Genomic DNA, 72,089 nt, shown 5'->3' on the forward strand with positions numbered 1-72,089 from the left:
TATTATAGCTGGGTACCAGCACTGAAACATTTACTACCATTTACACTAATTGAGCACTACTGAAATTTATAGGAAAGATCCCTTTGCTAAACAGAAAATATACAGTATCTAGTAGAATTAAGTCTAAAACAACTGGACTTTTCTGAGTTTTTCTTGAAAACGTTTCACCACTCATCCGAGTGGCTTCTTCAGTTCAAATGACTGGTAGGGAATTCCCCGGTATTTAAACTCTTGATGGTAGTAGAGTCACAGACATCCAATCACAATGGTTCCATTGAACTTGTTCAGTTAAGGGAACCATTGGTTCAGATATGTGGATGACACCTGGGTCAAAATTAAAGAACGCGAGGTTCCAGCCTTCACCAAACACATAAACTCGGTGGACAAAAACATCACGTTCACAAGGGAAGATCTGAAAGACAGCAAACTGGCTTTTTTGGACTGTGCTATAGTTATCAAAGAGGGGAGGGACCTGGATATTGAAGTATACAGGAAACCCACCCACACAGACCAGTACTTGCTGTTTGATTCCCACCACCCTTTGGAACATAAACTGGGTGTAATTAGGACTCTAAATCATCGGGCTGAAACTGTGGCATCCAATGCAGAGGCCAAGGAGAAAGAATATAAACATCTAAAAGGAGCTCTGAAAACTTGTGGGTACCCAGACTGGGCCTTCATCAAAACCAAATCAAAGACCAACAGAAAGACCAGACCTACAAACAGAAGGGAGGAACACAGCAGGCGAAACAACATAGTCATTCCATATGTTGCTGGAACATCAGAAAAACTTAGGAGAATTTTCAACAAACATCGCATTCCTGTGTTTTTCAAACCCAGCAACACCCTGAGACAGAAACTGGTGCACCCGAAAGACCCAACACCCAAGCACATGAAAAGTAATGTGGTCTATGCTGTCCAGTGTAGTGAAGAGTGCTCAGACTTATACATTGGGGAGACAAAACAACCTCTCTGTAAGAGAATGTCCCAACATAGGCGGGCAAACTCCTCAGGACAAGACTCAGCGGTCTATCTACACCTCAAAGAAAAAGGTCACTCTTTTGAGGACAGTAACGTGCATATTTTGGACCGAGAGGACAGATGGTTTGAAAGAGGTGTGAAAGAGGCCATTTATGCCAACCTGGAAAAACCATCCCTGAACAGAGGAGGGGGCCTGAGACACCGCTTGTCACCAACATACAATGGCGCGTTGACATCCTTACCCCGGCAGTTTCACAACAGTTCACACTTCCAGTCATGTACTTTGAAGGATTAACACTTTCATCAATGAGAATCTTGGTACCATTGTGATTGGATCATACCTTCTTACACCTGTCAGTTTCAGCTAACACCTAACTGAACAAGTTCAATGGAACCATTGTGATTGGATGTCTGTGACTCTACTACCATCAAGAGTTTAAATACCGGGGAATTCCCTACCAGTCATTTGAACTGAAGAAGCCACTCGGATGAGTGGTGAAACGTTTTCAAGAAAAACTCAGAAAAGTCCAGTTGTTTTAGACTTAATTCTACTAGATACTGTATATCATGACCTGGATGAATGAGAATCTTCATAGACATAAACAGAAAATAGATTAGAGCAAACTGCATAAAGACACAAACAAGGGCACTGGCTTGCATATAGTAGCATAATTACATAATGAGGGAAGCATAGGAATAATCTGTTAAGCAGCAAATTGCTGTTATAAAAATGACAGCAGAGCAAAGTAAATCCCAGCAAGGGAACAGAAAAAGAATTCATGTCTGTAGGAATTAAAGGCTTCTTCACTGCCATTTTCACTGTTTTTCTCCAAGTGCCAACATTAATTGCCATACTTGCACAAATCCAAATCATCATAATAAGATATAATTAAAATTGTAAATTTAAAGGGAAGTCCATTCTGAGGCCTTCAAGCTGCTGCCAAACAAAAGCTCAGAGTATCCGAGGTCAGACATTCTTCAAGTTGACCTTCTACCGATTGGTAACTACTTTAGGGTGCTAAAGCATGGATATACTAGTAGATCCTGGCTTATGTGAGACTGTATCCATGAAATTCTAAACTTCAGAGAAGCACATGATTTGGGTTTATTTAATTGACCAAAGCAAGGACCCTGTTAAACATGATTTTACTATGCTGGGAAGCCAAACACGCCCTGTTTTGACTCAAACAAGTAATTTGTGGGGATTAGCAGATTGCTTATTATCTAATATATTAAAAGCTCAATTTTACATACCCTGATTTTAAGTATTCCCTTATTTGACACTTTTTGTGGTCTCACTAAAATATAATGCATCTCCTGAATTTTACTTTTGCCTTGATTTTACAGGCCTCTACAACCTATACAGAAGCAATAAACCTACAGATCTTTACATAACAGATGTCCACAGAACATAGTCAGAAATAATAAACCAAATGACTGACATAGGACACAGGACTACCCAGTTAATACAGAAATAATAAACCAGGAGGTACACACAGGCCTTACATAGAAACAATGTACCAGGTCTACATGGAGCTTTTCAATTAAATCCCTATCTGTCTAGGCAGGTAAAGAATGGTGACTTGACCTTCTATTCTTTATTGCCTTTTCACTAGTGATGCACCAAATCCATTCTTTTGTGATTCGGGCGAATCCCAAATCTTTCATGAAGGATTTATATGAAACCCAAATGCAACTTCACCTAAATCCTGCTGAAAAGGGCTTGGATTCAACCGAATCTGGAATTCGGTGCATCCCTATTTTCCACAGCTTTTTCACTTTAAAAGGAGAACTATACCCCCTGGGTGATAAAAGCCCCCTTAACTATCACTGCCTTGACCCCCCTCACCTCTTTGTATTGCATAGTTTCTGAGTTTAACAACTGTCCCTATCGCTAACCCCAAGTTAAAGTAGCCGAGTAGCGCAGCAACATACCTGGCCAACATTTTCTTTGCAACTGTAGACACTTTGGGTCTCAACCCTGCTTGCACATGCTCATTTGGAGGTAGCAGGAAATTAGCTTAAACTGCGTATGCACAAGCAGGTTCATATTGGCGGCCAGAAGTGTCTTCAGTTTGCCTCAAATTGAACTTGATATATTTTTCAGTTTAAAAACTTGAATGAAGATGTCAGCATCTAAAAGCTTGCAAGGTCATGTAGAAGTCTATAAACTATTTATTCAAGTTTTTTTTTTGAGATCGTAAACTCACTAATTCAAGGTATTCAAGTTTTTTTTTCAGATTGTTTAATAAATAAGTAAATATTAAAAAAATTTTAAATTGTGAGTTTATTTGAAGTAGAAAAAAAACTGTACAACCTTAATTGTGGGTTTCATTTTGGTTTTAATTGTATATTTGGATTCAGGAGGATAAAGTTTACTGTTGTATTCAAATATTATGGATTCTGAACCTCCCCAATCAACTTTAAAGTTAGTTTTACAACTCCTCAATGAAGAGTTGTTTGAATCACTTTATTCACACAAGTGCAATTTAGCTATAACAGAACATCTTATGTCAAATTTTCAAAAGATGCTCCTGGATGATGCTGCCTGCTAATGCCATTGAATAATATCCGAAGTCATCTGATTTAATGTTACTTACTTATTTTAGTGTGTATTGAACCACAGCATGGACATCTTGCCTGCAGAGTAGGAATTTTAAGGGGCAGGATACTTTCTTTTATTAAAAGAAAGATATAACATATAAACAAAGTTTTGGATTGTTTTTCACTGCTTACTTCCCTTCTCCTAGTATAAACAGGGCAATTTGTTCAAAGTGAGATAAGGAGCTCTGAGTAAACAAATCCCTTCCTTAAGGGCTCTGGCACACGGGGAGATTAGTCGCCCGCCGGCAAAACTCCCTGTTCGCGGGCGACTAATCTCCCCGAGTTGCCTTCACCTGCCATCCCATCGGCGACAATGTAAGTCGCCGGTGGGATGGCAGACGCGGCGGGGCGATTTGCGCGAAATCGCGCCGCCGCGCGTGCCATCCCGCCGGCGACTTACATGTTCGCCGGTGGGATGGCGGGTCATGGCAACTCGGGGAGATTAGTCACCCATGACATGGGAGATTTGTCGCGGGCGACTAATCTCCCCGTGTGCCAGAGCCCTAAGGTGGCCATACACGAGCCGATTGCACTCGTTCTGCTATGAATGGTCTAATCAGTACACAATCAGTTTGCCATATGATATGCCATCCACAGACAACGATTATTGAAAAGATGTCATCATATTGTTGACGTAAAATACAGAAAAATTATATATTTACGTGCGATCCGATATACCATAGCCACACGCCTGCTTGCCCCATGCCCCTATGTGCGCCATACCCTACTGGGTTCTGGGGAGTTTTGCCAGCATTTTGGAAATGGTTGCAACTTGCTGCAATATCCAAAAAACATGTTTTACGAAAGGTTATGTAATATGTAGCGTTTACATACGACCAAACCCTGCAATAAGCAAATTAAGGTTCCACAAAGAACGTTTGTTGACTTCCGCTGGCAATCATGACATGCGCAGGGAACAATCGTTCAACAACAGATGTCTGGCACTTACACCAACTGGCAGATTTTAACGCTGAACGACCAAAATGTTTAAACCCATCTGATCAATTTTTTGGCTGATAATGTCGGGCAGATTAGTGGCCCAACGACCGTTCGTACATCATCAACTATACAATAAGTTAATGAAATCATCAGATTGTTCTGGAATCGGTCGTTTGAAAGTAAAAAATCGGCTTGTGTATGGCCACCTTTGCCTAAGCTGCAGTTTTTAAGATAAGAGGCAGCTCCTTATCAGAGGACTTCTCAGTAGACTGGTAATTCTCTTCTGCTTGGCAAAACAGGAAGTGCTAAATTTTTTTGTTTACTATAAGAAATAAAAAAAAAAAAGATATTTTTTAATTAAAAGAATAGGCAAAATATGTTTCTTTGAACTCATGTTTATACAGTATATAGTGCATTTGTTATGTCATAGGTCTAATACAATGTAGATGTAACTTAGGATAAATCTGTTTATTTTATTATTATTATGTATTTACAAAGCACCAACATATGCCACAGAGCTGTACTCACGTGTAACTGGCAAGAGGTGTGTCACACAACTAAACAGAAAAACCACAAGAAACCCTTTAGAGTTTGTTTTGATGTTGCTTTTATTACAAGCATATAATATTAATTGGCAAAACACAGAATACAAGCTTCACTGAATTAAAATCAAACCATTCAAAACATTAAGCAATAGAACGGCACCCAAAGGCTTTTATTTAGACAAATTTTTTACAATTGTCACAACTTTTTTTCTCATGATTGCAAGTTGGAAAACTGTAAAGATTTAAAGAAAAATGTATAGTTCTTTTAGAATTAAATGGCTTTTTATTTTCCTAGAGCTTTAATGCCTTTACTAAATTGCCTCTTCCAGGAGCCCTCTCTTAACCAATAGCTGTCAGAGGTGTTTGTAACTGTCGTTGCTCTGGATTTGACAACATGCTTTAGTATAGGGATTCATTGCTATAAATTTTCATTTTCTTCAAAACAAAAATGCTTAAAAAAAAAACAAAACTCCCAAACCAAAGGTAAGAAAATGTGGCTTTCCAATACAATTATTATATTACAACAAAAATCCAAATACTAATAAAAAGGCCTTGTAATTAATAATTCTACTGCTAAATGTATCCATAGGCAAAGAAAAAAACAATACCTAAAAAATGGGATTTTCTGCTTAAGGGTGCAGACAAACAGAGCTAAAGTAGCAGCTACTTGTCGTGGCTACAGAAACAGACAACACTGATCATTTGCTGATAATTGTCTCTACCTGTGTTTTAGTAGAGGCAATTCTCAGTAATGTCTATGGCAGGGTATTTTCTGGCATTTAGTAGCCGTGAAAAAGTAGCTGCTACTAGTAGCTCTGTGTATGTTCACCCTAATAGAGTTCATCTCTGCATTGTGATTTGAAGAAACAAACAACACAATGACTACTTCCTTCTCCAAAGGCAACTTAGGGGTAATTTTGAGGTGTTTTTCCAGCTGCAACTATGCAGCACCAAAATGACTAGATTTGCCCTCGTCTGCTAAGAAGTGTCTGAAAGTGAAGATAAAAATCACCCAAAATGTGCTTCAACTGGCGCTTCCAGACAGCTGTCATAGAGGGTAATTTTCAGAGTTTCAGCACCACATGTTTGGGTTACTAAAGAAAATGCACCCAGTCACCTGGTATGCTATTACCCTAAAGGGCTTGCTGTGAATAAACAGCCTAAATAACCTTTCAATTGTAGCAAAATATAGAATTGCAGTAAAGTTCTAAAAAGCCACTTTTTTTGCTTCCACCGAGATGCTGATTTCTAATCACATGACTGATTTCTTTTGGTCAAAAAACAGCACCTTTTTATGTGTTTTGGATGGCATTTTTAGACCTTTATGACACATTGGTAGTTGGGGCAAAATCAACAATCCTGTACTGGAACTACACAGATTTAGTTTTTTTCTTCCAGACCACTGTAACATAAAAAAGGTGTGCAAAGAAGTATTACGTAAAGTAAGAGAGAACATATTTAGCATGTTTTTTTGTAACAAAAGATGTCAAAGAGCTGAAGGGGACTGCAGAACCATTGGGCAACTACCATGTTCTGTCATTTAAATGTCAGGCTTGCAGTCACAAGCCAAAAGGGTTTAGAATCAATCTGATGGCCTAAAATCTACAGTAAAACCGATTGGTGATGATGTGTACGTGCCCTTTGCATGGGAGGTCTGGGGAAAGTGTTGGGGCTCAACCTGTAGCATGGCCACAGGGGTCAATCTACAATAGACAGAGCCACTGTTTAAAGGGTGGTTCACCTATACATTAAGTTTAGTAAAGTTATAGAATGCCCTATTCTCTGCAGCTTTGGAATTGGTGTTTATTTGCCATTTTTATGGGTTTTTAATGGGAATCATTGACCCAGCAGCCAAAAAACTGTTGCTCTGTGACGCTACAATTTTATTGTTACTTTTTATTACTTATCTTTCTATTCAGGCCCCCTCCTAAGCATATTCAAACCACTGCATGGTAACTGAACCCTATCAACTGGATAACCAATAAAATTACAAACTGGATAGACACTGCAAATGGTTTCAGAATCACTGTCAGCATCAAGCCTAAGGAACATAACCACTTCCAATTCTGCTCAAAATATATAGGATAATAAGAATAAGAGGCCCTGTAATTCACTGAATTATGTAAAATAATAGGTTTGAAAAACAAAGCTGCAGTGGACAATTTGACCACCGAGTTATAGGTCTTCTAGACCTCTTTTCACTATATAAAATACAGTATTTGTAGATAAACACAGTGGTTTTTATTTAAGCCATAGTTAAACTTTAAAAGAGGACTAAAATTCCTCCACGTTTTTTTTTTTTTTTTTTAAATAAGCACCATTATATTGACCCCCCCGAGACCCTCGAAAGCATCTTTTATTTACTGCTTTATTGTAGAGAAAATGCACAGCTGCCATTTTGAATAACATTGATTCAGTTCCCTGCTTGGATCATTGTGATTGGAGAGCGGCAGCATGTGCTCAAGAGAATGACACATGGACAAGGGCCATTTTCCATTGTTTTTTTATTTTTCTCAGCTCACAGTAAATTTAAAAAACAAGTTGGGAGGCATTAGTGTTTCTTCTGAACTAAAGCTAAAATAGACATAGGATAACAGATAGTGTATTTTATATACTGAACTTTTATTTTATTTGACCAGCCCTACAGCATTAATGTGCCATACCTTCAAAGTTTCCCACTGCAGTACCCTATCTTCTGATATACTTAGGCTATATTTTGCATGTCAGTGGCACTGCACATGCTCACTTTGCATTGGGCTGGGAGTTTAGGGATCATTAGAAACAATTGAAAAAACATTGTAGCAGAAAATGTTTGTATTTGCGACAGAATGCAAAGAGGCATAACGTATGCTCCATCTGTACATTTGTTTGTTCAATATAAACTCAACATTTTTGGATTATTACAATTCTATGCAATTCTTTCCATTTTACAATACTGTTTGTTGTAGGCTGCTCACTATTTTAGCTGCCTTTTTAAAAGGTTTTAGGCCTCACTGTTTAAAACCTGGGGTGCAAGAGTGCTTATTTAGGAGTGCTCAGTAAAGAGAGCTCAGGAGGAGCAACTAGCCCTTACCATCAGTCTAAGGGCACATGGGGAGATTAGTCGCCACAAATCTTTGTTACTGCGGGTGACTAATCTCCCCGCAATGCCATCCCACCGGCAAGAATGTAAATCGCCAATAGAGGCAACTTCGGGAAAAACAAAGTAACGTGTATGCCATCCCACCAGCAATTTACATTCTTGCCATAGGGATGGCATTGCGGGGAGATTAGTAGCCCGTGGTAATGAAGATTTGTCATGAGGCAACTAATCTCCCTATGTGCCACTGCCCTAAGGGCTGTGGCACACGGGGAGATTAGTCGCCCGCGACAAATCTCCCCGAAATGCCATCCCACTGGCGGGATGGCATACGCGGCCCCCGAAATCACGGAAGTTTCCTCTCAAGGCGCCGCGTATGCCATCCCACCGGCAATTTAAATTTTCGGCGGTGGGATGGCATTTCGGGGAGATTAGTAGCCCGAGAAAAGGGAGATTTGTCGCGGGTGACTAATCTCCCCATGTATTGCAGCCCTTAGGGTAAAGACACCTGGAGCTAATAGTAGCAGCTACTTGTCACAACTACTAAAATAGACAATGCTGATCATTTACCGATAATTATTTGTGTTTTTTTGCCCTTTGCATATGTAATGGGATTTGCAAATGAGGCCTGTTTGTGTTTGCCAGCTGACCTTTTGTGTTGTTATAGTGTAATATCTCAAGTGAGATTATATTCAATTAAGCTCATTGAGTTTAAATAAATCAATATGAAAATCAAGAATACAATGAAATAGTACCATTTAATGTGTGTTCCAGATACTAAACACTATTGGGCTCATTTACAATTGTAGTGGGCAACTTACGTTTTCCCCTGCAGTGAGTTGCACTGAAAACCACTTTCATTACAGGTACTTGCGTCAAAATGTTCTCTTTGTACTTTCCTATAATTGTGCTAGGCGCCACTTAGACCTTCCTGCCTTACGAACCAAATTAGGTGCTACTGCACCTTTTGATGCAGGGAACCCTGGAGCTACCACCACATGACCAGACGGTAGTTACAGGGTTCTGTCAACACCTTGCAACACTAGGAGCAGCACACTTGCGCCAAAACAATAGGGAGCAGATGTCTTTTGCACACCAAAAACCAGATATGATGCCAACAAACACTGGAAATGACACCAAGCAGACTTAGAAAATATTTGTTTGATATTTAACAAAGCGAATGCGCAGTTCTGCCCATTTCAGTAAGCAGGCCGCAACTATGGTAGCACCTACCACTTGTTTACTAAAATGGGATGAGCTGCATGTGTGCTTTGTTACAGACCAAGCACCATCACTGTCCATTTGTGTCTACAGGGACTCCAGAAAAAAAATGTGCACCGTGGGAAAAACATGGCGACTGAGCTGAAAGTTGCATTTTGCACACTGCATTAAGGTTAGTGAAATGCCCCCTTATGAATCACCTCAAATAATCAAATATTTTATTCATAAATGCTCTCTGTGACTTTTTTTATATAATATATATAGCGCATAGAAATTATTATGAAAGCATTATCCCCCAGCATAAGCCCAATTGTAGAAGGATCGTCTCATTCAACATACTGCTACTAGTTGGGGTGTATAATAAATTGACTGCTTCAGGCCTGATCAACTTTCAAAAAATGCAGGCTGAAATAAAAATAGATTCCACAAGTCACTTACAAGAAAGAAGTGTTTATTTTGAAAATAAATGGACTACACAAAATAAAGTGGATGATGTTTTGAAGCAGTTAGGCCAAAAATGTTTCAAAAATCAGTTGGCAACAAAACACATCTTGATTCATGCATTTTTATCTGCTGTGTTATTTCAATGCATGTTAGGAATTTTAGAAACTTACAACTACAGTCACAAGAAGTGTAACTTATTTTAGGGAAAATACTTTTCTTTTGGGCCCCATGTTTATGTGCTAGTTTAGTCCAATTCCAGGCAGACCAGCTAGAATTGGATCACAATAGCAGGACTTCATTGTTACATGTGACTACAATGCCTCCACCTACTTTGATTCCAGCCAGTAAGACAGAAATCATACCAAACAAGCATATAGGCCTGGAGCCTTAAACAGAATTCCAATTAACTGCACAGGTATGGAACCTGTTATCCAGAAAGCTTGGTTTTTCCGATAAGGGATCTTTCTGTAATTTGTACCTTATGTCTGCTAAATATCATTTAACTAAACTCAATAGGGTTGTTTTGCCTCCAATAAGGATTAATGATATCATAATATCTTAGGATTACATACAAGGTACTGTTTTATTATTACAAAGAAAAATGTGAATGATTTGATTAAAATAGAATCTATGGCAGATGGTCTTCCTGTAATTCAGAGCTTTCTGGATAACAGGTTTCCAGATAATGGATCCCATAACTGCACTTGCAGGAAAAATATAGCAGTTATTAGCCACTGCTGCACACAGTATTTTATCACATAGCACGGAAGTATTTTGCACAGTATCATCCCGTTATCTTTCCAAATGTTTCTCATTTGCTTTCTAAATATTAAAAACTTGACGATAACAATCAGAGAGAAAGAAAGAGAGAGAAAGAAAGAAGCTTGCTGAACATCTTACAATTTTATTTTATATGCCCGTAAATAAAGCTGGTCACTTAAACTTATTTTTTTAATGGTAAAATAATATAGACAGCTTAAAATAGAATAAATAATTTCATAAAGTTATTTTAAACCCCACCGATCCTATTTAAATTTATTATATATTCTGTCAGAAGTTTCTATTTTTTTTCAATAAGAACTATATTAAAAGAAAACTGCATACCTGGCTAACTGGTCTCCCTGCTGTGGGTTACAACGAAGACACATAAATATTATTTTTTTCTGTAGAGACGTGACAGGGAATGCAGTTCTACACACCTCGCCACTGCAAACAGAAATCATTACCTCCAAAATACATCTCAGACAAAATAGGGGTCTTGAACAGCACCAGAATAAACTCTGACCAAAAGTGCATTCTTACCCATTTCCCCATTGTAACAATTCCTCTGAAGTTTATGGATGATTTTTTTTTTTTTTTTTTACTCTATGCCTCACAGAGGCTTCTTTACATCCAATATTATCTCCTTCATTTACTGAATCTGCAGAAAGTTGGTTCAAGCAGTGCAAAAACTCCATCTTGGATAGTGAAGCTAAAAGGAAATTCAGACATGGAATTCTGAGTTTTGTTTTTTTTTGTTTTTGTTTTTTTTTTACTGTTGAGGTTGTTGTGTTAACACACTGTTAAAAAAAAAAGGCAGAAAAATACCGTTCTCCAATGTGGATAAGAGAACCGGTTGTATTTGTGAATCCCAGCTTCTAATAGAAATGCTCATCTTTATGGCTGCGCAGATAAGCAGTGAGATACAGTGAAACCTGTTTGAAGCTGCTTAGCCCTGATAAAGATCGTAGGTCAGGTCCTACAAGCAACAAAAAGGTCAGTGTAGCACCATAGCAAGCTCAAGGAATTCCAAAGACAGTTGTGAAAAATTATCTGAGGCTTGCAAGTATCCATTCGAATTGTGCTCCTTTCTTTACCTTGAGAGCACTTTAACAATGCAACCGGTTTCAGAGGAACACAACCGATTCTGGACCCACAGTGAATAATTTTGCTCAGACAGTAACTGTAATACAGAAGCTAATCTATCTTTGTAAATACAACCTGCCAGAGTCCAAAACCATTGAAGATAAACTTAGCACCAAGAGCAATTAATGTCTCATAAACTGTTGCAAGGCATTGGGCTCATTAATAAAGAGCACATCTGGGGGGAAGGGGGACATTAATGATGTCAGAGCAAAATAACAAAAAAAATTAAAAAAAAAACCTGAAATAACTTGTGCTAACCTGAAAGTGAACAGAGTAATCTTTGTGAAAGTCTATACAGGAACTGGTCCTCATCAGATCTGCCTTAGTAAAACACACAGAGTAATGCTAATTTTGCAGCTTAGGTTTAAAAGTGCACAGTGACAACATAAATACAACCACAGAGCATGAACTGTCCTTTAAAAAAAATAAAAAGTCATATTTTCTTCCATGTTTGAATGTGAGTAGGATATATTCCTTCTTTTCACCTCATTTCCCCTACATATTGCTAGAACAAATATAACTGACTGTTATATATTTAATAGATTGGCTCAAAAATATTGATTGGCTGAAACCCAAAAATCATTTATATTTAGATGATAATAGGTCCTTGGTAGATTTTTTTTCAAAAAAAAAAAAAAAAAAAGCAAGGTAATTTGGTGTCAACCTATGACTTTCAATTATATATATATATATCTATATATATTTTTTTTTTTTTTACGATCAATACATTTTAAACCCAAGTTGGATGTAAATTGCAGCAAAGACATAAATTTATGAAAAGTGTTTTTGTATCTGTAAACGCCATGCTGGTAGTGTCTTGATCTATGAAAAATTAGCTCTTTTGTTTTTTGATTTTTTTTTTTGTACAAAAGTATAAATATTTTCCTGTCCAGAACTCTAGAATCCATGTTGTGTAAGAGAAATGTCTAGAAGCAGAGGTTCTTCTCAGAATGCGCTACAATCTTCTGGGCTTGAATCCGCCGGTTCAGGTCCCATGTCTTAAGTGATGTGGTGCACTCTGCCCGTGCCCATGATAGTCTCTGCAAAACACTTGTCCTTACAGGACAATTAAGTTCTTTTACAGCAAGTCCATTTTTGGTCTGTAATGCAGGAGAAGTGGTGCTTTCTGTAATCAGATAAATGGTGTTTATTAAAAAAAAGTACGAAGGAACGACCCTCTGCACATGCCCACGGCACAGTGGACTTTTGCTGAAAATACTTGTTAAGGGCTCTGGCACATGGGGAAATTAGTCGCCCGCGGCAAAACTCCCTGTTTGCGGGCGACTAATCTCCCCGAGTTGCCTTCCCCTGCCATCCTATCGGCGACAATGTAAGTCGCCGGTGGGATGGCAGACGCGGCGGCGCGATTTAGCGCAAATAATAGATAGCAGATAATTCGATTACCAGTTGCACAGGTAAAAACCCTGCATAATGGATCCTGCTTATTTGCAAGCCAAAACAATCACAGCATATGGTGAAGGGAGGGGGTCCTTTATACAGAGCAGTTTCTCAAGTTTAAATAACTCACAAACTCAAAAGGTTTTACAGGGGGAAAGGGGTTCTCTAAAAGCCTGGTAGGTATATGCAATAGCGCGTAACGAGTATTCTAAGAGGAATCGTGTATAGAGCTTGCCATTTTAGCCTGTCTGAATGTACCCATTGAGGGTACATTGTTTTTAACTACCTCCAAGGAAGGGACTAAATGGTTAGGTACTGTCCCATATTTTAAATTAAAGTATACTCTATCTTGTCTGAATTGAGCGGGGTGTATATAGACCATCTGGCTTTCTTTTTTATTGTTTTGTATATATAAGTATTTAGTAAATCATGGTCACTTTTATTGATATATTTTATCGTTGAATTTGTTGTAATTTGGATTGAATAAAAATTAATTTTATTTAATACACTAATAATTGTATTCACTTATATAAGAGGAGCGCCAACTCTTTGGAGATATTTTTTAAAATAACTCACACAGCAAGCATTAAAGCAAAATAATGCTATATCATAACAAATCTTAGAAATATACAAAAAAATCAAATTACCTTAAATCTCCACCTCGTGACTACAACGAACTTGAGCGTGTGATCTTTGCCGAGTATTTCTTCATTGCATAATATATCCAACTAAAAAAATCACAACACTTGCCATGATTATATTGCACAAACATTTTTGTTTAATTGCATGCCTTTAGAAGTCATTTCCTCTGCACTGCTCACTTTTATAGGTCAGACAACTATAGTATAAACTTACGCCAACTGCCTGTTTATGTTGAATAAAGAAATGTCATCATTCAGTGGTTATGAACAGTATGCCCAAAAAGTATGTTGAAAATTAGCTGTGCTGGATTTGCTAGGGTTTGCCTAAAAAAATGGTCAGGATTTGTGCAGATAGGGGGCATAAGTAGTATGGGGGGGGGGGGGGGGGGGGGTGTTACCAAATATGTTGCAAGATTGTTCTAGTATACAAACAACTATGCTTACAGATGATTCCTACCCATGTTCCATATGATGCTGGGCCATAAAAAGCAGGCACTGCATATGGATGCGACACATTTAATGCTTTGATAAATGTGTGAATTCATTAAAAACTTTAGCTGAATTCAAACAAATATCAAACTACTGAGAATGCTTTTGGATTCCTCCATTTGATCTTTCAAAAATGTGCACTTTTAAATGCAGGAAAGCCTCCACATTACCAGATACCCCAAAGCTGGTGCTTCTGTTTGCTCAACACTGCACTGGCCTGGGGTACATTTGCATGGGCAGCATATTATGGCCGCCTTCTTTCTTCCTTTGCCCCAGGCTAGTGCATGCGCAGTAAAGTAAAACAGACAGCTTTTTGCTTAATGTTTGGCTTCTCACTCTAATGTGCATTGCCAAGAAGGAAATAGCAAAGATGATCATGATATCCTGCTACTACTTAAGTCCCCTGGTTTGGTGTAGTTTTCTGCTAACCAAAGTGTGGCAAAAATTTGGCTTCCCCAGTTATTATAGCTTTCCTTCTGCTTTAAAACTACAGAAAATACAATTGTTTAAAAACCAAATGAAAAAGTGTTTTACTAGCATTGAGGCATGTATTGTTAGGGCAGCCCAGTAGTCTGATGATAGTATTGCCTTAATAAGATCCAAGGCTACATTTGCTACAAATGTAAGTCCGAACCTTACCTCATTAAATGATGATAAATTAAGTTTTTTGGCTATAAATTTCTTTAGATGTAGGACTGTTGCTTGTGCCGAACAACGTATCCATTTTCGCTTTAGTCCACGCAGTTTGCTGCTGTTGCATTCTAAACATATGCTCACCTTTACATGAGGGAAGAAAAAAAAAAGATGCTCATTTGTCAGTCCAAGTTTATGACTGGGGCTCAGTATTAAAAATCAGACCTGCCAGGCGTAAACACATTAAACGGTAGTCCTTTATTGAAGCTGCAAATTCTTTAGCTTAGTTACCGGTATATATTTTACAAGCTTTTCTGTTAGCTTTTTGCATCAAGTGAACCAGAGCTTATTTATAACTAAAATAATTTCCATCTGCAGAAGAAAATACTTTGTGGCATGCCAATAATAAAGGCTTGCCTGAAAGATACAAACCCGTGTCTTATGTCAAATCAATGTTTCTAATAAAATTTGCCTTTACTTTCCTCAGAGCTAAAACTATATATAGAGAGACATTGTGAAATAAGAGAAAGACAAAATGCATAGGTCACAAAATGTCAACCTGCATTGTATCTCCCTCCAGCTCATTATACACACCCAGGCCTTCCATCTTAATAGCTATTATTGGGCTTATTCTGTCAGTCTTCACTGAAAGCACACAGAACAATGCCTTTTAGCCAAGGATGAATACAAGGGAACATCTGGTTAACTGCCAAAGACATTTGCTATTATATATCAGGGTGAATATAGAAATTCTAAATGTAGCTGCCACTTTTAATGGATTTAATCCTGTTTTCATCATGTTTGATCCCAGTAAAGGCATTAAGGGGTCCCCTCTGAATCTTTTTGATTTCTGAAGTGTTCATGATTTTCCACTTCTGTTTCTGAACGGGGAACCAGCCTGGGATCTGCATTTCTGCTTTCTAGTAGCTCTGCCTTCCAAGACGGCTATACGTTATAGGTATATTAAGGAATTTTGTAATGAGCGATGATCAGGTTAAAGTTAACTTTAAAAATAAGCGAAGAATGGGGTGGCTGCTAAGTACAAGTTAGAGTCAGAGATGTGATCCCAAAGTATTGTTTCCACAGCAAAGAGAAAATCGGTGCAATCCCTCACATATTAAAGATATGTTTTGCATATTCAAAATGGATACATTTTAAACAGAATATAGATTTAATTTTCACCAATGTAGTAACACATTTACTATGTAGACATGGTTGAGAAAAGACAACTGTATCATGTTCAATCTGGTGCTCAAATAACACCTACCTAACTGCTAAATGATTGAGAAACAATACCATACCAAGAAAAAATGAAAGGATCAAAATTGCATAGTTAAATATAAAAGAACCAACATACTCTGCAGCACTTTGCAGAGGTTCCTTCCCTAGTACCGCTCATCCTTATAGTGCAATCTGGCAGTACAATACTGCTAATACCTTTAAAGCAATTACAAATACACTGCACAAACTGTTCAGAACACACTGAACAAGTATATTTTCATTTTCTTATTGAGTTTAAAACCTCTTTAAAGGGATAGTTCACCTTTAAATTAACTTTTAAAATGATGTCAACATTGATTATCTGAGACAATTTGTAATTGGTGGGAATATGAATAGTAGAGAACCTGTATAGAAAAATAATAAAAAGTACCAATAACAATAAAATTGTAGCCTCACAGAGCAATAGTTATTGGCTGCTGGGGTCAGTGAACCTCATTAAAAAACTATATCTATATATATATATATATATATATATATATATATATCTATATATATATATATATATATATATATATCTATAAAGAATAAATAATGAAAACTAAAGTTACTAGGAATAGGGTATTCTATAACATACTAAATGTTAACTTAAAGATGAACCACCCCTTTAATAAAGGGCATATCAATATTTAGAGGTGTGCTTCATAATGTGAACCTGCAAAGCAAGCTAGCTTAAAGGGTAAAATAAAAGAACACTAACACAATCCATCTGTGGTTCACTTTTCTTGGATGCATGTGGACCACTAAGCCACAGAAACAAGTAATAAACCCCTAGCTAAAAGCTTACCTACTTATATACTTGTATGTATGACAACATTGTGTAATGCAGCAATGCAACCCATGCAATTTTACCTGTTCGTCACTTCTGTGATAGTCATGGTCTTCTTCCTGCTTTTCTTCTGGGGGTTCTTTATGTGTGTGTTCATCTGTTTTTGTTTCGCCTATCAGCACAGAGAAAATGGATCAGCAGTCAAAATAAACTTACAGTTGAATCTTTCCATGCTAAAAGGATAAGCATCACAATAAGTTCCTGCCACATGACTATGTGTGTTTTGCATTACAGACAATCCCCATGATTTTAATCTCTTCTACTGAGTATGGCATGATATCCCTCTACAAACAAAACCTTAGTCATTATACTGTAAATATGGTTATATTCTAGAATAATTTCTCTGTCTAAATGTACATTAAATAACTAAGGAGAAAAAGTATATAATATGTAATTTAGTGATATTATAACCAGCTACTGTTTTGTGGAAGTTCCAGTTAATTAGCCCTGGTACGTAGGTATACCACTGCACAATGTGCTTAATTTTTCAGGGCATAAGCACTAGGACACAATATTTTGCCCTTCAGGATATACAGAGATAAGTCTTGCACATATGTTTTTCCATATGAAGAAGACACTTCCACTGAATTCCACAATTAAGTAATCCATAGATTACTTAATTGTAAATTCAATCCTTTTTACACTAAAGCAATGTTATACTGGTATTGTTCTCATAAACAGCCTGGAATTATTATTTTTTTAAGAAACTAACCGTTTCTGTGGGCTTCTACATGTTGCTTTACAGTTAAGATTTCTGCTTTGATGTCCCCTGGTACTTCCATACCAAGTTTGTGATAAAATTCCCTCTGTTTACGCATTTCCGCTGTTGAAAGGAAAGACCACTATAGTTATTATTTCTAACTCGAACACGAAATGTTCAAGATTGCTTAAATTGGCAGCAAAATGAAATGGGTTATTACATGGCCTGTATAACTCGATTACATGCAACACAGTGAATTTAATGTACATTGCAGTATTTTAGAAGCAGAAGAAGGTAAAAAAGAAGCACAAAAAAAACCTATGTCTTGTAATACAATTATGTGAATTTAATAGTCACAGGAATAGAGGCTGCTCCATAATAAGAAAAAAAAATTAATATAGACATGCAGGCAAGACTCTTGCAATACATTTCACACGACTGCCACTGTATAACCAAAAAGATTCAGGTCCAGTTGAAGTAAAATATAAAAATGTTAAAGGAGATACATAGGATAAACCAAAAGAACTGTAATCCTGTAGGCAATTATGAATAATACATGGTGCTGGTTTAACTTTGGGCTAAAAATGAATACTATCTGTAAAAATGGGCCCTTTGTTGGAGCTCCCTATAGATCCTCTCAGGTCCTTGTCTATGTTTCATTAGGGGTGGACATGTCCTAACAGTCCCTGCCAGAAGCACAGTAGGAGGAGGATAGCAAATCACAGCCCTGCAGTCACACAAGCAAAGACAGGCTTCAGTTCCCTATCAGGTCAGACCAGCTGGTGATTGGCTTCTATCATACAGTGCAGTGTGCCGAGTGCCATCAGCTTTACCATATTTAATTCAAATAAACACTGTGACAACAGTATCCCTTTAATAAATGGCTGCTCCTATATTCTCTTTAATTCACCCCATCCCAAGCAGATAGATGAATGTTGTGCCTTGTGCTGCTCTTTTTCAAGAAAAATGTCAAATACCTTCTTGGAGACCGGGCACAAGTTTATAAACGATATCTTGCATTGTTCGGTCATGACTGGAAAGATAAAAAGAAATATAAAGATAAGAATGATTCCGAAGCTAAAGTATTCAAGCTTTTATTTAACAAACCAAGAAAAAATACCCTAATAGTAAGGTCATACTACCATCTACTGGACATTACAAGCTTACAGAAAAAAGCAGAAGACAGTGCCCACTTGGAAATTATTAACATTGGTATATTAAATCATTGTGTTTAGGCAATTAAGAAACAATCTTACTGCAGTGCTCAGATGCCAAAACGCAAGCTTACAATAAGAATACAATAAAATAAGAAGATCTGTCTATGCTGCTCAATGATCTACATACTTGTTGGCACAGATTTCTACCAAAAATGTGGTAGAGCGCATAGTAGATGCATTAATAATGTATGTAAAAACATGTCTCTGATTCATATTGATTTACAGAAAACTGGAATGAAAAGCAAAAACATGGCACTGAAATTCAAAATAAACAATCTCTGGTGAGACTGATATAAAGGTAAGAGCAGTAAAGCTGACCAGGGTGGAAGATATTAACTAGAGATCATGGATTCAGTGACTTGGCAGAGAAAGTGTTTCTGTACAGTGGTCCATCTCTCATCATTATATCTGCCAAAGGCAGAGTAAAACCCCTACTATATCATTATTGTAAGTGACGAAAGGTGGATAGGGGTACTGTCATGTTTAAAATGACTTAGGTCCGAAGAAGAATGAGCTCACCCCATGGAGGAATGGGCCATGCCTGTCTCCCAGACTCAAATACCTTTTCTAGGACCTGTACTCCTGATGTTTGGCATATAGATGTTCAGTCAGAAATCATAGACTAAGAGAGTTTTAAAGGTACAGTAACACTGTAATTTGTTTAATACCTAACCCCCCACAGCTATAATGATAGGCAAGGCTTACTTTGCTAGATTTATTGAAATCTTTAGTTTGAATTTTACTTGCAAAATATCACGTAGCAGAAAAGCAAAAATGCAACAGACAGCTTGAATTCCTTTGTGGCCTGGAAGTTTGCACCAATGACCTAAAGCACATAAGCTTTTTATCAGCATCTGCAGTTATAATGTATATCATATACAGATGCTGATAAAAAGCTTAGGTGCTTTAGGTCATTGGTACAAAGTTTTGGGGGGAATTAAGTGTTAACCTAATTTGGTGTTACTGGTCCTTTAATGATAGGCAGTGGAATCAGGGGAAGAATGGGGTCGAAAAGTGCAGCTACCTGCTAGGAGATAAGGGACAACAGCATGAAAAGGACACCTTTGCAACAAAAAAAAAAAAAAAGATGTAGTTGCATTTCATGGTGAACCCTTCCTACCTGCAACCCTGGGGTGGGGGGCAGTGCAGAACAGCTAATATGAGCATTGAAGGTAATGTGTCCCTTGTCTTTTCTGCTCTCTCTCCTTTCCCACCTTTCTGTGGATGCTGAGAGTTGCAGTACAATTCTAGCTATAGATCCACAGGTGGGCAGATAATGCAGGATTCCCATGCAGATTTCTGATGGTTGGACTTCTGCTGCCTATTTAGCTTGTTGGTCACATCTCCAGAGTTGGACTGGCCTACCAGAGTACCAGAGGGTCTCCCAGTAGGTCCATACCCCACTGAGCCCCAGTTTGGCACAATTTTCATCAGCCCTTTCTTATTTCCACACTAAGCTTATATAACCTGTAGATCATCTGATGCTGTCTCCATTTAATCATTGGAAGTGTAAGCCCTGGATGTCAGGTTCTCTGGTGGAACCTAGGAGGCCCAGCTTGCCACTGGTGGTGCTGACACCAGTATAGAAGGTGGAGGTTTTGTTTATATTACACTAAACTCAATTATTAGTAATTTCTAAAATCCCCTGGTGGAGTGTGGATGCAGCAGCCTTTCGGTAAACTTACTGCCTTGAAGCTGAACTAAACCCTAAACATTAATATGGCTAGAAATATTGTACTGAACTTACTGCACCAGCCCAAAGGTTCAGCATCTCTATAAAAGTTATGATCCAGGTAATTACAGTTGTAACAGAAGCTCTCTATCTTGGATTCTGATAGGAGTGTCATTGGCTCTGCACATGTTCAGTATGCTCCGGGCAGCTGTTGAGATGTTTAGCTTAGGGCTTGTCACAAATTATCAAGCAAAATGTTGTGTTATTGAAGATGACACTACAGGGCTGACTATTACATTCTGATGCTACTAAAATTTGAATTAATTACTAATTAGCCCTGCATCATAACATTTTCTATTTTATTATATATATATATATATATATATATATATATATATATATATATATATATATATATATATATATATATATATATATATATATTGTTTGTTTTTGTTTTTTTTGGTGAGTCGGTCCATATGCTCAGGTAAGTGACAGCAGCACAGAGCATGTGCAGTGAATCAGCAGAAAAGAAGATGGGGAATGGCGAGCTAATGGGGGCATCTTTGCAGTCACAGATCTTCCCTGCTAAAGAACTGTGGTTGCCTTGGGCTGGTACAGAAGCCCAAAACATAATGTCCAGCATTTCTACAATATTTCTTTGTTAAGCTTTTTTCCTCCTTTAAAGAAAACTAAATATCTGAAAAAATAACAACAAAGAAAAGGTACCCAATTCAACATATTGCATGCTTCTACATGTTAACCAGACCAGTAAACAAATCCTGGCCAGAACAGGTTTTGTGCAAAGACACAAACTACAAAATACCATGTTTCATTAACTCCAATGTGCCATTTATAGCACTTATATTATCTACTAATGTCTCTTGAAACATATCTTATGAGACAAAAATGTGCCAACACAATATTCTTTCAATTTTTATTGTTCCATCTACTTAGTGTGAAAAACATGTTGCCAACCTAGAACAGACCAGTGCTAAGAACAAGGAATCCTCCTTGGTACTACTCTTACCCTATATACTGTAGCGGATGGCTCTGATGAATGACAATTCTACATGTGGGGCAGGTGTTATTTTCTTCCAGATATTTCACCAAACAACTTCTGCAAACTGAAAAAAAAAAGTGCTCCTTAAAACAAACAATATATTCTTAATTTGATGTTTTTCTTTTTTAACAAACAAAATGCCAGTGCAGCTGTGAAAGCCTAGAAATATTAAAACACTATCCCAGGGCCTTCACTCTTCTTTTTTCTCTATTAATAATTAAAACTAAAAGGCTCATTAACAAATTGGATTTAATTAAAATTGCTGCTTTCTTGGCCATCTATGTGTTTTCCACATGCAATTCTGGACCTCCTGTTGTGCATTTATAGGCCATTTGCAGTCAGACACTGCCATCTATCAGTCAGTTTGGTAGTATCGCAACAAAATGTTTGCTTTATTGCTTTATATCCAGAACCTTTGAATACCTTTAAATAAATAAACTTTTATATAAACAGAACCTTGAGGTGGGTGATATCGGGCTGATTCGAATGTCTCAATGCAATTGATTGGATTACAATGATGGGGAAGCAGGCAATCAGGGCAAGGTACGCATCAACAATCTGTCATGGGGTTTTCACCACAGCGGCATTTATAAACATGCATGACAAATATGTGGCTGATTTTTGGCCACCGTAAGCTGTTAAGCAGAATGGAAGATACAGGTTTTGGTAATCAAATAAAATATGAATAAAAATAAAGACCATGGGGGTCTAAAAAACTGCAAACTGTGCATAAAACAGTCAAACTTAAATAAAGTTGCAAACTAGTTGTGTTTAGTTAGTTTCACCACAAAATATAAAGGCGTAAAAAGATGTAATTACAATGGCTAAAAAAACAAGTCTCAACCAGCTATGGTACATCACATTCCTTTTTTGGAACACTCCCTAATTGGCTTATTGCACAGTATTAAATATTCAACAGTGTTTGCAACATAACAAACAGCATCTTGCTGTCATTCTGCTCATTAGTAAGGGGACAGGATTTAAATCAACCAAAATCTGTTTAATTAGATGTGAGTTCAATCCTTCTTCCAGAAGTTTGTCTATTTCCCCCAGCTAGAATTGCAGTTGAAAAATAAGTTTGCGTGTGTGTTTATAATTATAAATGTGCACGTAAACACACACATTAATAGTGAAGATAGGATTTTAAAAAGGGACAAAAATTTAGTTAAAATTCATGCAGATCTAGAGAGCTTATATTTTTTTTCAAGGTCAAGTGAAAGACCCCTCCTAGGAAATGCCCCCTAAAGTGAGTACAGCAACAGAAACATTTAGCAATGGGCATAGTTATGAGACAAAATCACACACACACACCTGAGTGTAAAACTAACAAAAGCAATAATTTGCCATAATCACACATCAGTTATACAACATGGAGTAAGGTTCTTTGTGCGATCCTGCAGGGTTCTTATTGGGTCCAAATATATTTAACTTGTTCAGTAATGACTATGGGGAGGGTATTGTTAATATTATATTGGTGTTTGCAAATGACACAAAACTGTGCAGCCCAATTCACTCTATCCAGGATGTGAAATCCTTGCAGCATGGATCTTGACAAACTGGCAATCTGGGCGGCTAAGTGGCAGATGTGATTCAATGTGGATAAATGTAAGGTCATGCACCTGGGATGTAAAAATATGCAAGCCACTTATACCCTTAATGGGACTGCACTAGGCAAATCCATAATGGAGAAGGACTGTAGGCTGTATTAAAAAGGGCAGAGATTTGTGCAATTTTTCCACTTCACAGAGCGCTCGTGAGGCCCCATCTAGAATATGCCATCAAGTTTTGGTCTCCAGTGCTCAAATAGGATATTACTGAATTAGAAAGGTCCACAGAAGGGCAACTAAGCTGGTTAAGGGTATGAAAAATCTTAGTTATGAAGAAAGACTGGCCAGGTTGTGGTTGTGTACACTAGAAAAGAGGCACTTAAGAGGTGATATGATACCTATGTATAAATATATAAGGGGATCATATACTATTCTCTCTAATGTTTTATTTACCAGTAGGTCTTTCCAGCAGACACGAGGGCAGAAGAAGCTGTGAAGATGTGGAATTATCTCCCTGAATCAGTTGTACAAGCCGATACATTACATTATTGCTTTAGAAAGGGGCAGGATTTTTTTTTTTTTTAGCAGGTAAAGAAATACAGAGATTTTGAAAATAGCTTTTAGTACAAATTGGTCCAGGGACTGGTCCCGTTGCCATCTTAGGGCTCGAGCACACAGGGAGATTGGTTGCCCACGACAAATCTCCCCGAAATGCCATCCCACCAGCAATTTACATTCTCACCGATGGGATGGCATTTCGGGGAGATTAGTCGCGGGCGACTAATCTCCCCATGTGCTAAAGGCCTTACAGTCTGGAAGGAATGTTTTCCCCTCTGAGGCAAATTAGAGGCTTTAGAATGGGTTTTTTTTGCCTCCCTCTGCATGAACTAGAAGTTAGGTAGGTTTTATATAGACATAAAACAGTGAACTTGATAGGCGTGTCTTTTTTTCAACCTAAGTTGAACCTATGTTACTAGTTCACTGGTAGGGACACTATGCTAATATGCTGGCATAACAAATTCCTGATCACACTGAGGAAGGGCGATGTGTTTTTTGGTTCTCTGCCATGTATTTGATATATCTGGTTCCATAGAATACACTGTATTTTATGTATTCATAGCAGAAAACATATAAAAAGAAATGTACACTGTAAAACAAATACAATTTCAAGAAGAAAACTTACAGGTATGTAAGCACTCTGTTACAGTAGTAGCATCGATAAGGTATCCATTGCACAAGCGACAGGTAATATGGGCGTTGATATCCCAGAGTTTTATCTTTCGTGTCAGCATCTTTGGTGTCTGCAAAAGAAACATATTTATTAATTCTATTAAGGAGAAAAATTGATGTAATAATCATATAGAAAATGCTAATTAGACACCAATAATCTCTGGCTCTGAACAAAGAGAAATATAGTCTAAATAAAAGTACAATTTATCTTATTGGGTCTGTAAAGGGAAATTGGCATGTTTTTATACTGCAATGTTTTCTTAAACAAGAGACTGAAATCCTCTCTCTTTTTATCATTCAGACCCTTGGCCATGTTTTATGCTAACAAATAAATCCTACACTAAAATGTTGTTGTGTTTGATTTGAGATTTGGCGCTTTGAAAAAAATATTAGAAGAAAAATCATATATCAATGTGCAAAAGCATAGAAAACATATAAAGTACTAACACATTATCATGGATCTAAAGGAGAATAAGAAACCAATATGGCAGACAACATCCATAAGTCAATTTTAGTCTCTATAAATGAATACATTATAGTGTTATGCCCACATGGTGGCAGTATAAGCAAAGTTATATTACTGTTACAGTATAGCTCACTCCAATTTTTGTATCTTTTGCAGTACATTTGGATCAAGATTGCAAGACTTTAGATACCACAGTGAACAGACTGTACTGAATTAGAAAACTATTCATTAGCCTTATCATAACAGATGTCTGTCTGACCAATTAGCCAGTGGTAGCAATTAGAATATTTACAAAGCCAGCTAACATGGCTGTTAACTTCAAGTTAACAATTAAATTTTTTTGTCTTCTAAACAACATGTAGGTGTATAGTTGGTTACATACATAACCATATATTTACATACTACATTGCAGAAACTGCATGAGAAAAGCAAAGTAATTCTATATTGGTAAAAGGAGGAAATGACCTGTCTGCCAGTTCCCCTTAGGGTGGGGGAAGGGTTAATGGCTTGGCATCCTGTGCTACTATACCTTTTCTTTGGCAGTATCTACTCATTCAGTTTTATATGCCCCTTGAGCACAGATGTCATCTTTTCATTCACTCCTGTACACAAGCCTCAAGTTCAGGCTCAAATCCTTCTCCTGGCAGTCCTCAGAATGGCCCTCTGCTGTATTAAACCGCAAGTACCGACACGTACATGTCAGTATTCCTAAACAGTTGCAACACCAAAAGCTTTTTGTAGGCTAATTACAAATGGAAACAGTACTCAAGCCCATGGAAGGATCGCTTCAGCTTCAGCCAAGCATGATGGACACAAATGCAGAGTATCCTTTTGCTGTGTCGCTCGCATAAGCTATTTTTTTATGCTGCAACTCGTAATACTGACAATCACCAAAAAAAAATTAATAATCATATATGCATTTTTTTTTAATAAATTGTTTTTGAATTTAAATCTTTATTTCAATTCATTTATTTCAATATTCCAACCTCTTGCCAGGCTGCTTCCCCCTTAAAGGTCCAAACTTTGGTCAGGCCCCCCTTATCTGACAAAATAAGATATGGAAAAATATTGGTGTGCAGGAATATCGAGGACAGCAAAATTATATTCCCCTAAATGACACCCTTACTAACTTTCCAACTTAGCATCTAGGTGCATTTGAACAACAATTTTCACCTTTAGGAACCACTGCATTATGGTATGTAGGAGATGTGCTTATTTTGCCACTTGCCAGTATTTCATATTTTAAAATAAAAAGTGTGCAAAGTAAGGATTTCTCAGTTTTCCTTCAAAGAGACAACTAAAACAGATATAACAGCACAGGCTTGTAACCTTAAAATGAGTCCTATTTTTAGTCTGCTTTGTACAAAGGGCGAGCTCCTTTAGAGACCCTTGGGATAGTAGCCCATGGTGTCTATGATTATATATACAAAAAAACAAAGATTTGGAAATATTTTAGTCATCATAACAGCAGGCGGACACATATTAAAATAAGGTATGGTTTCAACATTTAGATTGGTTTTGTTTATGAGAATTTCAAAAATGTTTAGAAATCAAATCCCCTGCAGAAATTTAAAGAGACTGATTCCGTAGATAGATCAGGTACAGGAAGGGATAGAACTAATCTCCTTAGCTGCACCAAAAAAAAAATAATTGGAGGCAGACTTAGAAACTTCAGATTACTTTTGAGCTGGCATCTTTTATAAAATCCTCATTAAGTTCTTAAAAACAGGATAATCTATGGAAAAATTAGCTGTAATTACCCAGTGGATGGCTTTAGTGAAGAACTGACAGTAAAATATTTTGAGCACCTATGCACAACTAAGCTTTGCATGGGCGAAAACTATGACGGTAAATAATTACTAATTTCCTATTTAAATAATATAAGAACATTGTTTTTGTATTACAGGTACCTTGTACCTGTATTTATTTCATTTACACCTCATGTGCTGTTTCAGTTAGACCCAAAGACAAGGAAAGAAGGTGTAGCACAAACAAAGCTCCTACACATCAAATCATCTGATAACAGAGGACTGGAGAAATTCTAAAGTATTCTTCATTGCTTGCTGCTAATTTTAAGACCCAGACTAACACAAACCCTCTGGTGTCACACTAGTGGAGGGGCCATAAGGATAAAGGGACAGTAACATAAAAAAAAAAACGAAACAGATAAGCTATGAAGGCTATAATGGTGTTCTAGGGAGATTATTTTAGTCTTTTTTCGTTGAATGGCTGCTCCCATGGCTAAACAGCAGCTTATTAATATAAACTATAGTAGTTTATATTATTCTGAAGCGCAAAATGGTTTTACCAGTGCAGGGCAATAGTACATTATATTTTATTACACTAAAATGCTTTCATTTATTGGGGTTACTGTTCCTTTAATGCCTACAAAGATGGTGCAGCCTTTAATTTGTTTGCTTGTTCTGGGCCAACCAACTAGCCACATGTGGCTAGACCTGGAGACCCAGCATGTTTTTAGCCATTGGCTTTCCAGTCAATAGAAGTGATCTGCAGTGGTAGCAGGTGTTATCCATATAGCTCTAAAAGCTTCCAATGTCACCACAAAGCATTCTGTTAGCACTATATTTTAACAAATTGGGCTAAGTTGTTACTAATGGATTTGGAGTAACCACAAAAAAAAACTTAACAGCGCAATAACAAACCCAAAATTAAAGATTTATCATTCTACATCAACATCTCATTTTACATCATTCTATGATCTTCTCAGTTTTCTGATCCTTAATGATGAATAAAAGTTAAAAAAAAAAAAAAAAGCCAGCATAATCAACAAGGTTCTTTAAGAAATGCCTGCAATATTCACATGGTTTAGCTGTTAAATTCAGCTTTGTAGTTAAAAAAAACTCACAATAAGCCACAATTAATTGTCAGATTACAGGAGCCTGCAACCAAAGAGGGAAAAATTGAATTCAAAGGAAATTAAAATAAGTACAGGTGTAGGACCTGTTATCCAGAAAGACCAGGACTTGGGGTTTTCCGAAATTTGTAACAACATACCTTAAGTCTACAAAAAAATCATTTATTTCAAATCATTGATTTGCTAACAACTGTCTCTCCAGCTTTCAAAAGTTGCCCGAACTTGCCTCACAATGCAACTTCGGGCGACTTTGGAAAGTTGAAGCAACAAATGAGAAATGTCAGATAGCGACTGGATTTCTTTATGGAAACTATTAGGCTAATGTCCAACGGAACAATTTAGTCAACAATAGGAACTGCTGGTGGAAAGGCCTACACATCCCTTCGGTCTTTCCAACGGCAATTCCTATTGTTGCCGGTGGAAAGGACCCTAAGAGGAAATTGATTTTCTGAGCCTATAGATGTTGTAGATGAGCTGGAGATCAGGGTGCCATCAAAGCAAAATCACTGTTGCATCACAGGAATTCTTACAGCAATTGGCTGACCCAATAAGGGTCTGTAAATTTTAGGACTCCAGTGGCCAAACAACAAACATCAGCACCTCTTCAGCCCGGCATTAATGATCCTGGAAACAACTCCAGCTGTCCCCCCCAGGTTTTCCAATATTTGCACTGAAGGATTAGGCAATTTCCTATAGAATATTTCAGCCACAAAATATTTTGTCCCAATACTCAGAATATCATCAACTTCCAATAATTTATAGCCAACATAAAGCAAAGTGCATAGGAAGCAATTTTATTGGCAGAAAAATGCAAGGAAGTGGTATAAAGCTATTTACAAAAAATGTATGTTTCCCTAAAGTGCAGCAAGTATCAACAATCAATGCATTGCCTCCTATGGGTGGGGCCACAAGGGAAAGTGCACCTTAGCTGCAGCTCTGAATGGATGCTACCATCTGCCTGTTTCTTAAAGGAATATTAACACCAAAAAATTTAAATGTTTTAAAGTAATTCAAATATAATGCATTGTTGCCTTGCACTGGTAAAAGTTATATATTTTTCTCAGAAACACTACTGTAGTTTATAAAAGGGAAATGTCCCACAATGAGATCAGTCTATCACAGTAGCAGAGATTTATTGTGGGCAGCGAATTTCCATGAAAAATAAAAAAAGAGAATCGCTGGTGGAAAGGCCTACGCATCAGTATGATTTTCCAAAGTCGTGTGAACTTTCCTGCAGGAGGCGAGCTTTCCACCAGGAAGCTATCCTGGTGGAAAAGCTTATCAGGGAGGTTAGTCGCCCGCAGTAGCAGATTTTCATTGCAGTTGACTAATCTCCCCTTGGAACATTAACCAAAGGGCGAAGACAGACAGGGTAGTTACGGCAATGGAAAACAAAGTCGCAGTGGGTGAAATGTACCACACACGACTAGTTGCCACAACTTTTCCACGGGCAATAAGTTGCCGCAACTGGATTTAAAAATTGCAGCTACTATCTACACCATCTGTCTTTGCCCTTAAGGTGGCCATACACGAGCAGATCCGCTCGCTTGGCGATGTCGCCAAGCGAGCGGATCTTCCCCCAATATCCCCACCTACGGGTGGGCGATATCGGGGAGCATTTAGGTTAAAAAAAAAAATAATCCGATCGTTTGGCCCTGGGGCCAAACGATCGCATTATGTGGGCGGCAATGGGGCAGTCGGATCGGGGACCGCATCAACGAGCCGATGCGGTCCCCAATCCGACCGGATTTTCTAACCTGGCCGATCGAGATCTGGCCAATTTCAGGCCAGATATCGGTCGGCCAGGCCGCTCTGCTCTCCCCATACACGGGCCGATTAGCTGCCGAATCGGTCCAAGGGACCGATATCGGCAGCTATAGTCGGCCCGTGTATGGGGACCTTTAGGGTGAAGACACACAGAGCTACTAGTACCATCTACTTGTCATAGCTACAACAACAGACAAAGCGGATCAATTACTCATTGTACTCATTGTGTCTGTGTGTTTTAGCAATTCTCAGTATTGTCTATGGCAGGGTATTTTATAACATTTAGTAGCTATGATAAGTAGCTTCTAGTAAATAGCTCCATGTATCTTCACCCTAAGGGCTCTGGCACACGGGGAGATTAGTCACCTGCGACAAATCTCCCTGTTCGCGGGCGACTAATCTCCCTGGATTGCCATCCCACCGGCGAAAATGTAAGTCGCCAGTGGGATGGCACACGCTGCGCAGGCGATTTTGGCTGAAAACGCCTCGCGAGGCAACTTTGCAGATTTGCCAAAATCGCCTGCGCAGCGTGTGCCATCCCACAGGCGACTTACATTTTCGCCGGTGGGATGGTAGTTCAGGGAGATTAGTCGCCCGTGACAAGGGAGATTTGTCGCGGGTGACTAATCTCCCTGTGTGCCAGAGCCCTAAAGAAGATGTTGTTGAGCCATGGTGGGAGACATTTAAGCTGGAATAAAGGAGAAAAGACACAACAGATAAGCTATGAAGAATACAATAGGAACCTACACAGCTTATCTGTTATCTGCTATGTAACCTGTACCATTTCTCGTTTTCTCCAACTTGAATGGCTGCCCCCTGTGGCTACACAGCATCTTTGTTTATATAAAAACTATAGTAGGGTTTCTGAAGGAAACACACCAGTTTTACCAGTGCAAAGCAGTAGTACTTAATCTATGAATTACTTTAATACGCTTTTATTTTTCTTACCGTTTCTTTAAAAGCGTGAAAAGGCTATTGAATTTTCATGACAAATCTTAACCACCCCACTACATGCAAGAAAATACCCTTTCAGAATAAGAATTAACTCATTTGTGCATACTCTACTAAATATTATACATGCATGGCACATATAAAGTGGAATGCTTGGACCCTGGGAATTTCTGGATACAGGGTCTGGTGTTGCTACATGTTGCCTAAGACACCCGATAATATATGTTTATTTTGCTGGATCAGGAGTTTTTACAAAGAATGCAGCTTAATCAAAATCAGATGGACATCACACTGAATAGTTAGACTCAAGTGCACCAAAATGTCACACAAAAACATAATGTGACTAGTTGGACACGCAGGGAAACTGACAAAGGTGGAGTAACATACAAGTATTGTTTTTCCGACAACTCAATGTAATTCACCTTATAATTGGAGGGTGTAAATCTGTTAACTGGCTCAAGTGCTTGTAACTTCATAAATCGGTCACTATTTCAAACCCTTCCGTGTCAGCACCTCATTGATATAAGATCCCATGCAATCCATTGGTCTCTGCTTTTTCTGTAAGCATGTATACATGCCCAAGGCCTTAAAATGCTTCAATATATGGAAGCTGCTATCTGCCTTTAAAGAATTTTATAACTGAATAAACTGCCCTAGAAAAGATAAGTCCCCTTTAACTTACTCATGTTCTCTTACAGTGATCTGCTGTCCTCCAGTCCATTCTAAACTACAGTTCCCATGGATACTGGAAGTTGTATTTAAAGGAGACATATTGGATACATGGAAAAAACATTAATTTTGTAGCCAATTATGAATAATACATGGCGATGGTTTCACTTTGTGCTAAAAATTAATCTTATCTGTAAAAATGGCCCCTTTATTGGAGCTACCTATAGATCCTATCAGTTGTCTGATGTTTGAAATAAAGGGTGGGTGTGTCCTAACGGTCCCAACCAGAAGCACAGTAGGAGGGGGAGAGCCAATCACAGCCCTGCAGTCACACAAGCAAAGGCAGGCTTCAGTTCCCTATCAGGTCAGCCTAGCTGCTGATTGGTTCCTATCCTACAGTGCAGTGTACAGAGGGCCGCCGGCATCCCTGCACATCCAGAGAATTAAGCCAGCAGGAAGTGGAACCGATGGGCGGGGCTAATAAGGTTTTGGTGGAATTTCTCAATAAATAAGTCTGAAACACAACTTTTTTTAAGCACAATCCTTCTATATCTAGAGGAGTATAACTCGCTGGTACATTCATAATTTGTATATAATAGGTCTCCCAACAGGGTATTCCTTGTCCAGCAGCAAATCCACCAAATTAAAGGGTAGAAAGGGTTTCTATCTTTTTTAAGGGTGCTTAGAAAGGCAAGAGAGACTTGGGTTTAATTTTTATCAAGCATAAGCCCTACCACTAAAAAACATAGCAGAACCTTCCTCTGCCATGGATTAATAAAAAAAAAAAAAAAAAAACATTCTAAACATGTATTGTACTGCTAATCATTAGGATGTAATCTTGCTGAATGTTAATTAGGTTGCTGGGTTGTTTCACTATTAAGCTGCTTTTCCAGTGACCAATATGCTACATGTTATATGTGCAACAGATGTTCTATCACAAAGCTGCTAGACTAAGAAACCAGTATCTTGAATTTCCATGTGATGGATTTCACCTTACTTATAAATGATTCCTTCTTCTTAGTGGGAACATTTAAATACCCGGAATATTCAGACACAAGTTCCATTTCCCAAAGTGTAAAAAGGAATAGCTCTATACCCAATTCATATGTAGAAGGTTTTGGAATATATTATACAAGTAAAGCTGGCCACACACAGGCTAACATTAGCCACCAATCCAAATCAAGGTGGCAGGTAAATAGCACAAGCATGGGGACGAAATAACTATTTTGCTGACTAAAATACTTTTTTGCTTAGGTCTCTATTAATATTGGATCTCTAGTCTGGTTGGTGGGCAAAGAGCCATGTATAGCAGCTTTCCATGAAGATTGCCTTTTCATCATTTTTACCCTGCCCTGACACATATGCCCCATGAATCATCTCAAATTGCTTCCCAGTACAGATCATGTAATTGATGAGCATATGGCACATATAAGTAATGTACTAAAAACACAGACATTTGTGTTTTAGGAGATGCATACAAACATTCAATTCCTATAGGCCACAATCATCATTTGCTTATTTACATTAAGCCAGCAAGTTACATAGTACTTAATTATTAAGACCTATGTTATAAATTATTATTAAAAACAGTATTAGAGGCCCCTTCTCACAAGAGCTTATACACAAATACAGCACAAGTGGCTATAAACTGGTACAGGCACCTTTTGATTGTTCTGTTCATTCTGGCCAAATGCAAAAACTAAAAAATTTAAATTATTTTTTTTTCCTACACAAATATTTAAATTTAGGTAGCTAAGCATAGATATTAGACATTACTCTTAAATATATGCAAATCACACTCTTAATTCATCTTAACAGAGTGTTAAATTCATTGCACATGAGCATTCTCCTGCAACAGCTTTTTTACAGTAACTTTTAAGACAACAAATGAAAGTGTATAAAAGTAATTATAATACAATGTACTCTTGCCCTACACTGGTACAAATGTTGTGTGTGCCGAAAAAAAGACTACTATAGTTTATATAAATAAGCTGCTGTGTAGCCATGGGGGCAGCCATTCAAAGGAGAAAAGGCACAGGCACATAGTAGATAACAGATAAAATACTACTGTATTGTACAGTGGCTGTTATCTGCTATGTTACCTGTGTTGTTTCTCCTTTTTTCCAGCTTGAATGGCTGCCCCCATGGCTACACAGCACCTTATTTATATGTAATACAGGTATAGGACCCATTATCCAGAATGCTCGGGACCAAGGGTATTCCGGATAAGGGGTCTTTCCATAATTTGGATCTCCATACGTTAAGTCTACTAAAAAATTAATAAAACATTAATTAAACCAAATAGGATTGTTATGCATCCAATAAGGATTATTTATATCTTAGTTGGGATCAATTACAAGGTTTTGTTTTATTTCTACATAAAAAAAGGAAATCAGTTTTAAAATTCTGAATTATTTGCTTATAATGGAGTCTATGGGAGATGGGCTTTCCGTAATTCGGAGCTTTCTGGATAACGGGTTTCCGGATAAGGGGTCCAATACCTGTATAGTAATATCTTTGAAGCAAATCCTCTCGTTTTACCAGTTCAGTGCAACAGTACATTATATTTTAATTACTTTAAAACACTTTAATTTTTTGGTGTTACTGTTCCTAAGGCATATGGCATAAAGTAAGCTATCACCATCTAAAATCATAGGCAAAAGGATACTTTTTTCCCAAGACTCTGGGACCAAATTTTCACTTTAGGTTTCTTCAACAGATGGAATCAACAGATAATTATGGGTCTTACATCAAAACTTATTTCTTTGGCCACCCAAATTTAGCTTTATATCATATTAGTTATTTCATATATATGTTGCCATAGGTTGCAGTTTAGGGAAGGCTAGTTAATCTCATCCCTAATGCAAGTTCTAGGTCTTTCAATTATATGATTTAATGTTGTACCTGATAGCATGTTTTGCTTCCCACCCAGATCACATTTGAACTGAAATCCATTAACACTAAGGGTAATGTAGGGCACACTTTTTGATCTATAAGCTTCTTAACTGCTAATGACAAACAGCACTTGCAATGACTGTACTGATGCTTCATGGCTGCACTTCATGACATCTTTATGCAAGTATCAAGATCTTTTATTTTTTTAGCACCTGATTAGATAGCCATAATTAAAAATTAATTGAAGGGACTGTTTTAGCCCTTACCCATGCCAATAGTTCACATGACTTCGGAAAGGCGAAGTGATGTATAGGCCTTTCCACCAGCGACTCCTATTGTTGCTGGTGGAAAGGCATTTTGAAGCTGTTAATGCTGTTAAAGGAACAGTAACACCAAAAAATGAAAGTGTATAAAAGTAATTACAATATAATGTACTGTTGTCCTGCATTGCTACAACTGGTGTGTTTGCCTCAGAAAGACTACTAAAGTTTATATAAGTAAGCTGCTGTGTAGCCATGGGGGCAACCATACAAAGGAGAAAAGGCACAGGTTACTTAGCAGATAACAGATAAACCCCCATTATATGGGGCTTATCTACTAGTTATCTGCTATGTAACCTGTGCCTTTTCTGCTTTTTTCCAGCTTGAATGGCTGCCCCCATGGCTACACAGCAGCTTATTTATATAGTAGCTTTTCTGTAACAAAAACACCAGTTTTTGCAGAGCAACAGCACATTATATTTTAATTACTTTAAAACACTTTAATTTTTTGATGTTACTGTTCCTTTAATATGGCAGCTATACTGATCATTTCCTAAATTTAACACATGGCCACATGTTATAGTATGGTAGGTTAATTATAAACATTAACTAAACCAGTAGGTCTTTCACTGCAGTCTAAAGGTGGCCATACACGCACCGATATTATCGTACGAAACCTCGTTTCGTACGATAATCGGTGCGTGTATGGTATGTCAGCGAGCCGACCGATGACGCAGGAAGCTGCTGAAATCGGTCGGCTCGTCGATCGGCCAGGTTAGAAAATTTTGATCGGGCGCCATAGAAGGCGCCTGACCAAAATTCTCCCTTCAGAGCTGAATCGGCAGAAGGAGGTAGAAATCCTATTGTTTCTACCTCCTTACCTGCCGATTCAGCCCTGAATGGTGTGTGGCGGATCTGACGATGTTTCGTGCGACCGATGGTCGTACGAAACATCGTCGGATCGCCACGTGTATGGCCAGCTTGAGGCTGATGCCCCTTGATGTTCGCCTGCGATAGCAGAACATTGTGGGGAATTAGCCTAAGACAGCAGTGAAAGATCTGTGCCCCAAAACCGCAATGAAAAATGTTAATAGTATGGTCACTGCTTTACAAGCAGTGGTTTTAAATAATCTGTGGAACATAATACTTGTAGTAACGGTCTAAAAGTCCATTTTCAGTTTTTCAAAAGCTCTCAAGCAATTGCACAATAAAAGGGATTGAATGAAGCAAGAATCAAGCACTTTTAGCAAGAGAGAGATGCACACAGGCAGAGGTATTAACAGCTATATTTGCATCTAAATGAGTTGTTTTGGGTGACTAGAATGCTAGAAAGAAAATGCTAAATATACTGAAGCTGGATGGACAACTGAAGTAATTAAAATAACACGGTTATGCCTCAGCACTGTTTCACTGTTTAATTGTACCACCTACTGGTTTAGTTAATGTTTATAATTGTGACTGATTTAAGAAATGTCCTTTATAACCTACCATACTATAACATGTGACCATGTGTTAAATATAGGAAATGATCAGTATAGCTGCCATATTAACAGTTCAATATTCAGGCCCGGATTTGTGGAGAGGCCACAAAGGCCCGGGCCTAGGGCGGCATGCGCACAGGGGGAGGCGGCCTGTCAATATTCCATCTGTGGTAATCCTACCCCATCCAGCCTTGTGGTAGCATTGTAGGTAAGTATTATCAACCCCCAGCCCCTGGTATATTAATACAAACAGTTATTTTCTTGTATTCAGATTTATGACTTATGTGCATTTTTCTATTCCCCGGTTTTACCTTCCCCACTGTTAAAGGAACAGTAACACCAAAAAATGAAAGTGCATAAAACTAACTAAAATATAATGTGCTGCTGCCCTGCACTGGTAAAAGTTGTGTGTTTACTTCAGAAAGTCTACTATAATTTATATAAATAAGCTGCTGTGTAGCCATGGGGGCAGCCATTCAAAGGAGAAAAGGCACAGGCACATAGCAGATAACAGATAAAACACTATTGTATTCTACAGAACTTATCTGTTATCTGCTATGTAACCTGTGCCTTTTGTCCATTTTTCCAGCTTGAATGGCTGCCCCCGTGGCTACAGAGCAGCTTATTATATAAATTATAGTAGTGTTACTGTAGCAAACACACCAGTTTTACCAGTGCAGGGCAACAGTGCATTATATTTTTATTACTTTAAAGCTATTTTATTTTTTGGTGTTACTGTTCCTTTAATTAAATGAATCATACTACTCTTGTGTCAGTGAGTTGATGAAGGAAGGAGTTTAGCCGTATGTCAAGTTACACACTACCCCAGGGTAACACTTTGGGAGGACAGAACAAACACCCTACAAGAATAAAATGTGGGTAACTCAGTAGTTAGGAGGTGAATAAAGGCCCCATTATGAGAACATACGGCACATACAAATACTAAGATTTAAGTACAGAGTATATATTTAAAAACTAGACACTGAACAAAGGGCTTGTGTATATATGTATTTTATGTGACAACTTTCAGACTGACGGCTGACGTCTAAAATCATTTGCACTTATAAGATTTTGCCAATTGCAAATGAGAACCCAAATTGAAGTTATTTAGCCAATAAGAAGTTATTTATCATCCCCATGTATGGCGCCCTCCAACAGGCCTACCAGACCAATAAAATGGCACCAGGGGGAAAAAATACACATGAGGCTCATTTATAAACATCAAGCATTAAATCATATTAAAGGAAAACTCTACCAAAAAGCACCCTTAACTATCACAGCCTAGACCCACCTCACCGTTTAAGTTTAAACTCTGTCCCTATCGCTAACCGGTAGCTAAAAATGCAGAGAATCACAGCCACGTACCTCCATCAACATCTTCTTACCGACTGAAGACTCTTCAGGTCTCACCGCAGAGACGGACCCGGCTTGCACATGCGCAGTTGAAGCTGATTTCCCACTACCTCCAACTGTGCATGCGCAAGCAGGTTCGTATTGGTGGAGAGACCCAAAGAGTCTTCAGTTGCTAAGATGATGTCGGACAGGTACGCTTGCTGCACTAGTCTGACCCTATTGCTAACCGCTAGCTAAAAATGCAGAGTTTAAGCTTAAAAACTATGCAATAAGAGAGAGGTCAGGGGTGTCTAGGCAATGATAGTTAAGGGTTCTTTTTGCACCCAGGGGTATTTAAACATTGAGAGCAAAAATTTCATTGGTTGCCATGGGTTACTGTCCAGGTACAAATATGCCCGCTGTTTATAAATGAGCCTCAGTGGATTCAGTTTGTAAAGGGGCAAAGCTACAATGAGAATACACAGTTCTGTGTAAAGGACTGTGCATTCTCTATGCCCAGGGCAAGTGAAGAGAAACAGGAAGAACTGGAGCTGCACAGAGACATTATTTGTAAAGGACCCTTGCACATTTAATGAACTTAACATGTGCCTTTCCCTGTAGTACAGACTTTCACCATAGGAATCTATAGAATCTTTAGCCTGTCACAAGCAGCTAGATACAAGTTGCTCGTGCAGTATGGTACTTGCGTTCTGTAACCATGAGAAGACCTTTATTTAAAGCATTTGCTATGTGGTTCTGTATGTTTCACTGCACAGCACTGTACATGTTCATTGATCTTCTCGTTACCCACAGGGTAGGAGACCAACACAAAACACAAACAAGGAAGGGGGAGGGGGGATCTGGTTTGACCTATTTTCTTCAGTATTAGATCCAGTCATTGTATATACAGACCAACAAAGAATTAGGAGTCCCATTAACATCTGTGATGAAATGCATGCAAGCAGAGCAGTCAAGGAAAAAGCATACAAGGTGTCTCTAATTTAATCAGTTGATCTGATCAGATTTGCCCAAAGGGCAAAATCTCCCAAATGCAAATGCAAATTGCATCAGTACAGTAACCAAAAGCAAAAATTGTGTGATTTTACTCAGGACTACTTATGTGAATGTTTAGGGTCTACGCCCATAGGACACATAAAGCACATTTGCTTTCCCTCCACTCCACCTGGGAGAAAAGTGGATCCGCTGTTAGTGTGCTCCATTTCGTAGATTCATTCACAGACATGGCTTTGGCCGGTGGGGAAAAAAGCAGAGAGGATACCGGCGAGGAAACAAGAAAGGAAAGTATTTTCGTGATGATACCCAATCCGTGTAGTTCCACACAGTCTGACGCCAATGGGGCAATGGGATAGAACGCATGAGAGCAGATAGGCTTTCCTCAGCCTGGGTGAAAAATGCATACGGATGAATGTGGACAATCTACTTTGTGTGTCCCTGCTCATAGAGTCTAATTTTATCTGAATATACACTAATGGTGTGACAGAAAAGTGAGGATCAGTGTTTTTTCCCCCAGAGTAAAACATCTAGGGACACATTCATGAAAACACAAGTTTGAATCCTGAATGGGATAAATTCGGATTGGATACGATAAATTCTTAAGATCGCAAATATCACGAATATGCTTACGAAAAAACGTATTAGTCACGATAATATCGTATTGGCGATCCGAAAGTCACAAAATTTTCGTACCAAACGATCGTAAAATGCAGGAAAACCTTTCCGACTTTGATCCTTCTGTGCATGATTTTGGAAGCCTCCCATAGGAATCAATGGCACTCTGCAGCTCCAACCTGGCCCAAGGAAAGTCACGATACCGAAGCCTGAATGAATCCGAAACTTTCATACTCATACTCGCGACAATATCATTTTTTCACACAAATTTTGACGCAAAGTACGAAAAAGTCACACAAGCTACGAAAAAGTCAGCGAACGAACGCTCGGAGCGTTCGTGGATTACTAAATGTCCCCCTTAGTGTAACACATACCTAAGCTGAACATCCAAAAATAAAATTAAAAAAACAACACACACAACCAACAACAGGAGGAACAAAACTCGGTCGGAAAGAAATAATTTAATAAATTAATAAATAATTAATAAATATTAAAACATTAATTTGAATATTTTTAAAGTTATTTCTCTTTTGCATGATTGTTTATATTTTCTGTCCTGGCTCTGAAGCAATCCGATTAACACACTTGAAAGAGAACTGACTTCAAGAGTCAGACCCAAAGAGCAAAAAGGGATACAATTAAATATACAAATAAGTTTAAAACCATTAACAATGAATTTAGTGATTGAACAAGGTTTCGGTCTGCGAACCCAGATTGGGCTCAATCACGGGTTGCTTCTTACCAGACAAAATACTTTTAACTGTGCCTTGCAAGCTGGTTACACAATCACTTAGTTCCCATTCATTGTTGTGATACTGTGGCAAAGAGCCCATTCCATTTGATGTAACCATAAAGGGCAGGTGACAGGTATACAAGACCCTTTTAAATCTTGGGCCCAAGTTAAAAAAGGGGTGGATCCACACACCAGTAATCTCTTGCCACTGTCACAATCCTGGGGACAGGGCTCTTAAGGGCTCTGGCACTCAGGGAGATTAGTCGCCCTTGAGAGGATACTTCCCCGAAACCGCGGCGCCACGTTTGCCATCCCACCGGCGATTCACATTTTCTCCGGTGGGATGGCATTTCGGGGAGATTTGTTGCGGACAACTAATCTCCCCGTGTGCCAGAGCCCTAAAGGAACAGTAACACCAAAAAATTAAAAAGTGTATCAAAGTAATTAATATATTATGTATTATTGCCCTGCACTGGTGAAAGTTGTGTATTTGCTTCAGAAACTTATATAACTCATATAAATAAGCTGTTGTGTAGCCACGGAGGCCATGTTATTTAAAAGGTTAAAGTGAGAGTTCACTCCTTCGTAAATATCCTGTACAAGTGAATAGAGAGAAGAGGAATTTAATCTGGCAACCTGTGGCGTGCTCTATTTCACCTCAAACCTGTTCCAAAATCCTATTTCCTGAATATGCACAAGATAAAAAATACATTTTCAAATTGATTATAACTGAACGGTATTTAAATCTGCACAGAACATTTTCCATATTTCATTTTTTTTAAACAAAGTTTTAATTATGGAATTTACACACAACTGCAGAGCAGCAGTATTCTGAGCACATGCTGTGACAATGCCTGCTGTTCTCCAAGACAACTTAAGCAAACAACTGGCAAATATATACTGGGGTCACCAAGCTCTGTGCAAACTGCAGCAAGGGCAAAAACACGAGGCAACAGAATTTTACAGTGCTATAAATATTTCCTATAGAAGCTTGTTACTTTATTATTGTACCTGCTGCTCTCATGGAGCAGTTGATAATGAGATGGCACACCAAGAAACTATGCAACTATAATGTTTTATAATGTTTTTTCCCTTTGCATATAAGATGAATGTATAAATATAAAATTATGTGGCATCCCTGGCATATCATTTGGCACCAAAATGCAGAATCTATGATGTTATCTTACTGCAGAGATGGCATTAACAGCAAAACATTGCTTTGCCAAAATGGCATCAAAGTGAAGCCACAAAGTCATATCCCTAAATCGTCAGTGATGTGGTGTCTACTAACTGAGCCAATAAACTACTTTATGCAACCACAATAAGGGATCAGCATTTTTTGGATTTTCCTTTGACTCTGGGCAGGTGGGTCTAGAGACTGTTTAGCACCTGACACCTGAAAAGGTATTAAGATAACAGGTAGAGCACTAACATTGCACATCAGTGATGACACCATATTCATCATGACGCAATAAAGAAGTGGATTACAAATAAGTTGTGATATATAGATGGATGGATGAGGTTGATATTGTTTTGGAAATTCAGATACTAAAAGTCACTTGAGGAAAAAAGGTAAGGTTTATTTAACACATACATGGGTTCTGAGTAATGTCAAGTCAGAACAAGAGAACAAAGACAGCAAAGGGTTTTTATAGACAAAAAGAGTATACAACATAAGAACATATGAGTATAGGCATTACTAGAAAGAGAGCATAGAGATATCTCTTCACAGCACAGAAAACAAAGAACTGCTCTTACAGCCAAACAGGTGGCTGTGTCTTCAAGGCCAATGTAGTAGTAACCAAGGCAAGCTGGAGAACAGAATCAGGGGGCCCTGTGGGTAAATCTGCACACACAGAATTTATACCTTATCAATATAAAAATGTAAAAAAAAAATCTATAATATCAATGGTAATACAAGAGGAAAACAATTAAACAACCACAATTAGGTAAATGTGAAACACATAACCAAACTTGCATAAAACATACTGGGCAACATAATGAAACCTCAATAAATTGAGGTAAAATCAATAGAGATGAGCCAAAGAATAAACTTTTGGAAACATCTAAAATGCAGCCAGATCTCTAGGACACACTGCATCTAAATCCTGAAACACTGGTGAGGTCTTACAAGGTGATCACCTCCCCTGACATAGGAAGTATATATATGAAAAGCCTATACAAATCAGGCCATTGGAGTCTATATTATGGCTTCCAAAAAATGCTGGGTGACCATAAATTTCATATTCATAACTCTAAAACATTCAGATATGCATGTCTGGTCAACTAGGCCCAGAGAGTGTTAAAAGCTTTGAACTCAATAACCCGTGTGTGATACCTCCAACACAGAAGGATTTGTTAAAGAATCTTGTATTCTTCCATTGTGGACAGTGGGTAAAGTTTTGATTTTATTTTACTATTATCAACAAAGACAGTAAAATTTAGGTATCTGACACTAACCAGGCATCTGCAGACATGCTTAAGTAATTATTGATACTGAGTGTCTACACAAAATTCCTGGTCTTTGATTCGTTGCCTTTCTAACCAACAGAAGATCGTATGTTTGAACTTTCCACCGTAGATATGTCTAGAATAGATGTGGGATATATGTACAAAGGGATGTGACACCACAATACATCCATACAAAAATCTAACACTCCAGTATATTGAGTTGAGTTGCTAAAAGCCCTTATAGTATCTTTCAAGTGTAAATTTTGCAATTGTACAACAGATTAAAGGTAGAAGTCAACAAACTCAGACAGATGTTTTTCCATAAAGAATTGGATATCCAAGTTAATCTGAAAGGTATTTATGTACAGTATTTTTGGAAGGTGGCAGTGGATTGCATTGGCCTGGGTGCAGGCACACTGAGCAGGCTTAGTATGCAGTTACATACCGAAAACTGCTCAGTATGCTGGCATCCAGGCCAATACATTGACTTAGGGTGCAAGCCAAAAGTCACCTCACCGGCAGGAGCCTAAAGTCCCCAGACATATAGTCTAACTTGTTCTGGACCACAACTCCCTCTTCTTTATCTGCCAAAGTGTTATCTCATAGTTTTTTTTTTAGTGTAAAGGTCCCCATACACGTTGAGATTCGATAGCTTGGCGAGATCGCCAAGCGAGCGGATCTTCACCCGATGTCCCCACCTACGGGTGGGCGATATCGGGGAGCGTTTATGTAAAAAAAAAAAATAATTCGATCATTTGGCTCTCCGACTGAATTTTCTAACCTGGCAGATCAATATCTGACCAATTTTAGGCCAGATGTCAGGCAGGCCCCTCGTTTCTGCCCCTACTCGGGCCGATAAGCTGCCGAATTGGTCCAAGGGACCGATATTGGCAGCTACTATCGGCCCGTGTATGGGGACCTTAACGCTTTCTGCCTTTAAATAATTTGTGTTTGAACTCAAAGGGTAGAAAACAAAGATACAAAATCCAAGATACACAATTCCAAGGGTAAACCTTGGAAAACTGTCCTCAAGGCCCACAGATCCAATAGTTCTGAAGTCAGCTAAATTACCATCTTAATAGGGCGCCCAGCCAAACTAAGTGGCCACTGATCACAACCATCCTATTTCTAAGAGATTTTAACTAGCAAATATGTCAATTTGGGCCCAAACAGTGGCAAGCGGATGAGCAACACCCTGTACAACCAGCATACGGAACACAGATATGTTTGGTATACCACGCACTTGTAATGAGGTGTAGTTATACGAGGTCACTGCAAAGCAACAAACAAGTTACATTAGCTTCTTTTACACAAAGGGGCAGAAACCACCATGCACAATTTTCATGCATTCAGCATTGAATGTTGCCATAGGTACAGCCCAACTGAGTAAAATGTGATCAGTGTTGCTGTGTGGCAAACAATCACATCCAGTACATAAGAAGCAGCATTCCTAAAACCTGTATGTTTATTACTATGAAATTATATTACTTTATTAAACATTACTGCAATAAATATAGAAAACTTAAGTCATTTTAAATTTAGCAGGTGGTTTTGTTACATTTCAGCCAATTCATACTTTGAATAATCCACTGCTATTTGGAATATAACACCGGAACGTTTAACATTTGTAACTAAATTAATATTCTGTTTCAAGCTGTACTTGTGTAGGAGTCATGCTCCCATTTTTTAATAAAATGCACTTTTGTCACTTCTGGTCATGAAGAAACAGAATTTTGCCCAGGTGCAGTAACCCACAGCAACCAATAATATGGTTGATTTTAAACAGGGGACCAGTAAACACTACCTAGTTGGATTCTATTGGTTACTGCACCCGAGCAGAGTGCCTTATATTACATAACCCCAGTTCCTTATGGTTTTTTTTTTATTTCATAATTTTAAAATATTGATCTAATCAATGGCAATTAAATCTGAGTTCCTGTATCATTTGGGGATAAAATTTAACTGCTTTATGCCCCCACGTGTGCCTTAACCACCAATTCTGCCATACAGCAGTGGGTAGCTCAGAATAGGGGTTATTAAACAAAATAATACAGCAATTCTCATTGATTTCAAAGATCTAAATTTTAATGTAGTTTATTCCTCATAAAATTGTCAGAATCGCTTTAGCCACACAAGCTTATTCCTAAAGGAAATAAATGTAGCTCACATCCAATTCCCCTGTAGTGTGACATTCTGCTACATGCCATAAAAGCACATATTTCCAAAGTAAAAATCTAATTATATATTTTTTTAAAGTTTTTTCATAACATAGTTTGAATATCAAGCACTATCACTGCAGAATCATTAATCATAACTTAAAATAAATACCAATACATACCCTAGCACCCAGCTAATATGCTGCCGGGTGCCTAAACTGGAGCTTTAGTTATTGTATCACAATAAATAAAATGTTGTCACCCAAATTGTCTAATTTAATTGTGACTACTTCCTTTAAAACAACCTTAAAAGGAACACTTAACATTCTATTCCCTTCCAATATTATCTCTGTTCCACAGCATTTTATTTATGTTCTGTGCTTTAGGCTAGTTCCACAGGTGGCGGATTCTCGGCCTGCGTTTATCTGCTCCTAATGTGCCTGCTGGATTATTCAGTTCAATGCTGAAACCCACTGAGTAAGCCCACACCCAGGCCAATGCAATGGGTCCAGGTGTAGGCAGACCAAGAAGGTTTTGCAGAGCATAGGGCAAATTCTTAGCCTGCATTTATCTGTAACCCAAGAAACCGCCATGTGTGGCATTAGTCTAAAGCATAAATAGCTAGATAAAATTTCATGCTGTCACATAAAGGCACACATCTGTATCTTATTATGCACAATCCCATCCCAGTTTCTGCCTCCGCCCCGCAGGACCTCCTCTTTTAACCAAAGTAGGAGGTCAGCTGCTCTGCTGGATACAGATCATGACACTTAAGCTCCCCTTCGGTGTCAATGTTTGGGTGGCATGAGAAGGCCCACATTGGCAATCTGTACAGCAGAGGCGCCCAATGCCGGATTTATTATTTCAGCACCCCGAGGCCACCCCCATTTCCCTCCCCCTCCCAGAATCGTGCGCATGGGCATCCATTTAGCTCACATAGGAGGTGTTGAAGTTTTCTGTCCCCAGTGCTCCACATGTGAGCAAAGTTTAAGTGCGGCATGCCGTCCTAGGCCAGGGCCTTTGTGGCCTCGCCACAAATCTGGGCCTGAAGGCACTACCGTCAGATATCATAGACAGTAGCTATTAATTGGGCCTATGTGTACCCAAAAATCCCGAAATGCCATTCCACCGGCTAGAATGTAAATCGCCGGTGGGATGGCACATGTGGTGCCACGATTTGCCAAAGTTGCCTTGAGTCGAAACTTCAGCGACTTTGGCAAATTGCGGCACCGCGTATGCCATCCCACTGGCAATTTAAATTCTAGCCGGTGGGATGGCATTTCGGGGAGCTTAGTCGTCCACGACAAGGGAGATTTGTTGCGCGCCGACTAATCCCCCCTGTGTGTCACAGCCTTTATTGTTGTTTTCCAAATGACCAATTAGTCAGTGGAATGTCCTTTGAATCATCTCCCATCAAATGATCCACAAGAATTGACCTTACAGTCAGTGACTTACAATACAGTTATCACTGCTTATCCCTTGGTCAAGTATTTTGACTGCCAATACATATACATTATATATATATATATATATATATATATATATATATATATATATATATATATATATATATATAATTTTTTTTTTTTTTTGTGTTTATATAATACATAGACATAAATGTATCCTTGTTCAGCCAGAGACATACCAATCTTCAAAACAATCATATCCATAAAGAAAAAAAACAACAAATATGTACACAGAAGTAAAAAAAAAAAAACAATGCACATTTGCCTTTTAACACTGAACATCTATTATTACACGTCCTACAGCACAGACAAGAATTCTTAATGATGAACTGCATGTTCTTGAAAATGCATTACAATGCACAATAATATCTTTAAGAGCAATTTTACTCATCTACAAACAAAGCTGACTGAAAGTAGTTTGAGGCATCCCTACTATCTAGCTGTTTTAATTTCAATGATTCATTTATATTGTGGCATATTTTTTAAAAATTACATCATAAAAGTGGGTGGAGCCTGTTTGCTGAGAACAAGTCAACATAATACATCACACTTCCATACTAAAACCCACAATAAATCACGCATGTGCTGTTTTAGGCAGACAGAAAGAAGCTATTTCCCTGTGAGCAAGACAAAATTACAAAAAGATACTGCAGTGCCATCTGAAGACCCATATATCTATCAGCAATTCAGAAGGTTACACCATGGCATGACCTTTAATACAGGGTATGATATTTATATCTGGCACATTCAGTTCTGCTTCATTGCTGGGAATGCATCAGCCAGGATGATTCAAACTGAAAGCTGTCAATTGTAAGAAGTAGACCTGTAATAATGTATATTGAGTACAGCATGATATTTCTTTCTAAAATAAGACAGTTGTTAGATATTAAGTCAACTGTGTATTAGACCATATCTCACAATTCAGCTAGGCAGCTGAATTTTTACTAGAATGTTGGCCATCTGAATAAGCTCATGTAAAAAAATTGGGCTACCGGTATATATTCCTTTTAACTGTGGGACAATGCAATCTCTAACTTGAGGTGGTTTCTCTGTAAGAGAACTTAAAGGAACAGTAACACCAAAAAATGAAAGTGTTTTAAAGTAATTAAAATATAATGTACAGTTGCCCTGCGCTGGTAAAACTGGTAAGTTTGCAACAGAAACGCTACTATAATTTATATAAATGAGCTGCTATGTCAACACGGGGGCAGCCATTGAAGCTGGGAAAAGGAGAAAAGGCACAGGCACATAGCAGATAACAGATACGCTTTGTAGAATATCATGGGGTTTTATCTGTTATCTGCTAAGTAACCTGTGCCTTTTCTCCTGTAAATGGCTGCCCCTGTGGCTACACAGAAGCTTTATTATATAAACTATAGTAGTCTTTCTAAGGAAAACACACCAGTTGTACCAGTACAGGGCAACAGTACATTATATAGTAATTACTTTTATACACTTTCATTTTTTGGTGTTACTGTCCCTTTAAGAGAGTTTTCAGGCATACCCAATTTAACTCAACGGAAGGTGGCAGGGGGCAATTTCTGTATACTGAATACCGTCCTGTGTGCCATCAATTTAGGAATATCATTTACTGTCATATACAAGGCAAATTTTCTTTTAACAACTTTTTCTTCATTGCAACCTCAAAAACAATGGAAATTAGATTTTATTCAAAGGTGAGCAGTGCCGGGGTTAAAGACAAGGTAAAATGTAAAATAAAAGTGTAACAAAAATCATAAGTGAGTATGAAGAAGCAGATAGTGAAGAACCAGGGCAAAAAAGTATACATAAAGCCAATAGACACACCCAAATGCATGTATACATAAAGCCATACATGCTCAGATTTGGTCAGCCAGTTTTGCAGATTTTGGACATGTAAGCCGCACCATGCAGCCATATAAGAGAACATATATTCTGTAAAGAACAAGTTGCTAGTAAATTATGCTTGCCATATTTTTAAAAATAAAACCTATCTGTAGCCAACTTCAGTTAGCAGATACAAATTTATTTGAAATACAGAAACAAAATGTAATAAAGGGAAAGGAACAGATAGGAAACAATTGTCACAAACTACAGAAGGAATAGCTAGGAATGGTAAGATAGAATCAGTGGTTATAATATACAGGCAAACAGAACAAAACACAATGTGCCAAACAGTGGAAATACACTGTAAAGGTAGTCTGAGAACTGAAACACTGGGAGAGGCAGAAAGCACCCTACAAAAGCAGGTATACCAGTCAGTGAGGCTGAAAACTCCCTGAGAACTGAGACAGGACACAGTAGAGAAGTAGAAAGTGGCCTAATAAAGTCTGGCATGGGACAGGTAGGATGAGACCCATGAAGTGCTGCAGGTGGACAGGTTTAAAGTGACCTGAGAAGTTCCAAGGGGGACAGGGAGAAAGCAGCCCAAAAAGTGCCATAAGAGAGGGGGAGAAAGTAGCCTTAAAAGCGTCACGGGACAAGGAGAAAACTTTCCAAAAAGTGAGAAAGTGGCCTTATAAGTGCAGCAGGGGACAGAGTGGCAGTGACCTGAAAAAGAGGAGAAAGCTGTCGGTGCCAAGTGGGATAGCGAGAAAGGCCGAAAAGTGTTTAAAGAAAATGGCCCAAAAAGTGCTGCAAAGGACAAGGAGAAAGCCTGACAGGGAGAACATGACCTAAGAAGTGCTGTAGGGGACAGAGTAAAAGTGACCAAAGAAGTGCAATGGGGGACAGAGAGAAAGCGGCCTGAAAATTTCAGGAACAAAGCGGCCCTAAGAGTGTCACAGAGGACAGGGAGAAAGCTGCCCAAAAAGTGCTGAAAGGAACAGCGATAAAGAGGATTCAGAAGTACATAGGGGACAGAGTGAAAGTGCAGAAGGGAATGGGAAGAGAGCAGCCCGAGAAGTACCGTGGGGGACAGGAAGAAAGTGGCCCAGGAAGTACTGTGGGTGACAGGGAGCAATGTTCCCTCTAATTTCTTCTTGGATGTGTTTTCACACAAAATTCTTTGAGCGCACCACAATTTATTGTGCGTGCTAGTCTAAAAATGTGTATACGGGCGCACAAGTGCACAGCTTAGGGGGTAAAGTGACAGCTAGAAATTGGGCTGACAAGTAAAAGTGACCTGAGAAGTTTCGCAGGGGACAACGTGAAAGTAACCCAAGAAGTGCTATGAGGGACAGGGAGGAAGCTGCCCAAAAAGTGCTGCAAGAGGGCGAGAAAGCAGCCTTGCAAGTGCCACAGGTGACAAGTGGAAGTGTCCTGAGAAGGGGCAGAGTGAATGTAACCCAAGAAGGGATGCTGGGGGACTGAGTGAAAGCAGACCAAAAAGTGTTGCATGGGACAGGAAGAAAGCTGCTGCTCCCAGGTGAGTGGGAGAAAGTGACCCGAGAGCTGGCTCAGTAAAGAAGGTAGCAGAGGCCCAGTAACTGGGGACAGTGTAAAAAACAAACTAGGAATAGGGTATGAAGAGATTTGGCCTGTGAACTGACACAGTGGACTAGAAAGTGGCATAGGAACTGTTTTACGTGAGAGGCAAAAAGTGTCCTAATGACTTGCTCAAAGTTAAGGGAAAAGTTCTGTGAACTGGCACAGTATAAGAGAAAGCAAGTTGGAAAAAGGCACAGAGGTGAAAGAAAAATCCTAGAGAAATGGCTTAGCAGTAAGCAGAAATTGGTCTTGGAAGAGGTACTGTAACAGGTGCATGGAAGATAATGGAAAAAGGTAGGGAAAAAACAGTTGAGGAAAATTAGGAAAAAGATATTGAAAAAAAAAGAGCAGCCCAGAAAAAAACACTGAAATAAAAGCAGCCTATGAGATTACATAGGGTTGAGGAAAACAGACCACCTGGAAATAGGTACAAGGGAGAGAGCAGGAATTGGGTCAGGAAAAATGGAAGCGGAAAGTGGCCCTGGTACTAACATAGAAATGAGAAAGAGCAACTTGGAAAATGGCACACATGAGTGAGAATTTAGCCAAATACAAGGCTGGAAAGTGAAAGAGGAAATTAAAAAAGAAATACAGAAATTGGCACTAAAACATTGGGGGGAAAAAGAACCAAACCTCACACATTGTAGAAAGCAGAATGTGGAGTAGGTAAAGGGGTAAAGAGGGCAAAGAGTGCAAAGTGGCACAGGAACTGACAGAGCAGGGGAATAGGAAAATGCTGTCACATGGGGCAAAGGAAAAAAGGATAGATAGATAGATAGATAGATAGATAGATAGATAAATAAATAGATAGATGATAAGATAGATAGATAGATGATAAGATAGATAGCATCAAAAGCCACCAAAAGTGAGAAAATACTCTGTTGGCAAATTAAAACAGAGGCTAGTGAGAATTGACAAACTGAAGGAAAGGCTAGCAAGTTTTCCACATGTTTACAAACACAGACTATAATTTAGGTTATTTGGGAAAGATATTTCTAAGGAAGGTAAAATATAATAAAGTTGCAAAAAAATTATTTTTTTTTTTTAAAAATAGAGAACTAAGTGGTTTTATAGGGCCCATATGAATGTGCAGAATCAAGGTGACAGGGTGTGCTAGAGGTTCCCCACAAACAGATATATTGGGACACCTAGAAATAAAATTATTGGAAGTGTGAATGGGGCAGTTTATTTTCAAAGCTAAAACACACTAAACAGAGGAGGGGGGGTAAACAAACATAAAAGGCAAGAAGAGCAGCAGGGCTGAATGGGGGGTGGAGGGGGCAGAGAAAGACCTGGAGGCCAGGATCCAGGGGGTCTCACTCCCAAGCAGGCATAGGAATGAAGGCAAGGAGAACGTGGGGGTGTACATGGAATTAGACAGCATGAATACATTTTAAAGCAAACCAAGTGGGCTGTAGTGCGACTGACTAATGTGAGAGACGGGAATGCTCCTCGTGTTAAAATGCATTAACAAAAAAAAAAAAAAATATGGGGGAGGGAGACATTTCCCTGGATAAAGCCTATAGCCCCTCTGCCAATGGATCAGCTCCCCGGTTATCAGTACACTGCACTCTCGCACTTTGCAGAGGGATAGAAAGCCACTGACCTGCTGCAATGCTTCTGGTGCTGTCGCCACCGCCGCCGCTGTAGCTGCTGTAGATTGTGCGTCTCTGGAGATAAAGCCGCTGCTGTTTGCTGGAGGGGGTTACTCCACCGGGCAGAGCACAGGCACACAAGGCAGGAAGGAGAAGCCTTGCTGTGTGTGTGCAACTAGGAGAGCCAAGCGGGTGGGAGGGGGGACAATCTGCGGGTGCAACAGCCCTAAAGGCAGGGGGAAGGGAATAAGGGGGTCTCCGTGGTTCCCTTTGAGACCCCCCCAATTAGGAAATACAGGAGAGAAAAATGAGGAGGAAAAAAATTCCGGCTGGAGTTTAAAACAAAGAGGCGGAAATAGCCGATGTGTGCCGAGGACAGCCGAGTGGGAGAGGTGCGCCTGCGCCAGGCAGTAGGGGGAGGACAGTAGGGCTGGGAGGAGGGGAGAGCGGCAGGTTGTACTTCGCTGATACAGTGAGGAGAGAGGTGTGAGGTTTTCCCAGCTGCTATTCAAGTTGGCAGGTAGGTATCAGAAGTTTGTGAGCAATGAGGCCATTGTCACTTTGGTTTCTGTTAACCCTGCCCTGTAATACATAGAAACATGTCTTTGTTATTGTCAGAGGAAAGAGGCAGCAGTGATGCTTCTCTTCTCTTTCTCTTACTGCACCACATAGGGTTCTCACCTAGCCAAAAATTATACTAAACAAAAATGTAATAAATAAGGAAAAATACAGCATATATAGGTCGACTGGTTTTCGGAACAAATGGCAACCATACTACTACATGGGAATTTTTTGTTTCCATTTAATGCCCATCCTTTAGATCATGTTGCTCATGAACCATTGGTTGGGAAATCACTTCTTTAGATTGTAAGCCCCTCTGAGCCTTTGATCCCATTTTATACTGCAATGGTAACCCTTTTTTGGTAAATTATTGTAATCCCCTGTTTGTTATAAATAAATGCTGAGTAAAGTGCTGAGTGACTTGCTAGTCCTATAATAACACTGATAAGTCTACTTGTTGGCAGGGCCCACACTGCTCATGGGATAATTTGGTTATAACTGGGGTGCATTGTGAGGGTGACTTGATGGCAAGGTGTATATAGAAGTAGTAACACAGGCATCTGCAGGAAACTTTCCAGAGGGAGTTAAAGAGTAGTCAATCAAAAGCAACCTCTTTTACTAGACTAAAGGTGGCCATACATGCTAAGATCCACTCACTTGGCGAGGTCGCCAAGTAAGCAGATCTTCTCTTGATATCCCCCCCTACAGGTGGGCAATATCGGGCTAATTCGGTTTTGAATTAGAAGAACAGGTATGAGCCGATTGTGGTCCCCAATCCGACTGATTTTTAAACCTGCCCGATCGATATCTGGGCAATTTCACAGTGCCCATACATGGGGCAAATCGGTGTAAGGTACCGATCGCCCCGTGTGTAACAACCTTAAGCCTGTATGAAAGTGCTGAGGTAATGTCAGGTTTGTAGTAAATTAATTTATTAGCAAAGCCCAGAAAGTTTCCATAATTATGTAAGTATGGGACTGTTTAGGTAGAGAGTAAAAATTATATGGTGTTGCAATATACATAACAGAATATTAGGTGATATTATATATATATATATATATATATATATATATATATATATATATATATATATAGTGAATAATGTACCTCCCCTCCATTGAAAAAAATATAGTGAATAATGTAAATAATTGTAAAAAGTGTTAATAAATGTAGGATCATGTACGTGGTATGTAAAATTATGCAGTCACGTATACCTTTATTGGGACTGCACTAACAAATCCATAATGGAGGAGGACCTTGGAGTCCTTGTAGATAATAAACCTGGCTGTAGCAAGCAATGCCAGGCAGCAGCTGCTAGGGCAAACAAGGTTTTGAGCTGCATTAATAGGGGCATAGATTCACGGGAGGAAGGGTTTATTCTTCCACTTAACAGAGCGCTGTAAGGTCCCACCTAGAATATGCCATGCAGTTTTGGTCTCCAGTGAATTAGAGAGGGTTCAGACAAGGAGAATTAAGCTGGTAATGGGTACGGAAGGCCTCAGTTGGGTCTGTTTACAATGGAAAAGAGGCACTTAAGGATTGATATGATAACTATGTATACATATATAAGGGGATCATATAATAATCTCTCTAATGCTTTATTTACCAGTACGTCCTTCCAGCAGACACAAGGGCACTCATTCTTATTAGAAGAAAGAAGGTTCCATCTGTATATACAGAGAGAGCTGTGAAATTGTAAAATTCTCTCCCTGAATCAGTTGTACTGGCAGATACATTAGATAGCTTTAAGAGGGGTTGGATGGCTATTTAGTAAATACAGGGTTATTGAAGTTAATCCAGGGACTGGTCCAATTGCCATCTCATAGTCAGTAAGCAATTTTCCCCCCTCTGAGGCAAATTAGAGACGCCATAGAAGGGTTTTTTCCTTCCACTTGGATCAACTAGCAGTTAGGCAGGTTTTATATAGACATTAAAGATTGAATTTGATGGACATTTGTCTTTTTTCAACCTATGTTAGTTCAAGAGATGCACCGGGATAGTTTACAGCAGGACTGTCAAACAGGAACAGAGCTGCCAATCAATGGCAAGACTGGACCAGAACAAAAGTGGCTTCATGGCAAGTAGTGTTCAGTCTCCTAACAAAATAAATAAATATTAAGAGAAGAGCTCAAAACTGGGACCATACTACCCCCCTGCCCTATAACACACACACACACATGCAAACAGTCTCTCTAACATACATAGACACAATCACAGACACAAGTAGATTTCACCTTTCCCCCAGTGATGCAGTCATTTTCTAACTCTCACACAATCGCACATACACACAGCATCATATCACCAGGCTGAGGCACAGAGAAGATACAATGTAACAAGTTTGAGGCTGCAGCAGCTGCCACAGGGACCTTCACTGTTATCAGTAGAAATGCATAATCAGTAGTTGATGAGCTTTTAACACCATTTTGAGGACCTGGGGCACTTGCTCTTTCCATGTTTGAGGTGAAACAACAGGGGGGTGGTCATGTTGCCTATGTTTATATCATATCTGTCTTTGTTTAGTCATGGGTAGGGCAGTCATCAGAAACTTTGGGGCCTAATATAAGTTGTTTATCTGAGTCCGACCCCATGAACACAAGTGCGCAGTACCAACATTTTTGGGCATAGTATCATACACATCAGCTAGGTAAAATTTGATGCATGTGTGGGTTTTATTCAGCTACAGCTACTATGATGAAAAAAAAAAATTAATTTTACTGAAAATAAAGGGTGTAATAGTAGAGGAAACAGACCCTATACTTGCTGGGTGCCCAGGAACTATAGGGGGCCCTAGTGGGGTTGTGATTGATAAGCAGCTGCAAAAAATGTTTATTGAAAAATGTATTGTCCCCAATGTTTAGGGACCCAATAACCAGTCATTCCACTACTGGAAAGGCACTAATATAATTCAGCAAATAGATCCCAATATAATCAGTTGATGTTATTCTATAACAAGTAGTTCATATATATAGTTCAATTAATGAATAAGTCAGTTTATTGGAGATCAGTGTAATTTACCCTAAATATTTTCATATGGGGTCAGTGGAGTTTCCCCTAAATTTAAACCCTACACTCCTTCATGGCGCTTTGCTGTTGTCATTGCTTGATATATTAGTTTCTTAGGTTTCTAGGAAAGTCACAGAAGCTTTTACACAATTTATGTAACTTTGCACTATGCGGCCAGGCCACCTTCTGATCAGAAAATGAAGGGACAGCATTCCAAAAATGTTTTTGCTTGTTTTGGTATTTTAATTTAATTTGAATGCTGGTCCTTCATCTTTACAGTACAACCCTGATTTTTGGTCAAAGCTTGGACAAGCACATATATATATTTACCCACAAATACTTGACATGGTAGGTTGGTTCCTAAGAGAGAATTCTTTAAAAGCAAAAATACTACCTGGCAGAAAGAAAGGACTTGACAAGCTAGTATATTAAGGTTACAGATCCATTAAAATGTAATCCTTCTATAATTATGATAATATCTAGGAATATATAGTATTCAACCTACTTTTCCTCTTCATGGCCTTCACCCTAATACCTTATTTCAACTGTCCTTTAGATCAATGCTTTAGCCCAGGGGGTCCAGCTTCACTGTTTTGGAACTGGTGGGTGAAGGTTATAAGGACAGTCTATGTGCCTACTGCATCTTTTTTTGGTGAGAAATTGTGGGAACTCCACCATATATGTACTGTATGTCTCATTATAATCTCTGTATATATCTGTATATTATATTTAATATTACTGATTGCTCCAACATGGATATATAAAGTACTTTTCTAATGATGACTGAATCTCAATTTTAAATAAAAATACATGGTGTGTGGTAAAATCTTTGATGTTATGACCATTAGTATTTTAGAGTTTTTGGAAAAAAATGCCCCAAAAAATTGTGTTTTTTCAAGAAAAAAATTAATTTTAGATTGCAAACTAGCACTTTGTTGTACAATTACTTTGCTGTATGCAGCATTTGCTACATGTTATTTATGGAATTTAACTTTGTGAGCACTGCTTGAATATGGTTGAAATTAAAACATCAAGTGTATTTCTTGTTTCACATCCTTGACAAGATTAAATTGCTTAGCAAAATGTTAAATGGAATAGTGATATTTATCTGTGAGTGCATTTAGCTGAACTACTTATTTTGATTTTTAAGTCTGCATCCGGATCACACCTCTGGGTTTGGTAAGTGCTGAGCTGCTCCTAGGATGGGATAATATGTTTAGATGTAAGGTGTCACGATCGGTATCCCAAAACTCAGAACAGGCTCCAAGGGTCCGGTCTCGGCTCATGCTTCTGCCTACAACAGCCGCCTTTCATGTCAGGAGGAGCCCTTCGCTACTCGGATGCCGCCAGGACTTATTGTGAGAGACCCAAGGAGAGAGTTCTGAGCAAGCGAGGGAACCAATCGTGTGACAGGGAAGCGGGGAACACTTCAGAGTAGTCAGGACAGGCCGGGGTCAGCAACGATCGGGCAATGCAGCACAGAATCAGGATCCAAGAGAATAGTCAGGCAGAGGTCGGTCCAGGCAGCAGGCAAGAATGGTCAGAAACAGGCAGGGTCAATACAGGCAGCAAACAAGAGAGGTCAGGTACAGGCTAAGGTCAAACATGGCAGAAACAGCAAGAAATCACACCCAGGAACTCACAGAAGGAAGAACCTACGTTGGGCAATGAGTGCACAGCAAATTTGGCTTTAAACATTCGAATTGCGCGCCATTGTGACTTCATACGCGGCGTGACATCGACGCGGAAATAACAAGTGCGCATGCACGCGGCAAAAAATACAGAGTGCGCGGGCGCACCAAAAAGGCGGCAGACGCGCGCGCATAGAGGAGCATTATGGCGGGCGTCCCTGCCGACCCCCTAGACCACCAGGTATAGTTACATAAGGGATGTGAAAAATGTCCATATGTATTAAGGGGTTCTACATTTGTTCATTCAAGGAGTGGTTTTAATTGAAGGGCGTGATATTTATGATACTTCATTTGTCGTTTACATTGTGATGGTCCGTGTGGTTTGGCCCTGTGAGAATGACCCGGAGGGTTTGTAACCCTTCCCAACATAGGTGGCTGGTACTCCTGGTGTTAAAAACATTGTCTTCACATGGGACACACAATGGAGGCTCTTAGGTTTCATACAACATAGTCCTGTGTTGACACATGGGGGCAATATGGTCCTCACACTAAAAAAGGTGTGAAGTATTATGAAGCAAAAGAGGGGTAAAAATTGCACATTGGATGGAGGCTATTGGATTTAGCCCAGCTAGTTACTGGGAGTTAGGAGCAATGGGTATTTTTTTTAATTGTAGCAGGTAATTGGTTTGGGAGGTTAATAGCAGTTGAGTTTGGGGTATAGAGGTAACCCAGGGTCCTGTAAGCCAGTACCTCAGAACGAGAGCAGGAATCACTTCTGTCTGCCAGACAGGAGCGTTTACCCACCCACCCTCTTGCAAAGTCCAAACATACAGTAGCTTCAGTGTCCCTGTTTGGCCTGTTTAGCTCAGGATAAAACAAAAAACATAGATTTTTTATGTAAAATATTAGGCAAATGTATGCTCAACACAAGTTGTATTCAAGTAGTGATTCTGCAGGCAGCAATAATTCGTTCATAAAAATTCTTATGAAAATGAGTATTTCTATGTTTCCGTATTCTTATTTGTATTCTTTGCACATTTTATTCCGTTTATGCTTTCTATATTCAGATATTTTAATAAGTAAGTCAACATTTGTGCTTTTTAATTTGTGAGTTTTTTCGTGGTAGAAAAATCAATGAAAATTACACAAATTTGAATTTTTATAAGTTCTTGATAAATCTGCCTCTAAGAGGCAAAAAAAATCATATTTTTTTAATAAAAACTGCTAAATTCATGAAAGCATTGCTGTTTGGTACTCAGGAGCTGAAAGACATGGTTACCCATTTCGCATTCGGCAGAATGTGTACTTTTTAAAAATGTATGGTTTTGGCTTTGGAATCTAAAGTATGCTGTATTCTGCTGTAATGCTTTGAAAATTTGGAAATTTACTGCTGGGAGTTTTTGATCTATAGAAGTCAGAAATCTCCATAAAACTATACATATCAGGTACTGGCATGTTTGGGAGACATGAGGCTTTCCAAATCAGTTGAATTTTTATCCATAAGATAAAATATGTTTCTGGTATAAATCCCTATATCATGAAAAATATAAATTTTTCTTTTTTTTATTTGTATTTAGAGCTCTAAATCTTGTTCCAGAAGTGGAAATACACACAAACTCAGCCAGATTTGGAAAGTTCAGGATCTCCTGAAAAAAACTATATATATATTGTTTTCTTACTTAAACTAACACCCCCCCTCCAATAAATGCCCCTAAAATGAGAGAGCACAGAATGTTTACAAAACAAAACAAGGAACTACAAGTGAAGGATAATTAGCTGGGGTTTAAAAGCAACCTGCTTTCTTACTAGATCTCCTGATTTAAGTGTAAGTGAAACATGGTCATACTACTCTGTCACACTGTTTGCTGGGGGATTTGATTTTAATTGCACTATACTTAGAAAGTTAATAGGTAGTGTAGGACTAACTTACAATGAGGGGCCTTGACGTGGCACATGAACTTACTTATTTTGGCCAAAGTGTGATGCTTACACCTCATTTTTGTGCTGAGTGCTGGAAATCTTTCTCCTACCTCTTTTTCAGTGAAACTATTCAGTGCTATTCCATTAGTGATCAATAGGTGTCACCATCACATCAACAGTCAGAATTACTTCTCTCATAAGTATCATATGCTTGACAATACTATTGTTATAAATATTATTAACACATAATAATAATAATAACAGCTAACAGAAGAGTTTAAGCAAGTATTGAGAGATGTCATCTGTAAGTGCTCATTTTGATGCTGCAGTTATCGTATTATTGCAAACTTTCCCTTTGGCTTTTTAATGTTAGAGCCTGTTAATACTGTTATGGGCACTTCTTTAACAGCATCTATATGTAGTACGTGTCAGCACTGCTAATGGTGCTGCTCTTTCAGCTTGCAAAGAAGTGGCAGGGGGCATGAAAATTAAAGGAGTGGGGGTGGCTCGATGGCATCTGGGAAGCACAGTGGCAGTAAAATTTTAGAGAAAGAAAGGAGGCTGGTGATTGCAGTTCAGCAATTGCAGGAGCAGTTGCAGGAGCTGGGAGATGTGTGAGACTTGATTTGTAGTAGTGGGGAGCTTGGTCAGTTGTCCAGGACAAGGGAGAGCACCATGTAAAGTGAAACTTGTAAATTAGGAGTAAGGGGGTTGGTGCTGGCAGTCAAAGGGGTGGAAGTGGAAATGTTAGTGAAACTAACAAGCAAAGTGAGGTCAAGGATTTGTGTAAGATAGTGCTGACCTCCTGTTGGTTGGCTGCTCAGTGAAGGAGGAGGACAGAATAAAAAATCAATAATGATTGATTCTGGTTCCTTTAAGGAGAAAGAAAGGTAAAAACTAAGTAAGCTTTATCAGAAAGGTCTATGTAAATACAGCCTTAAGCACTCACAGAAATGCTGCACTGTCCTCAGTCAAAAGATTTGTTGTCTCTGTTTTCCTGTGCCAGAGACACGCAGCTCTCTCCCCTCTCCTGCTCCCCCCTCCCTAAAGAATGCTAAGAACTCTCCCCCCCCCTTAGGAATGTGGATCTGAGCCAATCAGCAGGAAGCTTCCTCATAGTCTTACTAACTGAGCATGTACAGGGCTCTGGGTCTTGGTCTTGGTCTTGGTGCAGGAGCGTGGCACTATGGGAACTTTATTTACAGAGCTCAGCGTTTTTTTTTCCTATGAGGCTTCTGATCATCTGAACGGGAGAAATATGGGGAGACTTAAGGGCACTATTGAGAGAACTGAAGGTATGCCTGAAGCTTGAGATTAACTCTTTTATTAGCCTTTCCTTCTCCTTTAAGTTGCTCAGGAGAAAGTCAATTAATTATACCTCAAAACTAATATTTTATAACAAATTAATAGATAACATGGGCAAGGTGATGATTCCAGGTTCTCTCCAGATTGTATTGAGTGCTGATATAGGTTAATTTAAAACAATGCTCATACCTGTTAATCCCTGTGCACACGTGCAATAACGTGCATTTACAGATGGACACCAAGTTTTAAAAGTATTAAAACCCTTATAAAAGCTCCTTTCATCCAAGCATGCACATTCAGGCATTTGGAGGTGCACCAATGTACCTGCCAAGCCTGCTCCAACTGTACATTGAAGCAAGGGAAAACACTGCAGTAAATGTGCTGGTAATTCCAGGATTTCCTTAGCAAGTTGCATGAATAGCCACAATTGATTGGTGCCACACAAATCACATGCTAAGGCCCTCATTAATGGCAGGTTCAAAATTCAGAAGTGGCACATTCCTTAATCTGGAAAAGTAGTCTGCAACTTGCATCCAAATGATGCAAAGTTATTTAAGTAATTTGTGTTTCCCCAATAAAACATTTTTCCTACTGCAAACAACTAAACCATGGTGTGCGTCAATAGTACATTGCATATTGCACAAGTATACTGGAATTAGCTGGTTAGTGCTGGGGAGATCTGTCAGTCACTCACAGCATCAATGTATTGATTGCAGCTGGCAAAATATTAGCTTTGGGAGCTCAAATATATAATTACATGAGAACTAAAGGTATAAACACCGGGTGCCTAAATGATGGGCAATGTCTATAATCCCATAGCCACCTTTTTGAGATGTTTCTGACTCCTCTTCTTTCCAGTCTGGGCAAGAGCATGCGCAGTATAGTAAAAAGTCAAACTTACATGCAAAAAGCCAGCCTTTTTAATTTATTGTGCATGCACCTGCATGGGCCTGGAGAAAAAGAAAGAACTGGAAGAAGATTATGGTAAATAAGTTCCTACAGAAACACCTTGGGCTGGTGCACTTTTAAGCGAACAGGAGCATCAGCCTTGTGGATCAGGTAAAAGATTATAAACACTGGGGGGTGGGGGGTTCCTGATGTTTGGCAATCCCCCAAGTGCTTATACCTTTACTTATAACCAACTGATTATCCCTTTTTTTGCGTTAAAAGGGTTCATTGAGAATTTTTCTACTTATATTAATCTATACTAATAATATCTATACTATTATATATATATATATATATATATAGTATATACTTCAGACTCATTTTGTGGGAAAAACAACCCCTTTCACAAGCATATAGACCAGCTCCTTTTTACCTTCAGTCGTATTTTTATATTTTTCCCTGCATAGTAGCATTTCTTGATATAAGTGTCTCCTGAACAAGGCATTGGTTTCAGTCATTAGCTTTCTTAGAAGAGAGATTGCTAAAACCACAGCATTAGCTTTACAGACTTAATCCCCACTTGCACTTATCCTAAGAAATGCTACTGGGCAGGGAAGTGCAAGCCTTTGAAAAATATGACCGCAGATTAATAGTTGGGACCACCATATGGATAATAAATAAATAAATATGGGGTTTACCTTGATGAGGTATGGTGGCTTCACAGTTTTCATAACTGTAAATACATGCATTTGCATAGATTACTAATGAAACAATGAACCAGGGCATGTGCATTAATCAATCCCCTCTCTTTTTGTATACTTCTAGCTAATTTGGCCAGATCAGTTGCCCTTCCATTGTACTTATCTATTTTGCCTTGGAATGCTCTCACAACCCCCCTTATGCGTATGTATGTATAAATTTATAAAGCGCTACAAGGATACACAGCGCTGTACAATCTTATGTAGCGTATATACTCGAGTATAAGCCGATCCGAATATAAGCCAAGGTACCTAATTTTACTTAAGAAAACTGGAAAAACGTATTGACTCGAGTATAAGCCTAGGGTGGGAAATGCAGCCACTACTGCTAAGTTTCAATAATCAAATTATTTAATAAAAGGACACTCACAAAAAGTGAAGTGTAGGTAACAGGAATTATACTGAGAGTTCTACAGTGTATTAAAGCTCTCAAAGATAGAAACAAAGATATTTATATGTTAAATTATACAGAACCATACGCAAAGAAACAGGCATCTTACACTTCTTATTTGTGCATTTACATGACTCCACTATGAATTGGCAGTTAATTTTTTTTGTACACATTGAAAAGCAAAACTGATACCATAAGAAATTCCAATTATCAAAACTTCTGCTTACCTCATACTACATGCCCTCTCAATCCTACGTCATAGATCAAAATGCTCTGTGTGCTTTGATTCAGTTGTAATCAAAACAAGTCTTTGTTGAAAGGGGTTCAGCAACCGCGCTGAAATTAGCTTGCTAGCCTACCAACTAGTACTGCTACATCAGTTGAGCGAGCACGCACACATTCCCCCCCCCCCCCCGTGTTGCCCGGGCACTCGCAATCCTACCTACTAGCAACTCCGCATCGTTTGCACGAGCGCATGTAGGGACGTCCTTTTAAACCTATCAAATCTTACAGCAGCCCACACACAGGCCGACAGTTCTCGAAATATATGTTTAGAAGTTTTTAAGAGGTGGTCAGCAACCGAGTACATCGCTCGGGCGACCCACAGGAGGGGGGTGGCAACGCACGGGGGGGGGGGGGTTGCCTGCATGATGTGCTTGATGCGCTCGAGTATAAGCCGAGGATTCCTTTTTTAGCACATTTTTAGTACTGGAAAACTCGGCTTATACTCGAGTATATACGGTATATATATTATAGACTATAGAGTTAAATTTCTGTGATATTTTGTCTTCTGTAGGCTAACAAGATTCTGTATAATTTAAAAAATTATGTTCATATTATAAGTGAGCCACTGGGCCTATATCAATAAGCCAGTGTTAATAGGCAAGTTCATATTCTAAATATTAATTTGACGCAAATGCACCCATTTTGACGCACTACAAATTTTTCCGCCTAAAATTTTTTGCAGAAGTTCTGTGAAACAATTCGTCAATAATGAAATGTGCAAATTCACTGCAAATCCATGTGTAAGAAAAAATTGCTCATCACTAATTCTGATCCCTTTTTATTATTTATGCTATATTTGTATTGATGGAAACAATGCTAACTTTGACCTAAATGGAATAGTGGAAAACGTACATGTTAGTTTCAGGAACCACAGATATCTTTCTTCAATTCCGAAACTTATTGAACAATGTTTACAGCTGTAAACTTTGAAAGATCTTTCTCTGGTGCCTGAAGTGTTTGTTCTAGATCTGTCTGTTCGTCATCTTCTTCATCTGTGGTCTCATCAATCCACTCTAAAATTGTCAACCTGTACAAACAAGAAAAGCGTAATGTTAGAGTGTATGGTGGGCTACTGAAAGACACAGCTTTAGGCTAAATGCAGCAGTGGAGTGAAGATCTTCCCCCAAAAAATCTCTTCTCTGTGTAACTGCACTTAGGCCGAAGCTGTGCCTCTCAGTGCAGCTATATGGAGATGCAGAAGACTACAAAATGTAGACAGAGATAAGCGGATCCAATACTTAATGTAACTTTGGCCAAACTAGATAAATTTAAAGCAGTATGTAACAGTCGTGTGAGCAAAATGATTTTCAGGGCAATGAGTTGGGCTATGAACATATTTTACAATGAAAATTTTACCTCCTATATTTAGGTTTACTTGGAGTTCCTTTCTGGTTGGTTTTACAGACTTGTGGAATGCTGAAGAAGTTGGGGACACACAAACATTGTCTGGTACAAAATGTTCATTTTCTATAGTTAAAAAGTCTCTTGGTACCACATATACTTCATGATCTGGTGCCATACATTCCTTTTCTGGAAATTTCCTATTCCTGTTACAAAAGTAAGTATAAAGAAAGATTTGACTTAAGTGTCTTTCTTTTAAGTACTTTACAACCAGGGTGGGCATTTATAACCTGGAGAAGATCCAAATGTAATCACTGATGACAAAAGAGATCATTTAGTGGGTGTATGATTTTTTTGGAACAAGAATTATTTCATAAATTTACCCTACTTTAAAACAAATAAAGAACATTGGGGTTGAAAATGGATAATTTTTAGGCTTGACTTACTTCTTCACTTCAGAAGGTATTTCGTTAGATTGTATTTGATCTTCAATAGGACTAGTTTTTTGGATACATCAGCAGGTTTCTCCACATTCGTTGTTGTTACCATTGGTTTATTCACTTGATTCTTTATCTTCTTTTTCATTTTAGTCCTAAACAAACAGAATGATGAACAGATATGGACTTTCATCAGGTATTGGGAAAAACTTTTTATTATGTCATACATCCTGGCCTATTGCATGCCATGCAACTACACAATGGCACCAGTGATTTAAAATATTGCCACTAAATGGATGAGATGCATTACACACATAAGAGACTCTTGGTACCATTTCTAATGTATATAATATTTCATTAAATGATAAAAAAACTTTAAAAAATGAAAAGAATAAGGTGTTGTGTTTACAAGCAGGATGCATTAAGTACCTACGATGTGGTGACTATCCTAAGTTCTAAGCAACACAAAGAAAATTATTTTTAAAATAAAAAGCTATGCCCTCATACCCCTTAAATGAAACAAAAGAGTTATTTCAGTTACAGACCTCTTAGTGCTTTTAGATTTAGGCGGCATAGACTGCTCTATCGCCTTTTCTTCATCATACACAGTTGTCTGTTTTCTCAGTTTATAATAGAGAAACCTGCGCAAGGAAAATATACAGATATTTAACATTCACACTAGATACTTTGAGGCATTTTAATTGCTGTGAAGCTGCCACACAAATTACCCCTTTTAGACCCAGCCACACAGTTGCAAAATCACTACCGCACCTATACTAGCATAACAGTTTCCCCCATTTCCAATTCAAAGTATATCCAGTACTTATATAAGCATATCTGTAAATTGTGCCAAGTACTTTTATTGGCAGTGAGTAAAAACTTGGCTATCGTTTAAAAAAAGGTGCTAGGTTAAAAAAACAAAGCAACCTAAAAGCCAACTCTTGTTGTGGCATCACAGTTACAGTTATTTCATAGATCTTGCATGATTGACTACCTGCTATAATATATGCAGTATAAGTGTATTTGCTGGTTTTATTTTCCTTGTAGGATTCATTAATTTGGCTTTCATTGTGGTCCACAGTTGGAAAAAGTGGGCGGAGACAACAAAAGATCAGATTTCATTCAGTGACTTCACGTTTTTCAACCCAACATAAAGTTTGTTCTCAAACTTCCCTTTCTAGTTGGTATTAGCTAGCTAAAAAAAATTTCTTTGCACCCTATGTAAAGAACACATCTGTCTCATTTAGTAATACTGAGGTAAATGTGATTGCCTTAAAATATATTGGGCCTCATTTACTAAGAGTCAATTCTGTAAAAATTGTGAACTTTGCACATTGCTCACAATGAGGCACGTTTATCAAAGTGTGAATTTAGAGTTCACCACAGAAAAATTTACCCACTTTCTATTCATTCCTATGGGATTTTTAGAAGTGTATTTATGAAATGGTGAACTTGAGCTTTTACCCATTAATAAATATACTTCTAAAAATACCATATAAATTAATAGATAGTGGGTTATTTTTTCTGTGGCAACCCCATATTTTGAGAAATCTTCTCCTAGGGGGCAAATTTATCCATATGTGTGTTTAGAGCTTAGGACATAGAAACTCACCCATGCTCTATTAATTTCTATGGGATTTTTGAAGATTATTTATCAGTGGGTGAAAGTTAGAACTCACCATTTGATCAATACACTTCTAAAAATCCCATAGGAATGAATAGAGCATGGGTGAATTTCCACCAGCTGCTGTAAAATGCCATGTGCTATATTTGAATTTATACTTCATCATTGGATGCTTATTTCATGTGACTGATCTTTGCAGACGTGAAAATTAAATAAGCATAAACCATCAGCCTATGTACTAAAGTTAATGTTTCTCATCTTCTGTTTGGCACTGACCTATAGTGTATTGTTCAAACCTAACAAAATATATGAATTATATTATGGTTATTAAAATATATATTTTACTCCATGTTCTTTCTAATTTTTTGGTGACCGGGACTCTTTATACATTGCTGCAGTACCAACAATAATCAGAGGATTAAAAAAAAAAAAATGTACAGCAAAAATGTTTACAAAATGCAAATTTTTGAATATTTTGACCAGGGATGCCTTATGGCACTTTATTTTGAAAGAAAGCTCCATCCTTATGTGCCAGTCCTGTAACTAGGTGCAGGAAAAAAAGCAAAATACTTTAATCTTAGTGGAAAACAGTGGATCTGGGCTCCCAAACATAGTTATGCCCCCCCATTGGAAAACCAGCCCTTTGTAGCCATATAAGGAATATCCAGGGGCTGCTGGTGCACTGACATAAAAGCTTATATGGCTGCAAGGTCAGTTAAAAGATATATGTATAATTTTAATCCTTTAATATCTTTTCTAGCAATACCTAGAATCTATTATTTGGAGTACTTGAGACTCTGGGTTTATCGGATAAGGGATCTTTCTGGAATTTGGATCACCATACCTTACCAATTTAGTACGATTTTTTTGCCACCAATATGGATTTAGGCAGCTTAGTTACCATCAAATATAAGGTACTTTTTATTATTCCAGAGGAAAGGAAATTTGATTTATTTCCTTAAAATAAATTCTATGGGAGAAAGTCCTTCCTGGATAACAGGTTACCAGATACAGAATCCCATACCTGTTGGGGTTCCATATGTCCAGTTAACCTAACAGCCCGGTTTTTTGATGGGCTGCCCAGTTCCAAACTGCCTGCCCATTTTTCAGAAATGTGAAAAACTGTCAGTGCTTCCCCTGATTGTTGCAAAATGTGGCCAATCACAGTCCAACACATCATAGTCCTCCCCAAAAACATAATTGCCACGCCTCAGACCAGATAGACCTTCCCCGACATCACCAACCTCGCCCCCATCCAGATCTTATTGAGGGAAAAGGTAGCAAACCTACTTACTTGTATATACAAATTAGATATAAATAATATATAATGATAACAACTATTCACAAAGAGCAAGATTAATCACATTACACTGCCTTTGCCCCAGCTGTACTCACAAAGTACCTAGCATAACCTTAGGGCCCCCATATTGTGTCTCCCCACTGTCACTTGCTGAGCTACAGTTCCCAGAAGGAAATAAATTCCAGGTGGAAGCACGTGGAACTTCTACATCCATCTCAAGTAGAATAAATGCACATTGCATTGATTCAACCCAATGACCAGTTCCATTTAGGTACAATTTACAAACAGCGCCATATTTGCCAATGCATTATGCCTTAAAAAAAAGATATCTAAGCTGAACAGTTCCACCTTCATCCCTAAATGTATTATAAAAACAATTAACCAGATGCAAACGGTCATTTATGTGGCTGTCCAGGCTGAAATGAATATAAAGATAATTAAGGCCACTATATGTGTTAAATTAGAGGGTTTACATTGATAGCTGGCCAATCACTATATATTGTTGATTATTAAATAATGTTTATATTGAAAGATTTATTGGGACAATTTATAAGCAGGCCTAGCAAACAGAAAAACAACTACCAATCAATGGACAGAGCTGCCAATCAATGGACAGAGCTGCCAATCAATGGGAAGACTGTGCCAGAATGTAAGAAGTAAGCTTTATGGGAAGTAATATTCAGACAATTAAACATACATGCAATGAGTCTTACTCACATACACAGACATAATCATATAGCAGCGTAACTATATGGACCCAGGCTTTTCTGGCAAAAAGGATTTTCTGGGGTCTTCTTCAGTAGATGCAGACCACTTCTAACAGAAATTCACATAATTAATTATTTTTCCACTCTGACAAATTTCATGGGGCAGTCTGTGTTCTCTCCAGAAAAAAACTAATTGCTGGGCAGGAAAAAATATGAACAAAAAAATATGTGCCTCCCCCACCTCTTTCAACCTAAAAGAATAGGTTAGTAACAATAGTAACATACATAGTAACATAGTAAGTTGGGTGGAAAAAATTCTAACCTCAATTATATATGTGTAAATTAATCTTTCTATCCCTTTTACTCTTCTCTTTTTTTTTAGTTCACCCTTTTTATTTTCTCAACTCCCCTTTATGTTTTGCATTATTCTCTCTTTTTCTCCATCACCCCTTCCACTCCCCTGTTTTGCATTGGAAGCCTATATCCAGCTCCAGAGCCTCCATATGGAAAACCCAGAAATATATTTTTTTATCCGTCCCCATATAGCTAGATTTACAGAACTGTGTGAGTATAGGCCACAGAGGATAGGGCATGTTAGTATATTTCTAGGTGAGTGAACTGGCTGAGGTAGTTTATTCTGAAGGTGTGTTAATAGTCAGAGGGGTGTGTTGCTTGATGATGCATGTGAATGTTTCAAGCAGGTTTATGTGACGGAATGTGCACAGAAACTAGTAGCCAGCATTACACTGGTAAAAATTATCATCATCCACTGGTCCAACACAGTAGTTACATAGTTACATAGGGTTGAAAAAAGACCATCAAGTTCAACCCATCCAAGTAAACCCAGCACACACAACCTATACTTACCTATCTATACACTCATGTACATAAACTATATATACAACCACTAATACTAACTGTAGATATTAGTATCACAATAGCCTTGGATATTCTGCTTGTTCAAGAACTCATCCAGGTCCCTCTTAAAGGCATTAACAGAATCTGCCATTACCACATCACTAGGAAGGGCATTTCACAACCTCACTGCCCTCACCGTGAAAAACCACCTACCCTGCTTCAAATGGAAGCGCCGTTCCTCTAATCTAAAGGGGTGACCTCTGGTGCGTTGAACATTTTTTATGGGAAAAAAGAACACCCCCTATCTGCCTATAATCCCCTCTAATGTACTTGTACAGAGTAATCATGTCCCCTCGCAAGCACCTCTTTTCTAGAGAAAACAACCCCAACCTCGACAGTCTAACCTCATAGCTTAAATCTTCCATCCCCTTTACCAGTTTAGTTGCACATCTCTGCACTCTCTTCAGCTCATTAATATCCTTCTTAAGGACTGGAGTCAATGCCCTTTTTTATACAAGACAGCACTTTATTTGCTTTAGTAGCCACAGAATGACAGTGCCTGAGATTAGACATCTACCATTCAGTAGATAGTTTGCGTTTATATTATTTCTACCAAAGTGCATAACTTTGCACTTGTCAACATTGAACCTCATTTTCCAGTTTGCTGCCCAGTTTTCCAATTTTGTTAAATTGCTCTGCAAAGCGGCAGCATCCTGCATGGAACTTATAGTTTTGCACAATTTAGTGTCGTCAGCAAAATTAGAAACAGTAAGAGCACTATGGACAGCATTCCATCAAATTTATATTATTTAAAAAGCTTTCATTGATACATGGAATAGACCACATGACATATAGACCACATGGCTGAATGTATTTGATAGAGTGCTGTCCAGATTGGGAACAATCAAAAGAAAAAGGCAAGCCGTGTTCTGGCAGTTTTTTTTGTGTGTAAAAAAGAACCGATAACAGTTTTACAGTTATTGTATTTAGGATTGTTCCAATTGATCGATTATTTACTAAAAGAATATAAGAATCTCTTTTTCCAAAATAAGCCTGTAAGATATTTCTTCTTTATTTTCACCCAAAAGGTTGAGCACATTAAACAAATGCTAGCACTTAGCATGTGATAAAGGTTATGATTTGTCTCTCATAAACAGGACAGATGAACACAACATAAAAGCATTAATGTTGCTAAAGAAATGTAGTACTACAGTATGCCACAATGTAAACAGTCTCAAATGCAGCACTTTTAAGGTATTTAATGTATGCTTATAAAGAAGCTTTTGATCTTTAGTTGTAAATTAAATACATTCATTTGCAAAAAAACATAGCAGACTGAACTGATAAAGAACACTTATTTTGACATTCAGCAGCAATTAGGTAAAAAGTCAGTTGTAATTTGGCTATTTATGCTTCTTTCCATACCCTCAGGCTTCATTCACTTCCAACCTTTAGATACAAGTGCAATCAGCTTGAAACTCTAAGGGCCTGATTTATTAAAGGACAAAGAAAGCCTGATTCACTGGGGTGCCAATATGAATTAAATTGTTACTTTTTTTTCCAGGCTGTTGTTCCGTTTATCAATGTAAAATGTTTGTATTTTACCCTCTGCGTATGTGAATGTCTCGCATTGGATTTTGTACCTGGGGCCCACTGGGAATCCCACCATCTGACTTACCACCCACACTCACTTAATATGCCCTGACTCTGCTTACTTACTGCCTATCTATAGATCATAGGGATTGCCTATTTGCTTCTTCCCACATTATTATTATTAACATTTATTTATAAAGCACCAACATATTCCGCAGCGCTGTCCCACATAAATAGTCCGCTGTGAAACACAGGCAATGCTGTATTAATGGGGTAAGGAAGGGCTGTCCGGGTCAAAACCTCCTGCCCGGTTCCCCAAATTAGGAAAACTGGGCAGGACTCGCTGACATTAACGTGGCGATCGGGCAATCACCATTCGCTGAACCATCGTCACGGCCCCGTCCCTGATGTCATTACCCCACCTTCCCCCCCCCCAAGAAATCCAGCAGAGGTGGCGACCCTAACCTAGACCCATACTTCCAAGTGCAGCGCAGAAAAATGTGCAATTGCTAGCAAAGTGAACATCAGGAGGCAGGGGCAGTATAGGAAAGACAGCTGAAAAGCACTAGTAGGTGCCACAGACCTTAAATTATTTAAAACTACCGTATATACTCGAGTATAAGCCGATCCGAATATAAGCCGAGGTACCTAATTTTACCTAAGAAAACTAGAAAAATTAATTGACTCGAGTATAAGCCTAGGGTGGGAAATGCAGCCGCTACTCCTAAGTTTCAATAATCAAATAAATAATAAAAGAACACTCAGCGTGACCCCCTGTGAACTCTTCATAAATATATCATGTTGGCAGCTGCAGATTTTATAAAATACATTTGTGCTGTATCTTTTTGAGCTAGATAGATGATAGATCATTTCAGATTTCAGTGTTAAATAATATTATAATAATATTATAATATTTTAGCCAAAGAAGCAGATCTGGCTGTTTATAGCCACCATAAGATGTTTCCAATAACTGTTTTTACCAGGTATGGGAACCTGAACAATAAACCATGACCTATGCTAGATGTAATACGTATAAGTATAAAAGACAAAGCAGCTGAAATGAACATAACTTATTCAAGTACTCTCTTAGCAGTTAGTACTTGTAGCTGCTTATAAATAAGTTTGTAGCTAATTGTAAAATAACATAATATAATTAATAAGTAGTACAATGGCATTGTAATTCAGCAAACTTCAGCAGGCTTGTATTCAACCGCTAGTATTGTAGTTTATTTCATTATCAGGGGGATTATATAGACAGTAACAAAGGCATGGCGTGCCCATTAGGGAAGGCTTTGCCAGGGACTAAGTCAATACCGGAGCAGCAGCTTCCTTGTAAGGGGAACTTCATTCTCCTCATTTATTTCCCAGCCTTACCTCCCCTTTAGCGGCCTGACCCTTCTCTTCTGATGCTTTGGTTTCTGTACCGGCGCTGCGTCCTGCGGGACAGCTGCTGTTTGTTTCCTCTACTGGCGCCGGGACATCTGCAGCTTCGGTTCCTCTACCGGCGCCATGCCGGACGGCTGCTTCTTTTGATTTCTCTAACGGCGTCAAGCGGGACGACTGCTGCTTTCGTCCCTGTACCGGCGCCGCATCCTGCAGGACGGCTGCTGTTTGGTTCCTCTACTGGCGCCAGGACATCTGCAGCTCTGGTTCCTCTACCGGCGTCATGCCGGACGGCTGCTGCTTTTGATTTCTCTACCGGCATCAAGTGGGACGGCTGTTGCTTTCATCCCATTACCGGCGCCGCATCCTGCGGGACGGCTGCGTACGCACGCGCATGACGGTCACATGCGCGCATGCTTGCCGCTGGCAAGTTTGCCACCGAGTTCACAGGGGGGTTGTGTGCGCACTGAATGCCAGGCAGCCAGGCAGCGTATATTCACTCGAGTATAAGCCGAGCTTGAGTTTTTAAGCACATTTTTCATGCTGAAAAACTCGGCTTATACTCGAGTATATACGGTATATGGTAATATGAGGCTATTGCTAAAGAATTTTGGAGATTTGGGAATGTTTATGGTTCTCAGAGCTTTCATGTGGCATATATCAGTATGTTAACAGCAAAGGTAAAAGAACTAATATCTAATACAGCGTAAAGGAGAAGGAAAGGAAAAGCAAGTAAGCTTTATCAGAAAGGTCTATGTAAATACAGCCATAAACACTCACAGAAAAGCTGCACTGTGCCCTCTATCAAAAGAAACACAGGATTTCTTGTCTCCTTTTTTTAAACATGTTCTTAATTCCTGAGTCTGCGCAGCTCTCTCCTCTCTCCTGCTCCCCCCTCCCATAAGAATGCTAAGAACTCTCTCCCCCCACCCTTAGGAATGTGAGATCTGAGCTATACAGCAGGAATCTTCCTCATAGTCTTACAAACTGTGCATATACAGGGGTCTTGGTGCAGGAGCGTGGCATTATGGGAATTTTCTTTACAGAGCTCAGCGGGTTTTTTTTCTATGGTGCTTCTGATCATCTGAACAGGAGAAATATGGGGAGACAAGAGCACTATTGAGAGAACTGAAGGTATGCCTGCAGCTTGAGATTATTAGCCTTTCCTTCTCCTTTAAAGAGGCAGTATATTCCCTTGTTCAACATGCAATGAATAGATCTTGTGGTCAGCATACCTATTGTGATTTAATTATACAAAATCTATGGTTTTTGTTATTTTTTCAGCTAAACAGAGCAAACAGGGAAACTGAAGCTACTCCATGTTTGGTACTTGCAAGGTAGATAATTAGATTCCCAGTCCCATCAGCCCCTTCTAGTTTTTAGCATATGCTTATATAACTTCTATATCATCATCTGGCACTGTCCCCATCTAATTACTGTGAGAATAGCAATCCAATCCAACACCGGCAACGAAGGTCAAAACACTGTATATCATTAACCTTAGATGAATTTCAGTATTGTATGTATGTATAACTTTATTTAAAAAGCGCCACAA

The 72,089-nt window shown here is 38.6% G+C and overlaps 1 protein-coding gene across 1 annotated transcript; it reads right to left on the reverse strand.

The window, feature by feature from the left end:
* Window positions 1–12,434: 12,434 nt before the first annotated feature.
* Window positions 12,435–50,589, reverse strand: pcgf3 (polycomb group ring finger 3). Its single transcript, NM_001016847.1, is given in 9 exon segments — window positions 12,435–12,844; window positions 13,764–13,844; window positions 14,886–15,023; window positions 17,010–17,098; window positions 17,699–17,809; window positions 18,664–18,719; window positions 21,606–21,702; window positions 24,369–24,486; window positions 50,561–50,589. Coding segments are annotated over 8 exon segments (729 nt in total). The 5' UTR covers window positions 24,478–24,486; window positions 50,561–50,589; the 3' UTR covers window positions 12,435–12,796.
* Window positions 50,590–72,089: the final 21,500 nt, after the last annotated feature.

Source organism: Xenopus tropicalis, chromosome 1, assembly GCF_000004195.4.
Source record: "Xenopus tropicalis strain Nigerian chromosome 1, UCB_Xtro_10.0, whole genome shotgun sequence".
NCBI lineage: Eukaryota > Metazoa > Chordata > Amphibia > Anura > Pipidae > Xenopus > Xenopus tropicalis.